The following is a 72,089-nucleotide window of genomic DNA, read 5'->3' as shown; positions in this document are numbered from 1 at the left end:
AGAGAAAATACACAGAGAAGGCAGAATAATCATGACTGCCTAGATAGTGTGAACAGGGGACATGACCTCTGAACTGATAACCTGTCCTTTCTTTAAAGAATCTCCCGTATAAAGTGCAAAGGCATTCTTCCTGTGAAGTGAAAGAAAACACTTTGTTCCATAATCAGCAAAAAATAACAAGGAATTCAACACTCAGCATGCAAAGGAGTTTGTACCAAAAATAAATGCTTTTGGGGAAATGTCCCACAGATAACTCCTAATTTTTTGTGTGTTTTGTTTTGAGTTGTTCTCACTCCCCACTGTCACTGTTCAGTTCTCTCCTGTTTACTTCCTGCCCAGGATCCTGTGATGCCGAGCTGGGTCTAACACTGTTGGCCAGACTCCTGAATTCTAGGAATGACACTGTAGACCCCTGTGACGATTTCTACAAATATGCCTGTGGCAGCTGGGAAGGTGAACACTCAAGCAGAACCACAGAAGAATCACTAAATGTATTTGATGTATTGTTGGAAGAAAACCAGTTGATCCTGAAAAGGCTTTTAGGTAGGGACAGATGATTGGTGTGGTATCTTTAGCATCTTCCTCAATCAGAGCTGAGAATACTAATAACTGAGAGCACAATCATTCCTAACAGAGACTGAATTCAGTCTCTTTGTTCTTCTGTCATTAAAGATACAGATTTATTCTTGAGCATGTCATATTGCAATATCTGCATTTTAAACATTTTAGTTCCCCTTGCCAAATGCAATAAGTAAAAGTCACACTTTACAATTATGATGGCAATCCAAACCATTTCCCTGTTGCCTTGCAAAAGTAGACCCTTTTTGCTGTGCTTGTCTGAATGTTCACTCTGGTCATGTGTCCTGACGCCATATGGGACTGAAGCCTAGATACGCACCACCTTCCTGTTATGCTCCTGTTTCCCTGCAAAGAAGCTCACATATTTGACCTCAAGAAGAGTCATGGCACTAGAATATCTCTTGCTTTGAGTGACTCTGGGAAGTGTGGCTGTATTTACTAGATTGTTCTGAATCAAAGTGCAGTGTAATGTTTTCTGACAACCTTTCTCTGCTCTAATACTGCCCCATTTTTATTTTTTTTTTAACCCTTTTTTCCCTCTATTTTTTTTTTTCCTCAGAGAGCCCACAGTTTGGAGTAAGAGGCTCAGCTACAGAAAAAGCAATCCAGTTCTATCGCTCCTGCATGGATACCCAACGGATAGAATCCCAAGGAACTCAACCATTGAAGGACCTCCTAAATCAGGTGAATGTTTGTGCTATCTCCTCTCCCTCCCGAAGATAATTCCTGCAGGCAAAAGGAAAATGTGAAGTTAGAGTCATATGGTTCTACATGATGGAATTTCGTTAGCATCTGGCCGTGAAATAAGATCATGGTTCACGGCACAACTTCTAGGTGACAAATCTTCTAGCTTTAAATGCTGTTTCAAGATTTGATTTTCTGGCATCAGGTACCTGACTCTTTCCTCATGACGTTACATATTACTTTAGGACTGTACAGCAACCAAGATTACAAAGAGGGATCACTTTTAATTTCAGAAGCTCAGTTCAATAGGATCCAACAGATCAGGGAACATCTCGCAAAATGCGTGAAATTCTTGTGTCTACGATAGGATGGCCATCCACTACTCAAGGCTTCAGGGGAGCCTGTTTAAAGAGGAAAATGCTTCTCTTTCCATTCTGGGAGTCTCTTCTCAGTGCCAGGGAGGGTTGTACATCTTCCTGCTGGCAAAGGGCTTTTATGCCCTGTCTCCAAGGAGGATGCAGCACCTTCCAGCAGAAGGAATAGTGACTGCAGGCCCACCTGTGAATCTGCTTGTCAGGAAGGTGGGATCTGTAATCCCTGATCCCCGGTTGTCTTTCCAGATGGCTCTAGAAAAATGAGACCTCTTTCCTCTCTCCTCTTCTCATGCCTTTTTCCTGTACACCTTGTTCTGTTGGTAATTATCATTCCTTTTCCCTATGTCATTTTGCGGTTCATTGCTTTCCTTAAGTGAAAGTGACAGGTCATTTTAAAGCCAACAGGGTATATAGAAATCTTTATGAGTTTCCCCTGTTGCTATTTGCTTTGTTGATTCTCAGTTGTCGTAATGGCTGAGCTCATAGGAGTGAAAAAAAGATTCTGTAAATATAGACCAAACAAGCGTTTTTCTCAGCTGCTGTCATGCTTTCTCTCTCCTTCTCTAGGTTGGTGGATGGAATATCACGGGTGTGGGGAAAGCAAAAGATTTTAATGAAACTCTTCAGACTCTCATGAGCAGATACAGCACCTTTCCCTTTTTCAGAGTGCATGTGGGACCTAGTCCGTTTGACCTCAAGGCCAATATTATTCAGGTGAGTGGACTAAAGAAAGAAAATATCAGCAAGCACCGCGAATACAGAGTCAGTTACACAGCCCATGAGACCCAGACTTGCTCAAGTTAAGCCTATGTTCTTGTCTGAAGAAAGTTTTCCTAAATTTCAGTAAACTACTTGATTTTATTACATAAAAAGCACTTATTTCTGGAAAATGAGCAGATGAGGAAGAATAAATTGCTTACTTTCTCTCATCTCTTCTGCCTGACAGTGCAGATTGTACTTTGTTGAGGAAGGTTCTGGTTCTTCTTACGTTCATGGGTATGACTAGTACAATCATTAAGTGCAAAGTGTCTAATACACATAGTGTACTATGAACTTTGCAGCCCACTGTTGTGGTTTAAACCTGGTAGGTAGATAGGCAACACACAGCTGCTCATTCACTCCTCCGCCCAATGGGATGGGGAAGAAAATCAGAAGGGTAAAAGTATAAAAACTCCTGAGTTGAGAAAAAGACAGTTTAATAATAAAATAAAAAAAAAGGAAAGAAAAAAAAGAAATGATGCAAAAAAACCCCAATTGCTCACCACCAACCGACAACTGCCCAGCTAGTTCCCAATCAATGGCAGACCTGGCCAGCCTCCTTCACCCCCACTTTTATTGTTGAGTATGGTGTCATATGGTATGGAATATCCCTTTAGTCAGTTGGGGTCAGATGTTCCAGCTGTGTCCCTTCCCAACTTCTTATGCACCCCCAAGCCTACTCACTTGCAGCACAGTGTGAGGAGCAGAAAAGGCCTTGATGCTGTGTAAGCACTGCTCAGCAATAACTAAAACATCCCTTTGTTATCAACACTTTTTTCATGACAAATGCAAAACATAGCCCCACACAAGCTACTATGACAAAACTTAACTCCAGCCCAGCCAAAACCAGTGCACTATGTAGAAATGCTTAAAAATGTGGTTGACATTTAAATATCAGTCACCACAGATTTGTAATCAGCTTGTAAATGAGATGCAGAATATGATAGATCCACAAAAAATACTTATCAAGCATTTTTGAAAAGTAAAGGCCATTTATTAACATTTCAAATTCTGTGACACGGAAATTAACAAAGCCAGTTGAGCATATCCTCACACTTTGAGTCTTTCTGGAAATACCGATATGTTTTTTCTTTACTCCTTTTTGCAGATTGACCATCCTGAGTTTGAGATGCCACTTGAGAGTAAATTCAAAGATAAAAATTATCTTGAGGTAACATATCAAAGGCTGAAGAAAGGTAAAATAGCTATTTGGTGTAGGGATCTCCTTGAATTGCCTCCTGGTTCAAAGTGGTCTTTTTCCGTGGGTTACGGTCAGTGATCTCTGAAAATGACTACAGAAGGAGCTCTTTACAAAAGTCTCTACATTTCCAAAAAGATAGGTTGTAAAATGTAACCCATTTTTAGATTCCAGGTTTAAAACTTCTAGTGTAGAAACAGAATGTTATAGTTTTAATATATATTTGCTAAGTAACATGAACCTGGGCTTCCTCCTAGGTTTCACCTTGAATGAATGTTTTAAAAAAATGTTCTTGTCCAGAGTAAGGCTTTATAACTTAAAATCTTTGTATTGGAGGAGGGGTAGCTAGCATTTTAAAAGTCATTTTAAAATGTTTTAACCTAGGCTGGGGAAACAAGCTTATTGACCTTGAGAGTTATTGCAACAAAGTTAATTTCATCACCGCTCTGTAATTTTTCTGAACTCATAAAAATTGAGTTGATTTCAGTTTCTCAGTCTGACTCTTTCAGAAGAGTTCTCAAAAAAATAAGCCTGTCTACCCATCACAAGCATTCCTTTGATACCTCATGAATATAGAAGCAAGAAGCTGGCTTTTTCTCTCCATCAAAAATACTGGCTCATTATATCATTACATGTCCCTCCTTTGACTCCAGAGGCAGGCCTACGTATCTAAAATAATTCTGGTATTTAATGTAATTGTAAGCTGGGACAAAAATAACCTTTTGGGAATTCAGTGTTCTTAATTGAGAGAGGAGCTGTTCTTGGCAACTGTATTCCACATGAAGAATTTTATCAGGATGTTGCAGTGAAGAAGACAGTTTTAGGGACAGGGCTGCAGTGGTTTTGAAAGATTGAAGCTTGTATAGTCAAGATGGATGGATGGATGGATGAATGGGGCAACTAATTTTCAGTCATGTTTCTCCGACTGGTCATATGCTCTGTATTGCAGGTTCTCCGTGTGTATCTCTCATATTTGAAGAAACTGGGGGACCTACTTGGAGGGCCACAAGATGGTTCCCTTGATTCCTTTTCTCTTACCTTGTCCTTCATCTCTAACCTCCAGCGAGTTGTCACCCCACTGCAAGAAAGACGGCAGAGGGGGATGCTGTTCTTTCGCACTACCATTAGGGAGCTACAGGTATCTATGCCTTAGAACTTGGGCAACACAATTACATGTGACATTCACATTGTGAAGATCCAGATCAAAAGAGATATCAGGCACGCTGTTTAGATGCCATTCCCTTGCAGCTTGCACTTGGAGCTTTAAACACCCTATTAACTTATGGTCTTTTATTGACAACAGTTGGATTTTTCAGGCCCACAACTTTCTCCCCTCCCCACTGCTAATTCAATAAAAAAATGTAAATTCTCCTTTTCTACAATAATCAATCCCCACATCAGTTTAAATTGTTGAAAGTATGTCTTAACAGCATTAGAGAGACTATCCCAGTTTCCCTATTATTTCTTGTCAGTCAATTTAGATTTATAGTTCAGCATGTAAAATTTGTTTTACTTCTAGGAAAAGGCACCTGCTATTGACTGGCTGTCATGTCTCCAAGCTGTCTTCCATCCTATGCCAATGAACCTCTCTCAGCCAATTGCAGTGCATGACATGGATTATTTAAGAGGCATGTCACAGCTCATCGAACAATGGCACAAGGAAAGGTAGGAGTCATTATCTATGGTTCTAGTTGTTCATGCCTCAAGAAATATTAACTTGAGATACCATAGATTAAAGAGGTCTGTGTCAGAGGCTGCTGAATCCAGTAGACTAATAACTGCAAGGCTGCTGCTGATCTATATACCCAGGTTTAGCCAGTACTAAGGCTTAGCATATATTCCCAAGAGGCTTGCACATGCATGCACCATATACAAACACACATATAAATATATATATATATGTGTCACACAGATCAACAGAGATGGAACACAGTGCCTTTACTGGCACCCACCCACCCATAGGACCTATACAAACATGAACAGCTCAGACAGTCTGATCCTATTCCTCCTCTCTAGTTGATTAGGTTTGGTCTATTCTAGTGAAACATATATATGTACACACACAATATGGATTACTCCAATAGCTGGTCTTAGATATTCAGTCTGTTCAGAAGCTGGCCCCAGATCCCCTGGTGTCCACAGCTGCTGGCAACCGGGTATATGGGTTGCTGAGTCTTGCAGCCCTACTTTGGTTGCTGGTACTCTGATCTGTTCCTGTTACAAACACACATAGACAAGCAGATCTCTCCAGTAGCTGGTCCAAACCACTAGTCTCTCCAATAGCCAACTCTCAGACCCCTGCTTACTGTCTCCAGCAGCTAGCCTGAACCAAAGTCTCTCCAGTAGTCAACTCTCAGACTCCTTATCTCTCCAATATCCCATCCCCATCCCCCACCTCCATCCCCCCATTCCCCCTGAGAGTAGAATGTTATTTAAGAGTAGCATTTAATAAGATAGGACAGATTCTGGTGACCATGTGCAGGGCTCAACTGCTCAGACAAACACCCTGGCAAGCCACAAGTTTATGCTTAACCATTCCCTCTTACCACCTTTCCTCTCCATTGTCCCACACGTGTTCCCTCCAATCCACCACGATCCTTCCCTTTCCCTGCCTTTGGTCCTTCCCATAAACATCCCATAATAAGTCTCACAGAATCCCACAGACCCCTCAAAATATTCTATAGTAAATTTCACCCAGTCCTAAAAATGCTCTTTCTTCCGCTTCCCATAAAGAATCCTGTGCCCCAGCAGGCACCCCTTGAGTCTTCACAGTGTTCTGGGGAGAGAGTTTCTTTGGTTCATTCATGTCAAATCATCCTCCTTTGATAGCCCCAGGTGTAGCCCATTCAGAGTACTTTGTTGTCTTTGTTCAGGCTGCAAATTATTCCTGTGACACTTGCTGTGCCTCTATGTTTATAGTGACCAGCCTTCAATCTTCAATCTTAAGTCTATTTAAATGTCATTTTCCTACAGGGTCCTTCATATTTATATGATTGTTTGTCTGGTTGGGAATCTCTCCCCAGCCCTTGACAGTCGATTCCAAGATGCACGCCTGGAGCTATCTAAGATTCTTTATGGAAAAAAGGGATCTAGAATGGTGAGTTAGCCTTTCACCATCTTCTTCAGGCTCCCCAGCAGCTGAACACCCTAGGACACACCTTCTGGGTGTTCTTTTGATGCCTTGTCTGGATGGAGTGTCTTAGATTTGAGGAGGAAAACTACTCTCACCAGGCCACTAAATACTTCCTTTTTTTCAAGTATTTCTACTCATGTGGGAGTAGACATGACACACAAAACTTTAGAGAGCTAAGTGCACTGCATCGTGGGGTAGGGAACAATATATAGATGGTCACCTTTCTTCTATGTATTTGTCTCAGCTAGCATATGAACCTTCGTATTGTGTGGAAGTGGAGTAAGTCGTAAGGAAATCAATGTTTTACCTGAATACATTTTTCTGAGGTAGCTTAAATAGAACTACATTACTTATTCACTGCTGTCATTTTTAGATAGCAGCTTATATACTACTGACTGAACGTTTACATATCTTTTTACTGTCTTCCTATCTCTTTGTCCTCACTCTCATATGTCTCTATTTCTTTCTCTGTTCTTACAGATCCCAGCTGAGCGCTGGAGGAAGTGCTTGACTGATACCAGCTCTTTCTTTGAACCAGTTCTAGGGCAGATGATTGTGCAAGAAATTTTCCCTCAGCAGACCAAGACACTTGTAGGTATTCATCCTCTTAACTCCCAAGTAAAGCTCAGCTTCATTTCTTTTTTTTTTTTTTTTGATATGCCAACTTAGGACCACATCAAGGCAGCAAAATCATGTGTAGGTTTTATACCTTTTTAGATATTCCTGTACTTACGCATTTCCCCTCCTTTTTTGGGGAATGAAAGATGTCAGAATATGACATTGCTGTCATTGCTAGAATAAACAGTGCTAAAATACCAGTTACTATCTTTATCTCAACTGTTAGCAAAGTCATGTGTGCAGCACCAATACCTATGACAGCCCTACCAATGCATGCGATTGCAGTGGGCTTCCTGGAATGACAGTCAGTCACCAGTCTGACATATTTAAATAAGATTTTTGATTGCAAAGCCATTAAGCCACCATATGACCAGTTGTACAGAAACAAATCAATGCCAAAAATATTCTGATTGGATCCATAGTAAAAGGAACACCTGCCTGCAGTGTGGAAAAGATTTCTCTTTTTTCCTTTGATGATCAGAGTTCCTTTTTCTTTTGAGGGAAGTTAGTGTAGGCACCAGGTTTTATAAAGAGTTTGCAGTGTATAAAGTGACAAGAGCAAATAACCCCAAGAAAAGTTAATGGGAAAACTAAGACTACATGTAGTGAAGCATAAAGCTGAATGAACAAAACACAGTTTTGTGAAGGAGAGACTCAGATTGCCATAACTTCAGAAAGGAAGACACCAGCATGAAATACTTGTGGATACTGTATTTTCATTTCACTCAAGAAGTGGGGCAATCATTTGGTCCATTCCTATTGCAAGAGGGATTGAATGAAAAAGAATTATGTTTCTCTCTTAGTTACCGTGAGAGGCAAGACAAAAAGGTGTGTGGGAGAGAATGGTGAGCATTGTGAGGAACCACTGGGTGCCAAATAACTTAAGCCTAAATCATTGTAGAGACTGAAATCTTCTCTTTCATCACAAGAAGAGGAATTTTCCCCCAATTATTCTGGGATTGAATTGCTGGAACATGGGAAGATGGTAGCTAAGCCTGAACAATGTTTTTCTGCAGTTCTGACCGTGCTTTCTTTTCTCCATGGCAGGCTGAGCAGATGTTCTCTGAGATCCAAGATGCCCTCTATGGCCAACTGGATCAGTTGGAGTGGATGGATGAACAGACTCGCCAAGAGGCTAAAGTCTTGGTGCGTACAGAAGGCAGAAGTTACTGAGGCCTTCCTTTCCCTGAAGCCTTTGGAGAAGGGATGGAAGGGGCCTGCACCTTCACATATTCCTGCCTGCTTCTACAGGCACACAATCTTAAATAGATGTCTTATACACATGGAAAATTGTAGGTGGTTTTATAAGTGCCATCACACACGTGTGATCATACATTGATGTGTAGGCATAGAGAGGTTCAGTGTTTATCCATGGATACTCTGAATTAATTGTATTGAGATACAATTCAGTTTTATACACATAGAGAGGTTAAAAACTATAAAGCCGAATGACAATAAACAATTCTATAAAGAAAAAGAAGAGTAGAACAACATTAGGCCTCAGGTAATTGAGTTAAGTAGTAAGTTCAGTAACAAAAGATGTATTGTTGAAACAGAGTAGCTGTCATTTTGAAGGGCTGATTCACAGATTGTGTTTTGGTAGTTTAGAAATAGAATTGAAAAAGGACTTCTAGAGTGTAAAGCCTCCTATTGGTCATGTTTCATTTTGTTTGTCTGTTTATTTATTATGATTTTAGGTTTCCAAACTACAAGTGGAGATTGGCTATCCAGCTCACATACTCCAGACTGCCAAAGTGAACCTGGAATACCAGAATGTGAGCTATATAATGTAAACATGCCTGCCTCATTATTGGCAGTTTACCTGTACCAACTGTTGTCTTGTCTGCTGCTTAAAGAGGCAATAACCTCTGGAGCAATGCAGATTTCCTACTGTCCATTTTCTGAGAACATATGTGCCCAGAGAACCTTTATCTATTGCTTCTATATTGTTGCCTATGCTGTCTCCTATTTAGAGTGGCTGGCCTGACAGAGGTTTGCTGTGACCTGCTTGTATGTTCTGTTTGGCTTGCAGATAACATTCCTGTCATATCTTAAATTGAAGGTCTTTAGAACTGGGAGAGGAAAAAACACAAGTATTCCATTGGCTTGTCTTTTGATGAACCCTTTTTTGACCCGTGGGACTTTTCTCTTTCTCATACTGTCCAATTCATTCCTCGCTCATGCCCTATGACAGTCGCATTACCTGTCTCTTCCCTCAGTTGGAGATAAATGAAGACACTTTTTTCCTCAATGTGGTGGCTTGCTTGAAAGTACTGAGGGAAAATTCCTACTTGAAACTCCTTCAGCATCACTCACAGGATAAGTAAGTGTCAGATACTGATCTGGAAAATATAACAGAATCACACACTTGTGGACTAACTGAGGTTGAAAGCGACCTGTGGAGAACACTTTGTCCAACCCTACTGCTCAAAGCAGGATCAGCTACAGCAGGTTGCTCAGGACCTGTCCAATTGTATGTCTATATCTCTCCTTTATTGGGGAAGGAAGGGGAGGACGGGTGGGGAGTGAGTGGGACAGAACTAGACACAGTACTTCCAGATGTGGTTTCACCAGTCCTGAACAGGGGGGCACAATCACCTCTCTTGACCTGCTGGCAACACTTATCCTAATGCAAGACAAGATGCTGTTGTCCTTTGCTGCAAGGCTGCATTGCTGCATCCTGCTTAAAAAAGCCTTGAATATGGTAGCCTGTCTTGTATTCAGCCTGAGCTTGTGCTACCAAAACCACCCCCCATTGTGGAGGGAGCCCCAGAACCCTGAAAAAAAGAATGTTTTTTTCCTCATGAACCCTTGAGTAACGGGATAGCAGATTCTCCTGGACTTAGCAGCAAAAAATCATCAAAGCACTGTGATGACATGAATGCTGGCAGGGTCACCTCGAAGGCAGGACATAGGTTGCTTCAGAAGGCAAGCATCATTGACAGGGATGCCCGGGACCTTACACTGCCTGGAGAGTATTCTGTGCAGGATTTCACAGGAGGTTACTAATCCCGACTTACTTGACGGGGAAGTTGTGAGGGCGAATCCCTCAATGTCTATGAAAGCTAAGCTACTAGCTCTGATCATCTGTAAACAAGCGAAGGTTTATTTCAAAGACCTTTAACTCTAGTCAATGTCAATTTCATCATTTGCTGCTGCTCTATGAACAGTTGTACTGAGCAGACCATTTTTGCAAGCCCAGTGGAGGAAAGGAGCAAGGTATGAGTAAGGAGTTAACGCATTCTCTCATTTCTCTTTTTCTGCTTCCAGCTGGCATGTATCCCCCTGGGCTGTGCATTCATACTACTCAATGAGGCACCACATGGTGGTCTTTCCTGCTGGAATGTTCCGCAGCCCTTTTTTCCACATGGAGTTTCCCAGGTATGGAGGGGCTGCAAAGGTAGAAACAGAATGTAGTCCCTTGGCTGCATCTTAATGGGTCTGTCTTTAACCTCTTTCTTACTGCATCCCAGAAAGAGAGTTAAAAGCGGGAAAAATAGCTTATTCTAAAGCCCGATGGATACTATCTTATGAGTTCTGAAAGAGGGTGGTCATTGACTCATCGGGAGCAAAATCAGAATCTAGGTGAAACTAAACTAAGTCAAATATACTACTCCAGAGCAAAGAGGCAGAAGTCTTATGTAGGTTAACTGCAAAGTAAAAGAGTGTGGTCATTGGCTCTTCTGGAGCAAAATCAGAATCTAGGTGAAACTAAACTAAGTCAAATATACTACTCCAGAGCAAAGAGGCAGAAGTCTTATGTAGGTTAACTGCAAAGTAGACTTTTTGCTTTTGCTTCTGATTTTCTAAATTTCAAGAATTTCTGAAATATAACCCATAGAAATGTAACCCAGAGGAAATAGGAGCTTCACAGAGCAATTTCTTGTCAGAAATCTTTTTCAAATGGATCAAACACAGTTGTTCTCTTCCTTTTTTTTACCAAAACTTTCTCTAATAAGCAAATATATTTTTAATTCTGAGTCTTCCCCTGCAACAACAACGATTCCGTAGACCATACTCTTATAGTTGGGTTCTTTCACATATGAAACAGAACTGTTAAGCAATATTTTTCTGATATTAAAAGCACTTAAAAAGTCAACCGTAAAAATATTATTTTATGTCCTTTTTTTGCATGATAATGGATAGATACTTCTCCTAATCCCATTGTACTGAAAAATAAACTCACACTGTGGCAAGAAGTTGAAGTTGGAAAGAAACATGTCTCAGTTAAAAGTAATTATTTTCTCCATGGTGATCCTCTACCACTAGTTGTATGACATCTAGTGTCTGAAGTATTTCATGAATTCAATGTAGTATGAAGAACAGGACACCTCAAAAAAATAATAGAATTTTATTTGTTTGTTCCAGTGATATGGGCTGTCACCATATACTTCTTCTCTGAAAAAGTGTCTAGAGCTTCATATTCCTTTTGTATTCAGTGTTGGTAAAATATAGTTTTTTCACTGTCATTCCAGTCGAGTAGACTGATAAGTCAAGCTTGATCAGCTTTTGGTGAGTTGGCACAATAGCATTTTCTCAGATGATGTTCCAAAGTTTAAAGTTTACTGACAAAAGCCAATTCAGATGACTGTGAGGATAATTTTTAAAATAAGAAGTCAGCAAAGCAGTACAATTGTTATAGAATTGTAGAATCATAGAATGGTTTGGGTTGGAAGACACTTTAAAGATATCTAGTTCAACTGCCCTGCTACGGGCAGGGACATCTCTCACTAGATCAGGTTGCTTAAAACCCTGTCCAACCCGACCTTGAACAATTCCAATGATGAGGCACCCACAACTTCTCTGAGCAACAATTGTGTTATCAGCTACAGAGCTGTTCTAAGAGAAAAAGATGAGGTCACTTCCTACTGAGTTCCCAATGATGTAATAATGATCTACTACAATCATTTCATGCTTCAGCAGCATTAATCAGTGCATGTAAAGAAAGCATGAGCCGATCATTTCATATTATGTAAATGCCTTTTGAGTGTACTCTTACTTGTGTGACTATTTGCAAATTCATTGCAAAGAATCATAGAAATCCTGTTGGAAAGAACTGCTGAAGGTCTCTAGTACAATCTCTTGCTTGTAGTGAGATCATCAATGCTAGACCAGAGTAATTGTAGTCAAACCTTCATGATTTTAATTTGCCTTGCCAGTTTTATGTATCATTTTTCACTGGACAACTGTTGCAAGATTGCTTCTCCAACCATCCTGCTTTTGTAGGATTACCATTGCAGTAACTGTTTGTGCAGCAGTTCAGCCAGTAATGGGTAAATAAGGACATATCTCAACAACAATACATGTTGATGAAGGCAGAATCTCATTCACAGACTCTTCATTATTATGATAGCTTATTAGCTACAAATACATTAATGAAGCCCATAGTACAATATTAAGCATCGATAGAGTAACTTACACTTGTATTTGCATTTTTACAGTTTACTACATCTGAGAGGCAATAAATAGAAAGTGCTTCTGTATGCTTTCAGTAAAATGCTCCTGTGCAGCCCACAGTTGTGCTCAGTGGCTGTAAAGAATGCTCACCTGCCCTCTTTTTCTTTTCAAAAGCACTTTTTTCATGTTTATTTTTCAGTGCTGTGAACTTTGGAGCCATTGGCGTCTTCATGGCACATGAACTTCTTCACACGTTCTATGGTTATGGTGGGTACTGGCCGTGGTGTCTCTCTTTACTCTTCTAGGTGCCCACTGGCACTTTCCCCCAGTGGATCTTAATTCCTGGTCCTTACATAAATGTTATTATTAAGGCAGATGAAGCTAAAGAAAACCCATTCCAGGCCACGCTGACTACTAAGAAGACTCAGTGATTAATGTGAGGAATACAGACACTTGCCAGAAATACCTTTACTTTCTAGGATATTTTGTTTCCCACAGTGCTGCCTGGGGGCTGTCCTTCATGCAACAGGAGTGCACTACAGAAATCTATAGACTGCTTGGTTGAACAGTATGAAAGCTATGACTTTAAGGTCAATGGTACTTTTACACTGTTGGAGAATACAGCTGACACTGGAGGCCTCGCCATTGCTTACCAGGTATTATAGTCTACTTCTCTAATCTCACAGTCTCACGACACAACTCAGCTGCTGTGTTGTTACAAGATTACTCTGCTACATTCCTCTCCTATGTGCTCCTCCGAGTCCAGATTTCTTGCATGCCTGTGACAGTGCAGCATTTGCCCTGTATGTCCTCTGCTATTCCAGACGTAGGTTCCTCACAAAGCTTTGCTCATAACCTCACTACTTCCATGTAAAAACACTTCTCACCAATTCTGGGGCGGGCCTTTCTTTACTTCCCCATTTATGTCGTGCATACAAAAGCATGTCATTATTTATATGTTTATGTTATACCTGAGGAACTAAGCTGAGACATGAACCAGAATTCTGTGTGGTGCTGAAATGACTCCACAATGATGTTTTCAGCAGTACCTTAGTCTAGAGAGAATGTTTTAGTTCCTCATGCAGTAGTTCAGCAGTTTAATTAATTACTGAGTGCAGCGTGATCTGAGATCTCTAGGTCTCAGATGGTACTTTTTACATTCTTGCACCAAGAATGGTGGGAGGTAGAAAGTATTTTATTTTATTTTTCAAATATTTATGACTTTTTTTGAAAGTAACTTTCATTATTTCATAGTTCAGTTACCACATCTTCTCTTAATGATGATATGTTTGTAGTAGAGTCTGAAATGGGAAGCAAAGGAGTTACGTTGTTATTCTCCCCTCTTAGAGTTATTAGGGGCATGGCCAGCATCAGGGAGCCTCAGAATGAGGAGAGAAAGTTTCAAACTTGTTAATTTATTAAATATATATTAGACTGATATATTTCATTGACAGAAGACATGGTTTTGGGACACTGTCTGAAGTGGGATTTATTATTATTAATTTTCTCTCTCCACAGGCCTATAAGAATTGGCTGAAAAAGCACAAAGAGAAGGATTTACCTAAGACTGGACTTTCACACGATCAGCTTTTCTACCTCAGTTTTGCTCATGTAATTAATTCTGGGCTAGTCATGTGTGTCTCACTCTCCATTGTCTTCCACATTAGTACAATTTGTCTCGGTCAATATTCAATCACTTTTCTCCCTCTTCACAGAACTAGGAATGACCAATGTTTCTGGGAGACTGAGAATCTTATTTAGAATGCTAAAATTCACATATAGGGCCCCTAACCTGTTATGGATCTCAAAGCAAACAAAAGGCCCGTCTGAAAATAAATCTTCTACAAAGCTCTGAAATCTATTAGAGTTAAGTTGTAGCAGAAAAGTTGTGTCAGGGAAGGCATGCTTCATTGCCAGCTTCCGAGTACGTTTTTGCTGTTGTGAGCAATCTACCACATGGAAAGTGGAATTCTACTGGAAAAGGCGTGTATTTTTCCATCCCTTCCTTCATCTGCCTCTCTGTCATGGTGAATAACTAGATGTCGTGATTCTGAGTGACTTACCGTGAAAAAAAGAGTTTAGAACATTATTTAGAGGTGAAGAACTAGAATTACATGCACACATATTTCAAGATTTCTGTGGGAACCTGGTTTAAGGATTTGTGCAAAGTTGTGCAGTTGTGCATAGTTCCTCATTCCTATGCTCAGAAAAATCACACCCTTATAAGTCACTGTGATTGTGCAAAGGGAAAAGTTTTGCGTGTGTATTGACATTAGGTCAGAGCACTGTGTAGAAAAGTAGTTTGGAAGCCACAGATTATTGGGTCTTGGCAACAAGGTTTGCATTTCAGAGACTATCTTGGAGCTACTGCATTATTTGTCAATGAATAAAGACCGAAATCGTAAGAGTGAAGACTTGGATCGCCAGTTTAACACCAGTAAAGTCACATAATCTTCCCTCCAGTCTCTTGAGTAGTAATGGGATGTTGTGCAAGTGCTCTCCTTTCTTGATGAGCACTTACTGGTTTTGCTTAAGAACCTGAATCTAGACACTAAGACTACATCTGTACCATTAATTTAGATGGAGTCCAAGGTTCCCTGAGCCTAGACTCCAAGGTGGTCTAAATTCCCTGTGTTCTGGACTACACAGTATAGAAAAAGAGCAGATGGCTTGTCAGATAGGGAAATTGGGGCAGAGAACTTTAGGGAAAGTGAAAACAGTCAGAAATCGTGGTGGTGAAGGGAAAGATCTGAACATTGTTGGCACTCATATAAGTGTGTTTCCTTGTTTACTCAGAAGCTTCAGTTACGTGTGCAGAGGCATAAGGATCTTGTTCAAACGAGGACTTTCAGCCAAACTGACTTTTCTATTTTGCTTTCAGGCAATGTGTGGACACCAGGATCCTGAGAAACTGCAGTCTTCCCTGAACACAGATCCGCACAGTCCCTTGCCACTTCGTGTCTCTGGGCCTGTCAGCAATAGCCAGGACTTTGCCAAGCACTTCCACTGTTCCAGTGGATCCCCAATGAACCCAGACAACAAGTGCCACATCTGGTAATCTGCATGGAAAAGGAGGAAGAGAGATATGACCCCAGGGAGAGGAAGGCCTGATCCATGAAAGTATGGCCATCTACTCAGGGCCCTCAGGGTGACATGGTGCTCTTATTCACTCCTCTTACCTTCCTTTTATTGTTATCGTTTCCTTGTTATCCTTTCCTCAGCAGCTGATGGTAGCAAAATTCTGAAACTGAGCTCATGAGGGAAGAGTGTCTCCTCCTACTGCTCTCAGCACTCTGTCCTGGATGTGATAACTGTGGAGTTTGGCAAGTCCCAAGGCAGCAAGATGACTAGCCACTCTCTGCTAGGCAACAATTTCTTAGGAGTTGTAAACAGGACTGTTACATTATTAGTCCCTTTGTTCAGTGCATTTCCCTGTCTACTTCAGCAGACTCACAGTCACATTGAATGGAGAGGGCAATGAGCTGGAGCTCTAAGACTTGTTCATGTAAGATTGGCTCTTAAGGAAATCCTATGGGTTACTATGCAAACCACACATGTAAGCTACCAGAGAGGAAAGAATCCTCTTCTCTTCTGACAATAAATGGAGATAGGTAGTAGGAAAGACTCAGTGGCTCCACCTTCTAGGCTGAAAGATAAGTCACTTAATAAGGAAGGTTACTGAAGACCTTCCCTATTTGTTTCATCAGCAAAACTCCTAACAGATGAAAGAGGAAAGAGGAAAGCATCCCCACTGGTGGGAGGGGGATTGGGAGTTGAGAACAGATTATCTTTCATCTTTCATTGTTTTCCAATGAGCTTCTCGTTTTTTGGTCTCTATTTAGGGTTGAGGATATGGTTGAGGGTGGAGTATGGGACAGTCACAAGTGTTTCTAGAAGTCTGAAGACTGAACAATTAGAATTCCAAGAACAACTCTGGATCCTGAATCTCGTTCTCTTATCCCTTCAAGTTCTCTCATCCCTACATTTGTAAATATTTACCATCCAAACAGAGGAGTAGAGCTGCTGTAGGCTTTTTTTTTTTTTTTCTACTTGAAATTGAATTTTAGGTATTAATTTATTTTAGAGGAAAAAGAGAATAAGAAGTAATATATTTTAAGATAGCAGGAAAAGTGCTTAAAGCACATTCCCAAAAGCAACCTAATAATTACATCAATTTCAGGTTCTGATAATTAGAAAATTTATACCAATATTCTGAAACTTACCAAAGTCCGTAAGTATGCAAAATACTCCTACCTTTTGCTTACTCTTCAAACTGTTCTCGATTATGGGAGCATTTTTTTCTTTCTTATTATATTGGCTGCCTGGGGATTGTTTGTGGATGGCAAGCAGAAACATTCCTTATCAATGTAAGCATTGTAAAAATTGTGAAAGTCCTAATAACTGTGTTAATCCTTTCCAAGTACTGACCAATGCAGAAAAATATTTTCCAAGAACAGACTGTTAAGATATTTTGTTTTCATTAATTAACTAAAATACTAATAAAGTGTTTGCTTCAGAGAAAGAAATTACTTTGTTTGCCAGCTCTTTATGACCAGGCCTGTTTCTTTGTTCTGTATTTGTACTGTTCCCAGCATGACCAGAGTTCTTAGCTGAACTTCACAAGTAATAAATAATAATACCTTGAAATAATTTGATTTATTTACCCATCATAAAAAATAACAAATCTGGGCTTGTGCTTATCTTTACCATTTAAACAGCGTATACTCTTCCTCCACTGTTTAATCAGTTTAACCAAATTTGTCCTCGCAGCATGTCCAGACTGTCTTTCTTTTAGATGCTAATAGCAATTAAGATTGTACCAGACCTTGTGTGTAATATAGAAGTTATTTCAGTGTACTGAGACTACTTGGCTTCTTTGTTTATAATGTGTAGAAAAAGCAAATCTATTGACAGTCTGCATTTTGAGGAATCAAGTTTTCTTGTATCTGTCTTGTTAAGTGTATGGGGGGGGGGGCACACACAGTTCCCTGGAATAGGCAATTTTTTCTTGTTCTTTCAATGTATGACGAATATATGAATATTCTGTTTAAAAGACAGGGTAACCCTTAAAGTCGGTGAGTTGAATCAATTCTTGTTTGTTACTAGCTATGATGATTTTACACAAAGAACATATGGGAAGTGCAAGAAGGGAGGTCTGGCTTAGAAAAAAATTGCATGAGTCTTGGACTGAGAATTTATTGTGTTTCTCAAGGAGAGAAAGAAAAATTTTCAATATGTGCACAAGGTCTTTGCCCTTGTCCTCAGTGTTGCAAGTTCCCTGGGATGTGGTTGGTGAAGAGAAGCCATACTGCCTAGTAGGCGGTCATGAAACACATGTAGATGTTCAAATTGTAATCATCTGTGACCGTACCAATTATTTCATGCTTTATATACACATAAAAAAAGAAACACAATGCTGCCAGTGTTCAGGGAAAGAGCCAGATCCGACAGCAGATCCTTCGCTGCTGAATTCCTCAGTCTCTGTGAATCCTCGTGCACCATGTTGATCAGCTCCATTCCTTCTCCCATTGATGAGGCCACAAATGTTTCCTCCATTTGGTCCCAACCTGTAACTGGGGGTGGGTGGGGACAACATAAGCTTTCTTCTTGTTCTCTTCTTTCATATTTGAAACCTTTTCACCTCTGCATCCCTCCCTCTTTTCTCTCCCTGCTTTCTAAACTTTCAACTCGATTTCACCCTTACTGTGTGTCCATTTTTGCCTTCATATTAAGCAGTTTTTCATTCATACCCCTTCCCACTCTCTGCTTCCCTTGTCCTTTTCTTGTTTCTATTCTTCATTATTCAGTATATATTTCTCTATGCTTGCCCTCCCCATAGCATCCTTGTCATTCCCAAGTGTGGTTTCTTGATGTGTATGGATATGAGTGTGCAAACCTGCCCTAAACTTTCCTCCCTTTGCTCTACTAAGTGCATGTAATTGGAGCAGGGTGCTAAGTGGTCATCCAGGAAAGGGAGAGCATCATTATTGGTATTTTACAAGGGGAGCTTGTAAAATTGGCATTGGAAGAAGCAGGGACTGGAATCTGGAGTCTTGTTACAAGTGTCTCTTCCACTGTTTTTCTCTTCCCTCATTTCTCACTCATGCATTTGACCAATTTCTTCACTTATTTCTCAACACACTTCCTCTGTGACTGTTGCCTATCTTGCTTTCTCTTTTCCCATGCTGGCTGTACTTCTCAGATTTGTTCTCCCTGAATTGCTGTACTGTGGTTTTCTTGGATATGCTGTGTGCTGTGACAATGTCTCATTTTTCTTCCTCAATTTCATTGTTGCATGACAGACAAGAGAAAAGTGTCCAGCAGACTAAAGAGACAGATGAAGGAAAGAGGAAAGAGACAGTCCCTGGGAAACAGTATTTGAATGGCAGGCATTTCAAAAGCTCTAATTTTTGTTTTTATTTTTAAAAGAGGGACCTATTGTCAGGTTGAGAGAAACTGATCACTTCAGAAAAGGTGCTAGATCTTAAAGTTAGCCACAGCTCCAAATATAGCAGATCAGGGTCAGGAGCTATTGGCTTTTCCAGTGCATAGCCAGTCAGTCTTTTTCAGAAATTAGGGGCAGTAATTACTGACTTGCCACAGGGCAATTTACGTTGTTTCAGATACCATACTCTCAAGCAGTAGTCTGATTTTTAGAGGGAGTTGTGTGTTAGGAACACTTGCTTCTTATTGCAAGTAGGATCTTCCAAGAATTTATCGTTTCCTTGGAAAGTTTTAACTCTTTCCTCTAAGATTCTCACAGGACTTCTGGCTTCTGAGTTCCCCCACACTCTGAGGTAGCGTGGCTTGGAACAAAGTGCCTGCTTCCTTATGGCTCTATTTTGAGAAATCACCAGTTTCTAGGCAAAGAACTTTACTATTAGACTGCATTCCATTGAATAATAGTAGGAGAGGTGGCACGAGAAAGACTACAACCACAGTGGCAAATGTAACTGTGTCCCAAAATGAATATCAGAACATTGTACAAGACAAGTACAGAGTGCAATGAAATATTCATATAAGTGCATTGCTTATATGAATAAGCCTGAAAAAGACCTTTTAAAATCTTTTATTTCAGAAATCACTTTCTCCTCACCTTTCTTTGCATCTTCTTCCTTTTCTCCTTTCCTGAACTTTTCTATTGTGAGTCATCCCAGACTCATTCTTTTATCTTTTCAGGGCCATGACTGCAGTCATAGGCCTTAATGGCCTTTACCAGCCTCAACTGGAGCCTTCACCCTCATCCTCTGCCCTCTGAGCTTCATTTAAGTTCATGCTTGGGTCTCCAGTCTCTATTTGTGGTCTGTTGCAAGTATACATATCTCCAGCTCCAGCTCCATCACAGCTGTGTCTGGCCATGGACCCTATTATTCTAGATCTTGACCTAGAAATTTACTTTCTGGTTTGACCTTGGATATGGCTTATCACTGTGGACTTGTCTGGCAGTGATAGGACTGTGTGTGACCCTGGTTTCTTTCACTGGAATTGATTCTGACCCTGCCTTGAGCCTGCCTCATGATTATGCCTGATGATCTGTATTCTTGACAGAATAACTACCTATCCCTATCTATAACTACCTAAGTACCATCCCCCTGCCTGCCTTACTTGCCTTGCTCAGGGGCTGTAGGGACTGGGCCCTTGGCTGGTGAGGCCCCTGCCCTACCAGTCTTGCTGAGCAGACACTTGTCTGCTAGCTCCCTGTCCCTTAAAAAACAACTGGAACTCGCTGCTTCCTGAGAGTTAACTGGGGCTTTCTTCAGCACTGAGGTGAACACCATGGAGCTGGGCACACCACTAAGCAGGGCCTATGATCCCTTCTGAGGGACCAGCCTGGCCCTGGGTGCTGCCCCCAGGATTCTGAATGAAGGCCCTTGCCCTCCCGGCTGCTGAGCCTCTGGTGCTCCGCAGGGCCTATCTCTTCGAACCCACTGAGCCTCCAAAGCTCCTCATGGGCAGCCTGATCCACACCCTGTCCCCCTTTCCCAGGCTTTAAAGCCCCTGTATGCCATGCCCATTGCCCAGTTTCTCATCCCTTTCCTGGCTCTTTACCCTTGGAAATTGACCTGTGTGGTCCCACAGCAATTGAATCACTCTACAGCATGTCCATTATGAACACAGACCTCTGTAGGGAGGGGAGGCTGCAGTCAAGGTCATGAGTGAACTAAGAGGCCTTAAGAGCCCTGACCAGCTTGAACTTGTGCCTCCTCCCACATACTCTGTCCTGTTTAAGTGTAGGGCTGGGCAGTCACTGCACTGTGTCTGACCCTGGTTACCACCACTGTGTCTGATCCTGACATTGACTGGCATTCCTCCTTGAAATTGGACCTGTTTCATCATCATGGACTTCCCTGGTGATCTCTTGTCTGACCCTGACTACCATCCCCAGTCCTGTCCTGCTTGTCCTGCTCAGGGCTGTGGGGATTAAGCCCTAGCAGATGGGGCCCCTACCCTGCTGGCCTTGTTGTCACACTCAATTGCTGGCTCCCTATTTCTTAGGGACCATCTGACCCCCACTACCTTTGACAGACATCTTTTAATTCCTCTTCTGCTTTTGCCTTTGCAATACCAAGCTTCTGTGTCCATACCCCATCTCATTTTCTGCCTTTATTTGCTCAACAAGCCTCCTCTTTCTCATCCTCTCACTTCAATCCATCCTCTCACCTGCTGATGGACTGTTTTCCTCTTGCTGTCCATTCTTGGATGTGTGAATCATGGTCTGGCTTTTCAGTGGTATGAAGGCATTAGAGAACACTGGGCAGTAAGTGGTCAGGAACATAGCCACCAGACAGATGTTAAATCCCAAGGAAACCATCAGGGTTGGATTACCCCCCATCAAATTTGCCTGTTCAGCACAAGACACTTTAGATCCTCACCCCTTTTCAGTTAATGGAGTCAGGATTTCCCTAGCACCACATTCTTACTCAGGCCACATTGTGACATCACCGGGCTCATCTGACATATGCTGTTAGGCAGAAACACTGTGGACTTTGCGTCATGGGTAGCTAACAACACCCTAAAGCGTGAAAAGAGTGTAAAAGCTTTTGGGAATCAATAAGAGTATGTCTCTGCTCAAAGCTAAAAATAAATAGAATGAAAGGGATAGTATCATAACAATAGGACACCACCTGATGGGAAAATTCACACAATCTTGAACATTTCTGTAGCTCTCCCTTACAAGTAGTGCTCGCAAGTAACTGACTGAAACTGGACAAATAATGTTTTATACTATTAAAGCAAGTGGAGGGGAAAGGAAAATGTAATGACTTTCCCTCTTCACTGCTTAACCTGTATTAGTATTTTGTGCTGTTTGGCTCACACAGCCCCAGTGAACAGACATAAATTTAAAAATCCCAACAGTAGAATGACAAGCGTGTGTTTTTAAATGTCCTCTAGATGGTGATCTAACAACATTAATGCAGAAACAGCTCATCTTACAAAGCACCTATTCTACAGGGGGAAAAATAAATTTAGTCCTACTAATTCTTGCCATTCACTTTGCCAAAACAAATTGCCCACTCTAATTGAGTCCCTGTCCAGACTACATTTTAGGACTCTGATGATGACTTTCCACCATCTAGCCTGGGAGGCAATTTTCTAATTATTTTCAAACTCACATTTAACACCAACTATTATTTGCTGTACCAAATATCTTCCCCACTTCTTGTATTTGCATAGTTTTATGTTACCATTGGCTTTCTCTTTTCCTTCGATTTTTTTTCCTTTTCTACTATTAATAATGGTCTTTTTATTCAAGATGTTCACATTTTTTCTGAGATGCCCCAAAACCTGTCTGTAGTTTAGGTAGGTCAGGAATTCAGCTTGTCAAGTCAAGATGATAATTATCCCAGGCCTATGAAAGTCACTACAGAAGTAAGCTTATGTAAGTATATTTACACCCTGATTTATAGACACTGAGATATCTACACCACGTGGTAGTCTTTGGTCACCTTCAGCTTGCTGTTCAAAACATTAAAGGATTTTTCTCCAGCTAGCCTTCAAAAGATTTTACACTCAGCCCAGAAAGTGCTTATTAGAACCAAACTTCAGGAACTTAGAAGATCAATTTTTCAGTAATATTCATTAAGTTGAATGATTGAATATTACATGGCTGCATAAATTTCTTACATACTGTATCCTAGTGAATGGTGTGTAATAAGAAGTGAGACCAATATACCAGTAGCTATATACTCTTATACAGGAGAAGCACAAAAGCTTCAACAGATCTGAAGACAGAGGGCATTGGACAGAGTAAAAGGGAGCGGGACTGGAACATGGGATTTTCAGTCCTGCAGTGCGACTAGTAAACCAACTTCAAGGGGCAAGTTCCCTACAGAGATATCTGGATCTGTACCCAATTCCGTGTTAAGATTGTATATCAATGTTGTTCTGCATTCCTCACAGGGACTGTGGAATACTTTCAAGTCCTCACCTGCACTTCTGAAATTCTTTATTTAATCAAAGTAGGTAAGTAAATAGAGGCCAGATGTGGAAAGTCATACTACTGCTGAGGTCATGATGACATATTCATTCTGGCATAAGTCCAGGCTCCTGCCTCAGCAAGGGATCCTGCCACGGGACGCTTGCTCCTACATCTTTTCCTGTGCTGACACTACTGTTGGTGTGGTTCAGTTTATGAGCCATATTAGGTGACAAAACCATTTTAAATACAGGTTTTATTAGGTCACTTTTGTAACGAGTGAGTTTTGGATCCAGTTAACTGTGCAGTCACACAAATGCTAGCCTGTGGCTAGGCAGTGGGAACAAATAATTGGGGGGGGGGGGGGGGGGAGACAGAGGAAGGCTAGTCTGCCCTTTACTGAGTGCCAGACACTACGAATTCAATAGAAACCGTGGCCTTAAAAAGAGACAAAGTAACGACACAATCCTTGTTTGAGTTCAGAGAGTTCTGACTCTTCTTTTCCTTTATTTGTGGTTATATATGTTCACCAGTAAAGAATATGTGTAATGAAAATAAGAAAGGGATGTACTAAGATGAAATGTGAAATGGGAAAGATTTAAGCTAATAGCAGTGCTCCTTAAACACAGCCCCATGACTGAAAAATTCATAAAATCAAAATGCAGAATTCCTTGTTAAAAAAGGAAAAAAGATGGAGAGCAGAACCCGACTGTCTAGCAAATGGGTTTTTACTCAGTGTGGCTAACAGTAGGAGGATATTCAGTTGTCCATCTCAGACTTTGTATGCATATTTCTCTGGATGTTCCCTGTTACTGTTTTACATGTGCAGGTGCAAGTATGTGTGAAAATTTCAATGTGTATGCATTTAGCACAAGAAAGGGCAAAAAAGGTTGAAAGAGTTAAAGTAATATTGACTTTTTTCCCCCACTTCATCTCTTTTCCCAGAATTAAATGACACTTTGTCAGCACTGCCACTCCATGTGGAGGCAAAGATTGCTCTATATTATACAAATCTATCTGTGATAGAATAATTAAACTTATTTGTTTAAAAAGTTGTTGGCTATAGTGCCTAAGTTGGACATATTTTGAACTGAGTCTTTTGTGCTTGGGCTCCCCTGGCCTGCACACTAGTAGCGTAACATCACTTCCTGCTTCTGAAGAGGACTGACTCCATTCAAAAATCTTACTCCACATGGCCTTGTCCTTTTCTGCTTATTGTCACACTGACTGCACTAGCCAACAGATTCCTGCCTAAGGCTGCTCTTTTCTAGCCAGACCAAGAGATACAGGTGTATTTCTGTAGCCAATGGAGTGAATTTTTAGTGCAGTCTAAAGGACTGCCCTTGGACTCCTCTGAAGTAGAGGCTCCAAGGGAGAAAATAACAGTGGATGTGGATTTCTCTGTCCATAGACTGCACCCAGAGTGGTAGGGAACAAGCAGCTTATGAAAGAGATGCATACATTAAAGCAATTGGATAAAGAGAGTCATAGAATCATAGAATCATAGAATACCAGGTTGGAAGGGACCTCAAGGATCATCTGGTCCAACCTTTCTTGGCAAAAGCATGGTCTAGACAGGATGGTACAGCACCCTATCCAGCTGAATCTTAAAAGTGTCATAGCAATAATTTCTTTTTCTAGGGATTTTGACTCAGTATTTCATGTTTTGTTCTCTTAGCTAGTTCTGCAGCACTACCCAGTGTGAGGTGCAAAGACAATCAAAATATCCAGCCAGGACAACACATTGGCCACTGCTCTCAGATTGTGCTGGGGGAGGGCTATAAGACAAACTAGTTAATATATGCTTTCTGCCCCATCAGGTTGAAAGAGCTGGTGCATGAAATCCAGTAAAGCAGCTCTCCGGTCCAGTGAAGCACAGGACAATTGGCAGCACCAGGAAGGTTATCACTGTCTGCATCAGATGACTCTCCTATGTGAGGTCAAAACCCCACTGGATTTGTAATGAGAAGGTGGAGGAGGCTGTAAAGTCATTCCCAAGATGGAGCAGTAAGGACCTTGAGGCAAAAAGGAGCCAATGGAGGGAGGAAAGGAAATGGACCGAAAGATCATAATCAGTGAATTTCTGCATCCTACCCCAAGGCTGTATTCCTCAGAGAACAGGATAGTGCCAGGCAACTGAAGGCTTACCCCACCCACTGGCTGATTTTGATGCCATGATGAGAAAAATGATAGAGATGGAGAACTTGGGGATACTCCAGTCTGTACTGGGGGACTCCAGAACACGACTGAGAGCAGATCCCCTTGGGAGTGCCCAGAACTACAAAAGCCAGGCAATAGGGTAGGGGGTAATGGCACAAGCAGAACTGTGTGAAGATGCCAGAACAAAAATAAGTTACAAGATGCAGGATGGGACAGAGGGAATTGACAGAGGTTTTTTGGGACCATAGGGTGGGAATGACTGGGCAGCTGCAAGACAGGAATGATGGATGTTGTTCTGGTGTTGAGATGAATGAACTGCTGCAGCTCAGGCCACAGATAGTTGTGAGTGGAGGTGTGGGGTGAAGTGACTGCAGACAGATCTGTATTATGATCTGGTGTTGCAGGAGACAAAAGTGCACTGCAAAATCTGAGAAACTAGTTCCCCTTTGGCAGACAGTTCTGTTAATTTTCTATCATGCTTATTATCAGAATGGTAACTAGTCTGCTGGAATCTGTTTTTCATGACTGTCACATGCATTACGCAGGAAGGCATGCACTCTCTTTGCCTTCTTATGCAGAATTCACAGCTTCTAAAGTCATCAGTACACAGAAAACTTAGAAAACGGGGTGACAAAGAGCAGAAACCTGTCTGGGGTTTCAACGTGTGGCCATTTTTCACCAGTAATATTGGATCCTGAAAATGAAAATGTCTTGCTTCTTCTAACAGCAGGTACCAGCAGTCAGGTTGTATTATCCCATGCAAGAGATGAAGATAATGTCCTTACCCCAGAGGTTTCATCTATCTCACCATGACACAGTAACATGAAATGAAAAGGTCCTGAGCTGGGAGTGACGGTGACAATGGCTGATGATTATTTAAAAAAACAGTGCAAATTTGATTTCCACTGAAGCATGGGCTGTATTGCCACTTTCTCTTCTCATTCTCTCCTTGTGCCATTTCTGTTTTCATCTACTCTGGTCTTGATTGATACTAATTATTTAAAAAAATAACAGTGGAAGCATATGCAGGATACATAAAGTGAATCAAACTTGTATTTAAACCTAATCTTCTTTAACAGCAAGAAAAAGAGTCACCTCCAGGAGGCAATCCTTCCCAATCAGCTCAAATAGCTGTACTAGGACAGGTTAAATTATTTTTTACACTAACTCAGACTTAACTAATTTTGAAATATCTATATTTAACTGAGATAAGCCCCCTTGCTTGTAATTTTGAAGAAAGTGAGTTCAGATAAAAGAGGAAGTTCACAGTTGGGAGCTTCCAAATTGAAGTACTCCACTGCCTGCCAGGGCATGAAGAACCTGATGTCTTCAGCAGCAGCAGAGGAGTCAACCTAGCCTAGGGAGAAGCAGCTTTCACTGTTGAAGCACCTTTCTGTCTGGCCTGTCGAGCCTCACATCATTTATCCAAATATCTTTATGGCAATCACCAACCACCTCCTTAAGCATTCAATAAATGTTGAAATCTCTTTTACAATAGTCTTATTATGTTTGTTTTAAAGCATTCTTATGTTCTTTCTCTAATTTACTTCAGGCTACCCTGGCCAAATTCAGACATAAGATAAAACCTAAATGACTTCAAAAGAGTTTCAGCTTCTTATACTTATTGTTTCATAAAGTCATAGTCGGTAAGCAAGTTCTTAAGAAAATTAATGAACTATCTGTAAGATTATAAGAAACACAGTATGAGAGATTTTGTTTTCCTTCTGCTCTCTGAAAAAGCTTGCTTATTATTTTCAGGGTTCTTTTTTTAGTAATGAAATCTAGGAAGTAACTTTTTAAAAAGATGGCAAAATTCAGAGACTCAGTCCAATATGCACTGTAGGCTTTGAAGGTCTTTCTGCAGAAGGCATTGGAGTGCTTGTACAATGCAAGTTATGTTCATTTCCCATGGAATCTGCATATATCCATCCCTCTGTTTTTTATGATGTAGATATTAATGGCTTTTTTCATTTGTGATCTAAGGCCTATGTGGAAAAATATACAATTTCATGATCATTTAATTAAAATAATAAATATAATTAGTCATTATTGTTTAATAGATGAATATACATCATTATGGCAATAGAATGAGGCCTCCAAATGGGTGGAAGCTACATATACCTAGGGTTCTTGCAAATGAGGATGTGAGGCAACTCTCCATGCGCCTATCGAAAGTAGAGAGAAGAGGAATGGTAAAGTTACCATGGGAATGCAAAAGTCATTAGGTGCACTGTCAGGGCCTTGAATTCCTTTCTCCCCAGGCAAAACGACAGTGACATTGTTCTGACATGTTTTCTTTATGAATGGGCAATTATACAAGGTTCTGTCTTAATTTCTCTTGAACCTGTTCCAGAAGTGACCACATGATGTAACTATTCATTAGATAAGGTACACAAATCACTGCTGCCGTCTCCTTCTAGGCTGTAATTTGGTTTGGGGTAAACGAGGGCAGTACAATGATAAGATGGAGATCCAAGATAATTTGGTAGTTTGTAAGAAAGACTGTGATAGTTCACTGCTGTCAGAGGTGTTACTACAAACTGCCCCTGAGCTGCATAATCTGTGTCATGCAATATATTTCAGTCACTCTTACTAGCAAGGAAGAATATCTAGTAAAAGAACTAAATAAATAATTATGTGTTTAAACAATTAAATATGATTATTAAGAAAATGAGTCTTATTTCATTTTTATTATTCGTATCATGTTTTCTAAATAGCCATGGAATGCTTCTGAATTTCCTATGGGATAGATATCATTCCAGTCTCTCTTTGTTCAGTGAAGATTTTACTCTTCCAGCCTCACTGTTTCTTCCTTCTGTATTTATAAGCCTGGGTTTGCAATACTGACTTGCTGTAATGGAATAGGCAGATGTATGAGATTGCACTGCCCCTTTAAATATAACTGTATTCTGATTTTGAAAAGAAGTCGGTTGCAAAATAGCAATGGTTTCATTTGGAGCCAAGATTTTGCTTAAGTAGTATCTGCATGTGTACTAGCTGAGTGGGAATATCTCAAATAGTCTTCAAGGTGTCTGACGCAGGTAGTTACACAATACTGTGCTCTGGAAGTTTTGGAGTTGGTTTGTGGTGGGTTTTTTTGCTTACAGTTTGCTGAAACAAAACCAGTTAACCCAAGATTGAATGTTTTGATGGTATTTCTTGGGAAATTATTTGAATTGTGTAAACAGAGTTGTCTGGAGAGGGAGAAAGAAGTATTTACCATGATGCATTTAGACTGAGAGGGCTGTGTTGCAGGACAGACTGGACAAGTAATGGCTGCAGCTTCAAAGATATGATCTTAGATGCTTTGTATTATCTACATCTTCTGTAATGTGCTTGACCTTCTCTTTATCTATTGGATAAAGCTCTTTTAAAGCTGGGCTCTCTCTTTTACTGATATTCCTTCCAAAATGGGAGTACATTGAGACTGCCAACAAATGACATCTCCTGTTTATAAGGCAAGTGAACATGTTCTGAAAGGGTAGTCGTGGCAGAAGTACTTCCTAATACCATAATACTGTCATGCTTTCTTAGAATTGCAACAGAGGGCAGAAGTTGCCAGAATGTACATTCTTCCAATAATAGTCTTGATAATGTGATGCCCAACCTGTAATCTGATCTGTATGTTTTGCAATGTGAACCATGCCCACCACTGCAGCACCTGAGCTCAGCTATATATTGAGTTTCTTTGTGTGTCTTGTAGTCTAGCCCTGGGAAACAAATAGCAGAAGTTGTTTTGAAGATTTTTTTGTTCTTGTTCCTCCTTCTTTCCAAAGATAGCAGATTCACAAATGTTTTTGTGAAGGTGAACCCCAAAGGTTGGGAAGTTCAAATGCCTTATGTTTAGTAACTTACATGACTGCCTTCTGATCTTCTTTTGATGGGAGATGACATAGTTAAAAGGTATATACTTAGGGTTTTCTTCTCATGACTTCGCAGTCATGGCTTGAAATGTTTGCTATTTCTGTATAATATCATCAACATGCTTTTAATATAAAAACTATTTTATATAGTTTCATAGGCAATATTAAAGATCTGACACAAAAGATAATAAAATGGTAGAAATTGTATTTACTTCCTGGTAGTGAGAAGTATTCTTAAAATTGTAAAGTGATCTTTTATTAGTCCTACAGTAAGTTACTCCTGTTTCTTCAAGTCATTTGTTCATTTGGGTAAGGTTTCAATGTATGTCACTCCACTAGGGTAGATAGCTGTAGAAGAACTCTGACCATTTAAATTATTCGGTGTTAAGTTATTCTATTAATTTATTTTCAGATTATCATTTCTCTATTTATTATTAAAAAATATAAATCCCACAGATAATGCAACAAAAAGCAAGAGTAGCTGAATGACTGCTCTAATTTATAGAGTCATCACCAGATATCTTTATGAAATACTCACTGTATGGCAGCACGTGAACTAAAAATGCAGCTGAGTTTATGTTCGTGATACCATGACAAAGAAATCAGTGGAGGTAGTTTCAGACATAGCTGCAGTAGTTGAAGGAACTACCAGTTCAGATAAGAAGTTTAGTAGTTTATATTGTCAGTATTGTTGTTTCCATTTTCTTTTTAAATAATCAGTAACAATCAGTCCTCAACTTCTCCTTGATAATAATGTACCCTTTTCAAACACACTTTTAACCAAAAACGTTATGGACCTAAAAGTGTCCATGAAACAGATGCAGAGCTGCAGAGTGCTCATGGGCCTGCAAGTCAGTAGTGTTTTGTGAACTGGGGAAATGAGCTGGCAAAATAATTCCTACAGGTTTTATAAGCATTAGCATATTGATTATATGTACAAGCTTCCTATACTCCAAGTTATAATTACACTTTTTCTGAGAAAGAACAGGTGTCAGAGCTTTGTTACTGGATGGTGGAAATGAAAATGCCTCACACTGTCGGGAAAAGGAAATTTCCAAATTAGGAAAGATTAAAAACACTACACAGCCTTAATAAGAAAAGAGCAAGAGGTGACATTATACTTTTTAAAGACTGGATGATGATGATGATCTGGTCTGTGATAGAAACAGTTTTCCAATAAAGTTTGTATATGGCATCTTGTGAGAAAAGATTGAGAGATTTATAGCTGACATCAGAAGGAACTTAAGAGGCTGGGAAGGCTTTAATACATAACAATTTTCCTTGGCAATCCTACATACAGGAGGAGCCAAATGGAGTAAGTGTATTCGGTTAGCATTTCTTTTTCAATAAACTTGGTGACTCCAAAGGGCAAATTATGGAAAAATGCCGTGGGTGCACAGGGGATGTTCAGGTGGAAAAATACTTTGTGGTCTTTTCCCCAGGGTTTGGATGAAGGTCACCCAGATACAGTGTTCTTACAGCAGTTCTAGAGACATGACCTCTGATCTTACAGGCTTGAAAAAAGAAGATGGGCCCTAATGCTGGTTACTGTGCTGTATTAATGGGAAATCATCTACTTAAGAGCTTCAGCTGATCTGATTTAGTGTTTCAGATGTCCCACTCTAAGTGGGAGGTTATGCTGGATATCTCAAGAGGTATCTTCCCAAAAAATGTGATGCTACCATTTTATTTTTGTGGAGAACAATGGCCTTGAACTTCCAGCAACTTGACTATGAAATCACAAGGAGCAGATGAGAACTTGCTTCTTCCTAACTATAAATGCAAAGATCATACATGTTTCAAGGGATGCCAGATTAAGAAGCAGAATGGTTCATAGAGCGCTCTTGTGTGCAGAGAAAGCTAAAAGGTTCTTTGTTGAAGCAGGTTTACCCTGCCATCTGTAGTGGTGAGATACCCGAGCTACTTTTAAATTACCTAGCTTGGTTGGTGGCAGCAGTATCAACTTACACTGAACTGAGCTGCTGTGGGTGCTTGGTGGCAGATTCTCATGCAAAATCCTTTAGCTAATACACAGAGACACCAGGGTGACTACAATGTGGTTGTACCTTGGTCTGTATATATGTTCCAAATAAGTCAAAGTTTTTGAACTCCATGAGCTTCCTGTTGGCCCGTTACTTAATTTTATCGAGTAGTCTGTGAGTAGCACCCCTGCACTCCAGCATAGATACCTCTCTCCACACTTTGGGGTCATCTGCAAACTTATTGAAGGTGCTCTTTGTACTTTGAATGTGTTTGTGATATCATTAATAATGTGAACGAACTTTAATTAATCCAGTAGAGGGCAGTCAGTCTCTGCTAATTATCACACCGGGCACAGAGGAATGTCAAAGCATACATACCACCTCTACCCCAGCTCTGGTTGTGTTTCATAGGTAAGTAGGTTAAAAACTAGGACACCCACTATCAACACCGTTGGGAATAACTAAAATAAAATACGTATTTTAGTTTGTTATTCAGTTGTTGGGCATTACATTGTGGCTTGAGCTTGTGTTTAGTGATAGTGGATGTACAGTGACCACACCTCCATATTGGGGCATATGGACTGAATCAGGGAGAAGTGAGATTACTACTGAGTCATCTCCTAATGCCATTTTATGATATCAAATTTGTGGTGCTTTGTTAAGTTGTGATTTTTGTGTCACGTTATGTATACTCTCTTCAGCAGCAGGAGTGATATTTTTGTTGCTCACTCAAGGAAAAAGTGTCATTTTGCATCATCTAAGCAACAAAAGAAAGCAATCCTTGGTTGAGATGTAGTTTGAGGAAAATTTAAACGTATTTAATTGTTTGGTCTATGGCCACTGACAGTAAGAGACTTCGGGGAGGCGATAAATGATCCTCTGCCTGGAAAATGTCATGAATCATACTTGCAAAGGGAAAGGTAACTTTTTATTTCAAGTTTGGTCCTCACAAACCCTTAGAAAGATAGAATACTTACTCTAATAGTTCGTTTTCCGAATGTCTGTCCTATTCAGAGTTATGTAAGTCAATGGAACTTCTTTCCCCTTAAGAACCTAGTTAGTAGTCCCTCCTATATTTCATAGGCCTCAGGAGCCTTCATAATAGAAAAATGCAACTGTTCCTGGGGAAAAAAAAAAAAAAAAAAAGGCCCAGAAACAACAGGTTCATCACTCTGGCTCAGCCCAGGTAGTGCCTGGAGTATGTACAACTGCCTGAAGACCTGGCTTCTCAGAATAACTTTTGTTCTGTACTCAGTTTTTAATCAGTGTAAGTTTGTTTTAGGGAACAGCTTTCCGGTATATTCAACATTCTCGGGGGAGGAAAGAGGAATTTTGATCATTCATCATGTTCTTAATTATGTGGTTGTAGCGACAAACCTATTTCTTCTATGGAGTAAAACTTCTCTCAACTTCATGGCAGGGATGGAGGCAACAAATCACCAATGCAAATATAGCTCTTGTAGCTCTTCGGGTGTCATGGTATATCAGGTTCAAAATTCATTAGCTGATGAAGTCTAATTGGATAACATGAATGTGAAGAAAACCTCAACGTATTACAAAAAGTGCAAAAAAATGATAATGAAATGAAACTCTGATCCAGTGCAGTGTTACTCAGAATTCTTCACAAAAAAAAAAAAAAAAAGAATTCTGCATTATTAAATAGGGTGAAAACAACAGAATCTGAGGAAAATCAAAAATCCAAACAACAAAAATATCTCAACAACCAACTTTTCCAGCAGAAATAAAGGGGAAAATAACTAATGGCTAATTAGTAACTAAATTTAAAAATAAATTATTTTTGTTTCAGTAGTTACTTTAATAAATGCATTAAATAGAAAACAGCCAGTTCCATTTTACAGGAGATTTGTCATTTTCTTTCTCAGGGCTGTTAAAACTTCATTTGAAGTTTAGTTCACTGCCTTCTACCTGAATCAGTTCCACTTTGCATACAGCACTCTTCATTTTCTACCATAAAATTTTCCATGAGGTGTATAACAATCCTTTTCCCCGAAGCTCAGGACAATGAGTGCTACAGCCTTTGAGTATCTTTCTTAACTATTGTGATACCATAGCTCCACAGAAAGAACAGGATTACTCACACAGTAACACAGTAACCTGAACCTTCCCTAGGTTAGCTAACGAAAGATGATTAACAGTGAAATGCTTCCTCTGTCTATGGGCAAGTCCTTTGATGAATATCCTTCTTCAGGATAACCTGCTTGAGAAGAACATTTCTATCTTATCTGGTCTTTTTCAGAGGGGACCTTTTTAAACTCTATCTGCATAGGATCGAGCCCTGATATACTTACCTAATGAAAGGGTTCCCAATAGTTAATGCAAGAAACCACTGGCTCCTTTGTCACTTCTCTACCTGGAAAATTCTATAAGCAGCTCCACCGTAAGTGGACTCCACCATTTTTCAGTGATAATTTCTTTTATGTTGTTGAAAGCAACAAGTTCATGTAAGCAGATATTTGTTTCTACTTTAATACTACTTTTAGGAACAGCAGCTTGACAAAGTTAATTTTGCAGAACAACCAGTCAGATCTGGCCTTTTCCCATGATCTCTTGCTACTGCCAAAACTTCCAGAACAGTTCAAGACTTCACTAGGACAATCTTCGATACTGCAATTTGAAGAATAGTAAGTACAGAGGCATTTATAAAACCTCTTAAATTGTGAGGGAAATATTAGAAAGCAGCAAGGGCTGGCTGCACCTGAAGGGTTAGGAAGCTGAGCATGACTTTGTACCAGACAGTACAGGCGCCTCATCAGCCAGATTACGGCCCCACACTACTTTGGCAAGGTGAGTAGGCAGACCTGGAGATGATAGCCAGGTTCCAGCAAGAGCCTAGATTGTCAGGCAATTTTGTGGTGATGAGGCAGGCTTCAGATCAAGCTAAGAAGATAATCCATTGGTCAGAACGATGTCCAGTGATGGTAACCAAGGTCCACTTATCTCTAGGTAGCTCCATGTTGACAAGGCGAGTTTGAAGTCAAGCTAGAAGTCAGTCAGCAGGTCAAGGTCCAGATCATTGGAGCCCATGGCCAAACACAAGCATAGCTGTAGCTGAGCTAAAAATTTATGCTTCTACAAAATAGCTAAAGCAGGAACTGAAGGCCCAAGACACATTGTAAATGGAGCTCCTATGCTCATGGGCAGGGCGTACAGGTATATGTGTTTGTTTGTGAAGGCTTTGGGTTACACTGGCCAGGGTCATCCAAGCCCATGCGTGCACTCAGGAACCTTACAACAGTGTCCTGTCCCAGCAACAGGTGTCCTCACACCTTACAGGGATCCGGGGTCAGAAAGGACTGTTTGTAGAGTGGTGTAATTATTGTGGGGTTTCATAGGACTATTTCAGGGGTCACAGAGCCAAGGACAGGGTACTGAGAGAGACAGAAGGCATGGGAGACTTGGGACTGGGTAGTGGAGCTCAGGCTGCCTATGAAGTCCCTAAAGGCTGGGTGGGCTCGAGAGGCAAGGAGGGATGAGGGGGGCAGAAATTCACTCTATCCCTGACAAGCTTTGGAAGCAGGGGGAAGGGTCCAAACTATCCCTAGGAAACCTGGGAGGCTGGACAGGATTTGAGGTGATGAGTGTGTGGGTAGAGACCCCAGGTGAGGCTGGTCAGGGCCGTTAAAGCCTTTTAGTACACTCATGGAGCTGACCAAGGTGGGAGAGGGCAATAAAAAGAAGTAAAATATTTTGACTCTGTTCTGGGATCTTACAGGTGTCTGTAGCATGCCCTGTCGTCTGTGATGTATAATTGAATGGCTCTGCCAAGCCATCAGCAAACAGTGTTCTTAAAGACAAACATTTAAGAGGGTCCAGATTTCCCATGTTAGCCAGGACAAAAGCTAAACCCTTGTCATCAGCAGTTACCTTCAAAATTCTCCCTCTTCCACCAAAACATATATTCAGGAGCTTCCTGATGATGCTTTGGACAACAGCATAACTCAGAGCTGTGTGTTCCAAGTACTAAGTGTTGTCACCTGTTGTCACACAAATAAAATAGTCACAATCCAAGTTTGATTTCCTGTCTGCTGTCCTGACACAATTGCACTATTACTACAGGTTGAGGCTGAAAATACTCAAAGTCAAACCAAGATGGATTCATTTTTCAGAGGTTTCTGAGACTCTTTAAAGCCTGATGCTAGCTATGAAATTGGGAGTCAGTGTACTCACACCCAGTCTTAATTCAACACTATAAGGCACAAACAACAAGCAGCTGTCACACTAACTTCTTCCTTTTTCCAAGCTGTAGAAATGTTGTTAGCCACAGATTTGGGGGTTAACATTCCCATGGATGCATCCCAGTTATATACTTTCACCTTTTTGTGTATCTTTTGGAGCAAGGAGATCTTCTACTAAAAATGTAGGGTCTACCAATTCAAGGACTCACACCCAGTACTTTACAATTACTGACTTAGGTATTTTTATGGCACTCCTGACCATGCCGTAGAACAAATTAGTTAGGTGCTTTTTTTTACTAATGCTATCTCCTACTGTGTTCCCAGCTGCTTTAGAGATTCCTAGTAACATCCTTAGGCTATCTTAATATCCCAGACCTTTGAGGAAATACAAATGAGAAGGTTCTCATGGCTTGATTTCAATATCTTATAGCTTCAAATACTATTGTCACTATTTTTATGTTAGTCTACAGTCCAGATGAGTTTCCAAGCCCTTTTCCACTTTTTCTACATTATCTATTTTTATGTTAGAATTCACTACCAGTTCCCTATGTGCAGGACTAGAATATGCTTCACATTCACTCATTCCATCTTTTCCAAAGGAATGTACTTCTGCTTTTATTAAATACATGAGTCCCTGAGTCACTATCCCTTGACAGGAGGCTGGGGGATTGGTCTCTAACCTAAACCAATGGTAAGCTCCCTAACTCATCAATAGAAAGCTTTCTGACTTAATCTAATAGCTCAAATCACAACAGTAGGAAAACATCCAGGACACTTATCTGGGCTTCCCCAGCGAGGTATAATCCTACTGACCCACTCATTCAAGGTTACTTACGAGTTAGGAAGTTTCTTGGTGATTCTTTTTCACTAAGAGCTCTCCTTTAATTTGCCAGTATAACTGCACTCATCAGAGGTCTTCAGTTCTTGCTATTGTCTCTTTTGGCTTTTCCCGGAAATGCGACAAAGTCTGCTGCAAATGTTGGTGGGGTCAGTTTTATGAAGTCTAGTGATTTTTGTGCTGCTGCACCAGGATTTTCTCTAACAGCCAATAGAAATATTGCTGATCCCTCATCCAGGAATGCATCTTTCAAAGGACTTTGTGCATCTGCTGCCGTTCTCCACTACAAGTAGCTGACCTTGCTTCTGCTATTCCAAGTCAAGAAGTGGACACCAACTCTACTTTAAGTTTCTTCTTAACCAGGCTTACTCCACACACATGTTAGTCTACAGTCCAGATGCGTTTCCAAGCCCTTTTCCACTTTTTCTACATTATCTATTTTTCTGTTAGAACTCACTACCAGTTCCCTATGTGCAACAACAAACACATGCTATTAATTAAGATAATTCAGCACAATATTTTATTGAAAACAAGCTTGCCTTCAGCCTTTTGGACTCCTTCAGGCCAGGAGACGGATTCACAGAATTACACATCAGGATTAGTTGCGTAATATATAGTAGATCCTTAAAGGACGCCTATGCCCTGATATAGTTTATAATGCATTTTTAAGTTACTTCTCTTTCTGAGTTATCTGTGATTTACCGGTGGTTACATAATTCCTGTTTACACAGTAGATGATATCTTATGAAGATAAGAGTTTTCAAGACTGGTGGAGATAACTCTACTTGTGCACTTCTTCTGGAATATCTAGTTATTTTCCTCTGTTACTTAGTTTTGTTTTTTGATATATATCACCACTCAGTTGTGTGATAGGAAACTGTACATAATAATGTGTATTTGCATACGATCATTCACAACTTTGTTTTCCTATGCTACACAAGGAAGATACTATAACTTGAATGACTGGAAATACTACAGTCCAACAAGATTCCCTAACATATCTGTGATACATCAAGCAGTTGTTGGCTAGTCATTATTACAACCTCCTCAAATGGAAGATTATCCATTATACACCTGGAGAAACTATATCACTGCTTACTGCTGACCTGGCGAGTTCTTGACTTTCTGTTCTGTGTTCCCTCTGTACTCAGAAAATGTTATTTTTCATTGCTTTTTCCTGTACTTCTGTTTCTCTCATTCTTTTCTCTCACAACTTACATCTTTAGAGCTTTTATTACATGCTGCAATTTCAGACAAAGAATTGCAGTACAACCAGAAATGTACAGTGTTGATGTTGAAAGGCTGAAGTCTGGTTGTAGGTTGCACTTCCACTCTTGCTCTTAAGATGGTAGCCTGAACTTGGGTGTGGAATCTGTGCATTTTGTTTTTGCCGTTGTTTAACTGACAGAATTTGTCTTGTGATTACTGAAGTGTGATTTTTTTAAGAGCAAATTCTTACAGAGGTAAGGTGAAAGATTTTTGTGAATTGGAGCAAAAAATGAAAAACGTTTTATTTTTAAGGTTTGAGCATGTGATTCAGACAGAATATATGGAACAAGACAGGGAGAAATATGCAGTGGAAGAAGAAGAGCTTCTGAACTGGACTGATTCTGATGCTGTCCCTAAGACAGCAGAACAGGCAAATCTTTGTGCTGAAATTTGTCCAAGCAGGAGTGTTGGACAATACTCATCACTGACATAGACTATTGGGTTGGCTATAGGCTAGCCAAGACAACCTGGCTACTCAATGGCTGTACAATGCGCTGAAGATGTGTTAAGCATCTAGTTATGCTACTTTATTTGTCTAACAGGTGCTTAACATGGATTTGGGCGCCAAAATTTGGAAGGCAAATGTAGAAGAGAATTTAAATTCATCATAATAAATAAGTTGATTTCCATTTCTTTCCTTTATCCTTAAAAGCCACCTGATACCATTTATTACATACTTTTCTGTGCTTAACAGAAACCTTTAGAATCTTTTCAGAAGATAAAAATGGGTGACTTCTACCCTGTGCAGCTAATATGGTTTCTCCTTTAGGTTCAACAGGCTTCCTTACTTTTACAATGTCTTTTATCTTCTCCGCTAGCTGCTAATCACACTTCATATTCTCCTGGAACTTGTGAAAGACTAGGATTACACTTGTACCTTTGTAGTAACTTTAAAATATCACCCAGCTCTTGCAATTTTCTCCGCTATAAAGACACTGTAAGAGAAAAACAGAGAAAGAGAAAAAAGAACATGCGCTCCCATCCTGATTTGTCACCAGGTAAGCATATTGGATTCAATCCTACATACCTTAAGCACTCAAAATTTCCAGGAAGGTTGTAAGAGATGACTTGTAAATTCCTTGAAACAAATGGTGAGAGGCGAAAGGGAGGAGGACGCCCTCCACGACTCATTGAGGAATGTCTCAAACACTCACAAGTACATTGAAATGTAGCTATAGCCACGGGGTATATATATGCACGCAGGCCTTATGCTCAAAACACCGATAAGGCTGACACCTGCTTACTCAGGCGGGAAAGACACTTGCCTGGGTCTGGATGAGGGAAACAGGACAGCGCTGCTTTTTGTCACCAAGGACAAGATAACAAGAGTCTGTGTAGTCCTTCGTTTCTTTGGAAGGCTGCTATGCCCGATGAAGACCTTTGCCTCATTATCTGCAAAATGCATAATAAAGTTGACACCCCTGCTACGGAAGATTATGGAGATCATGCTAAACATATATGACTATAAGCAGTCGTCTCTCCACCCAAATCGTGCTACATGTCATCTGTGGGGGGAAGAAACCTGAGCATCATAACAGTGGGGCGGGTTGTACTGATACCATGAACATAAGAGGAGAAAACAAGTGCCCCTAGGCAGACTTTTTTTCCTGGGGAGATTTTACATATACAACGAACCAGAGACCCCCGCTGGCTGGACCAACGCTGGAACCAGGACATGTGATCTCTTTATCTCTCTCTCTCTCTCTCTGTCTTTCCCTCTGTTTCTTTTTCTTTTCTTTTTTTTTCTTTTAAAATTAAGTAAGTAATGCAAGGCATACCTTACCACTTGCCATAATTCATTGTATATCTGTTGTCTAAGTACCGCTTGCCAGAATTTGTTGTATATCTGTTGCTATGTAATGCAAGGCACACTTCACTGCTTGCCATACTTTGTTTTACTGTTTTCCATAATTTGTTAGATATCTAACCAATTATTGTGGACCTAGTTAAGATGTATATTAATCACTGTGGGGAATCTAATAAATGTTTTTGTATGGACCTTGAGAGTTGTCTCACCTTAGTCCACGCCGCTGGCTATTTGCAAATCTGCGTCACTTCGCCCTCTCTCCCCTGAGTGGGGTTTGACAAAGGTTAACAGGAGCAAAACTCTCACAAATGAGAACATGGAATGTAAGGGTCAGGGCCATTCAGAAGGAAAGGAATCCATGCCATGTACTGTGCAAATTATGTCTGTCTCTACATTAGCACTGAAATTACTTCTATAATAGGCCAGGTAATAGTAATTTTGATTTATGTTTGAAAGAAAGAAGGAACTGAAAAGGTGGCTGGGATGAAGAGAAAACTAGAGACTATGTAGAAAATTTTCCTGTAGTCTTTTTCTGTAATTTTTCTGTAATAATTTTTCTTTTTCGGGCATGTTGCTGGAAAAGGCAAACTTAAGTTTCAGGGTCACCAAAAGTCAGTTCATTCATACTCAGCTATTCAGCTTTATGCTGGGTTTTTTATTTGATTTGTTTGTTTGTTTTGGGGGTTTTTTGTTGGTTTTTTTGTTTGTTTTTTAATCTAAGCTGACCTAAAAGAAATGCAATGCACTATAAAAAAGTGTAATGTCTCTGGCAAGAGCACAATCCCAAGTGGCAAAAGTGGCTTTCTTGTTCCCTTGTATTTGTAGTGGGTATGTGAAAATAGGAATTCCTTGGTTGTTGCTGAAGTGTTTCCACATATTGGCTTACTTACACAGTTTCTATAGCTCTACAAAGGGCAGCACATCCTAACTGTACCATATGCAATATTGATAGATCCCCTAGAACCATGAGGTGACTGAACTGCACGGAACCAACATTGTCCTATCATTGCTAGTCTGCTCCTAATTTTGTGTTGTTAAACACTGTGGTGGGAGGAACACATTTGGCCAGGTTGTACTTTTTATTTCTTCATGCTTACTTTGCTCCTCATGGCCTATGGACATAGGAGGGAAATTGTGTGTACGGAGATTTTGACATCAACTGTCATATTTGTTAGGTAGGGCCAGGCTAGAATCAAGAGATTCCAGGAACCATGTCAGTCAGAATCAGCCCAAGTCAGAAACAAGAGAAGTCAAGACACACACCAGGAAAGGGCATCACTAGCAGCCAGGATAAAGACCCTATTTGCAATAGGAGCCTGGAAAAAGGAACAGGTAGAGCTGGAATAATGTCAGGAGCTAAAGGTAGGCCTTGAGAATGAGGGCTAGGAGCCACAGTTACTGGATGACTAGGGAGCCATGGAAAGGGATACCAAGAGCTAAAAGTAGATATCAGGTATGTGGGCAACCACATACACCAAAACTGTACAGACTTACAATCCATCCCTTAACTACTAGGCCGGATTGGGTCCTTAGTTTTTGAAAAATTGTCTACAGCCTCCTGCTAGACTGAATGTCCAACAGTGCTTAAGAGTTATGGCCATGATCTGCTAAAGAGACTTTGGTCCACGCAATATTCTTACATATTTCATCCATCTTTCATCTCTGTATTCTACTACCTTTGAAAATGACTACCGTGAATTACCAGAAAACACCCTTCTGCAGTATTAAACTTTATATCCATACAAGTGGGTAAAGGAAAACTGTTGAGTCAGATTTACTGCAATCTGAAACTATAATGACAACTGTAATGAGCCCCCCATGACGGTGTGGGTAGTGACCTAAGATACTGGTTTGCAGTTGTTTGAACTGCCCTGGCTGCTGCAGCTCTTGCCTTCATGTACCTTAGAGCTGCCAGGAGGCAGTAGCACTGCTGCCCAGAAGAGGGGAGAGTATGTCGCTGCTTGCTTGTCCTGATGATACCAGTCTTCTAGGGCTTTTACTCCTTGGACAGACAGCAGAAAGTATTCTCTGCTTGGGAGAACAGCCCAGGAAAATAGAGATTGTGTTTGTCTATCAGTCATAGGGACTTATCACTTCAGTGTCTAAATACCTTTCTCAACTTTAAGGGGAGTTGCTTCCTCCCCTCAAGAATGTTAGGAGGGACACATTATTGATATTTTTAAACCCCCCTCACATTTTGCTGGTAACATCTGGCTGACATTACACTCTAACCTCTCAATGTAGCAAGTAATAAATTTTTCCCATTATAACAGTTTAACTTGACACTTCCTCCTAGAACTGGACAATTCAGTGAATCTTACATTTTAGGACACAATTCCTCAGATTTGCCTTAGAGCATTGTTTCTTCTGTGTGGTATCTTACGTTTTTGTAGGATAGGATATACAATGAGTTTACAGAAGTTTGGATGTGAGTCTTGGTTTGGTAGGTCTAAGTAACCTCTAAATAAATTATAAGTTTCAAAGAGATGACTCAGACCTATTGCTTTACACGCTTCTCCCTTACCTACTGATTCTGCCTAGGTCCAGGCAGCCTGAACAGAATCCTTTTCCACTACAGCAGAAGTAAGAATGAAGGGACATTTCTGTTGATTTGAGATGCAAGAATATCAGGACAAGCCTTTAGGGTAAGAAGATTAGAAACTGGGAGCTTTTTTTTTTTCTCCTTTGTTTCTCCCATGTAGCTTCCAGATTCTTCGATTCTTCACAAGAAGGATGTCTTCTCTCTTCATTTTGATATTTCGTCTACTGCTTTGCAGATATCCCCCCATGACCTTGATGATGTTTTTCTGTACTAAAAACTATGTTTTTTTAAAATAGAAATTTTCATCGCTTTCCTAAATACGCTTTTCTGGAAGAAATGTGAGGAAGCAACAAGACACTGCAGAACATAAAAGGAAAATGAAATATGTAAAGTTTACACATTAATCTACATAAACTCTTCTTTCAACTTGTGAAGTGATTGTTTTTGACGCAGAGAAGGTGGAGTCTGTAATGATAATTTCTTTAATGGGATTTGCAGACAGTCGGAGTGGGAGGTGTGTCCTCCTTTATACCACCTTCGCAGAGCACAGTGTCTTTTAGGGCACGTTCCCACACGTTCACTCACCTAAAAGGTGTTTTGCCTGACTTGTTCAGTTGTCTGTTTCAAAATTGCTTAGATGTTGCTTTCCAGAGGCATTCAGAGATATATAAGGAGGAGAATTACTTCTAAATTCTAAACTTCATAAACTAAATACGAGACGCCTAGGATATTGATGCTGTATGAATTCTTCAGTGCTGTATAGGGTCTTTGTGAGGGGTAAGGCTGCTGGTGAGCTGCTTCTAAATCAGACACACCTTTGGGTTGGGCTATTTTGGAAACTTAGTACTTGATGAGGCTCAAGGTATCGTCTGCTAGGGACAAGTGATTTTATTTTGTGTTTTTACATGTACTTGGATCAGCTGATGCAGGTGACAGACAGTCTCCTCTGTAAGTAACAGACTGGGGGTGGAGGAGCGGTGACCTGTAGTGAGCCTTCCCTGACTTTTATCAAAGTGAGGATTGCTGGCTTTCAAGCAGCTAGGCAAGAGAGAAAAAAGGACGTGCTATGGGGGTACCTTTACTTGGGGATAGCAAACCCTTCTATTTCCGGATTTGGAACGGACTAAGTCAGAAGTTGCAAGGCAAAAAATCCTGGGATAAACATCTGGATGAAATCTACTTACTCCAGCAGAAAAGGTACAGTGCATTTCAGCCTTCCCTTTCTCCTGTTGCTCTCTTCCTGTAGCTGATTCTCACTCTTTTCCCTGAGGCTTTTCTGCCAGTAGATAAACTTTAAACAACCCTGGAGCACTTTTCTCTATCAGATTTCTTCTTTCAACGTGGAATGCTTCTGGAGTTCCAATCTTATCTGCTTTCACAGTTGGGTTTACTAGGTCGCAATTGAATTACCCTAAGTGCAGGACTTCAGTCACAAATTAATAACGTATACTCTTGTCTTTCCTGCTTCATTGGTAAATCTCACAAGAAAATGCATGATGGTTGGTTTGTCTGGTTTGTTGGTTTTTTTTTAATTATTATTAACAGTGTGTGTGACATATATGCTGCAGTCAGCTGAAATGATGGCTTTTTTTGCAAGGAATCTGCTTTCTGTCTCTCTGAAGGTTGCCCTTACTAGTGGACTTAATGTTGTTCCACATTCTGGTGGGCAGTCACTTCCTGGGTCAGACTGCTGTTTCTCACCCCCATGGCCCGGGTGTCAACATGTACAGTGACTCCTCTTAGATTTTACATTATCAAGAAGATTGCCTCTGTCTTCACATGTAAATATTGAATCAAGGCTCTTTGTTATTGCTGTGCAGGGTGGCTCTCTCCACACAGAGGAATGCAGGAGTATTCATGGAAATTCAGCTGAATCTGTTTTTCATTGTTCCGTGTCATTTCTGCATGCACTAACTCTGTAGTACTCAAATAAGAAATTGCCTCCAGTCCCTTGTAAAATTTTTTTTGTCTTTTTTCTTTCCTCACAAAACTGTGAACCTCTCTGGGGACAAAAAGGTGGCTGTGTGGGCCAAAATCTATCTGTACATATGCGTGTATATATACACATATAAGTGGGATAGTACCTTAAGAGTACATATCTGTCTTAAACGTTTATCATCATTTAACTTCTGACCAAATACCAAAAGCCTGTTCTATTTTACTTCAGAGCAGTGGGAACTTAAATGCACTTAAAATGGGAGGGACAGTGGGAACAATAGTGTCTCTGTAGAATGCTGAAGTGGTTACATTTTGGTATGTTAATGAAACACAACACAGGTAACTGAAAAATAAGTTCTCAGCAGATTCTGTAATATCCAAATGAATGTGTGCAAAAGAAACATCTAAATATATTATTATTTTTATAATTATAACATTATCTGCACATTTTTAAGTCACAGAGATGTGGAAGGGATCTCTGGAGGTCTCTGTCTAACCTCCTGCTTGAAGCTGGACTATTGCCAGCAATAGATCACATTGCTTTGGCTTTGTCTAGCTCAGTGTTGAAAGCCTCCCAGAACAGAGATTCCACCATATCTTTAGGTACAAGTTACAGTGTTGTAACCTCCTAGTGAAAAAAGTTTTTTTCCTAATGTTCAACATGAATCTCCCTCCAAAATCATCATTTGATGCTGCAGTCCCTTGGTTTACCATCTGCTGTTACCAAGGAGGGTTTGACCCCTTCCTTTTTGTTGCTCCCTTTCACATAGGCTGCTATTAGATTGCCTTTCAACCTTCTCTTTGCTTGACAATCCTCAACAGTCATGTGCTGCAGGCCCATGAACATCTTGTGTGTTGCTATTGATAGAGGAAAACAGAAAAACTGTTACGCATATAAACCCTTCTTCATCAGCTTCTCTTAGATCACTATAGTGCAACCCCAGTGGTCCCCAAAACTAACATTTCTGTGTTTCTTTATAAAACTCCGTGTAAAAATACACATAGTGCATATGAGATTATTGTCTGTGAAATCAGAGTTGCATGGGGACACAATTGTTCCCTTCTGTTTTAGGTCTATACGTTTCTCACAGCTTTCAACTAACATAAATTAGCCTTCTGATATTTGGCCAGAAATTCCATGGCTCCAGTATGTGGATACTATTTTCCTAAAGGCGGACAGGACCATTTCTCCCTCTTATTATCCGTCTTTTTCCTTTCCTTTCTTGTCCCCAGAGATACTTTGAGGAGCAAGAAAATGAACATTTTGCAGAAGACTGTATTCAGTTTTATTGCTTTCATATTTTTAATTATCTATAGACAGAAAAATACAACAGGAAAACCTTCTGCAGTGACTTGTGTATGGTAGCTACCTTTGCTTTTGTGGAAAAACTGTTGTAAGCCATGAAAGCTTTTACTTCATCCTGTCATTTTGTTGTGTGGAATTGCAGTGTTGTGGCTTCAGCTTAGCTCTTCTTAGTGTTAAAGGTGCTGAAAAGCATACAGCAATAATCAGCAATTATATTCTACTATTATATTATTGAAAGCCAGTGGTAAATATGTTACTATTTAACTACTATGCTCTGACTGCACAGAGAAAGTCTGTAAGAGAAAAACAATGCATTTTCCTGTCCTACAACTGGTGATGATAATACCTGAAAGCTAACTGGTTTTGGTAGTTCTCACTGGAATTGCTGTTTATTCTCTTTCTTCATGTGTAGTAGTTCTTTGAATCATATTGGCAGTGATCTCAGCATTATCCACAGTGAGGGATTTATTTGGCTTAATCCTGCACTGTATAAAAATTCCCAAAGGTGCATCCAAGTTCAGAAAGTATGGTACAATCTTCTAATATTAAAGAGGAATTTGAATTTATTTTGCCTAACTCTGATGGTCTCTTTCTGTTCAAAACTATTTTTTAAACAGCCTGTAGCTCAGTGTGGAGTCCCGGGACAGTGGTCACATCTCATATATGCTTTCTAGAATTATCTTTGGAAGTAAACTCTGAAATCTACATAGCCTGGAGCATACGAACATAAAAACCCAACATAGTTCATAATCATAGGGAACAAAGAGATAAATGCTTAAGAAGATTCAGGCCTGATAGATGTGAAGAGGAATCACATGCTTGTCACAATATAATAGATCTTCCAGAATTTATGAAAGCCATTGCTTGATTTTTTTTTTTTTTTTGGTCTGGCTTTCAGTGTAAGAAGTTCTAAGGAAACGTGAACAGAATCTCCCTAGCGTGTAATTTTAGAAATTCCACCATATGACAATTGCATTGTACATAAAAAACCCCTAATAAATAAATTAGAACAAGTGAGTACATGGATCCAGGACAGTTATTTTACATTTGTCTTTCTGGAAGTCTATGTTACATTTGTCTTTCTATTGCCAGCCTCTAAGTTTGATTGATAAATAATCTATCATCTTCTCTGTGTCTCTTCTCTCTCACAGCTGCTGTTTAGGGATTAATGGTACCACCTGGCATTCATGAGATGCTCTGAGGTTAATTTTTTTTAATGGCAATGAAATATTTAATTTGTGTGGTAATTTTTTTTTAAAAAAAACATAAACCAAAGTATTTTTACACATTAATTTACTATAGAAATCTGTGCTATGAGAAATAATGCATTAGAGATGCTTGGGACAAATTACATAACTTGCAGAGAACTATAGTCATTCCAAACATGTCACAATGAAAAACTTTACATCCTTTTTAATTTCCAAATTTTTTTGTGGCTCTTCAGTCTCACAGACATATTAGCGAAGTGCTTTTCTCACCCTGAAAGCAGACATGGCACAAATAAAAAGTAGCTCAGCCTAATGCTATTAAACTGAGTTGCTTAAGAGTTGTACAGGGCCACAGAGAGCCTTCAGCTTCTATAAAAATCTTTCTCAAGCTGGTAGTGAATGAGAGATGTCACCATAGTTTTGCTGTTCATTTGTGTAAACCACACTGCTGAGTTTTCAGGGCACAAGCTAACGTAGGACTGTCCTGTCTTAAAATCCACAATGCCTGTCAATATTGTTTCCTTTCCTTCCAAAGGTGAGAGTGAAATAAAGATGCCAGGTCCCAGTTCCACCACTTAATGTGTAACATGTTTCAATAACAGCGCTTCTGAGTAATCAAGGTGCAAAGAATAGTCTGTTGGAAACTCTGCTGCTGCACGTCAGATAGAGTCAAAGGCATCACTGGTAGCATTTCTAGTCTTTCCTTGTGCTGTTACACCTTCATCCTAATCGCAGTTTTGAGTCTAATTGTGGAAAACAATCCTTCTTAAATTCACAAGTGTGAAGGTCATCCAGAACTCGCTTTTCCCCAATAATACACAGACATAGACACATCTGACCTCAGTACCTAAAATGTGGTTTAGACTTATAGATGTAGGAAGCTATTTGCCATCTTAAACTTGGCTATATGTGTCCTTGTGAAGCAGTAAAGATGAAATTTGTGCTCTGAAGAAAACCCAAACAAACATGCCAAATAAAAAAGTTGTTAGAGAAAACTAATTAGACACAGAGTGAGGAACACAATCTAGAATAAAACTGCAAGAAGATCCTTAGTGAAGAGAGTCAGAAGTTTTGATGCAGCATGAGGTTATGCTTCAGAGAACAAAATTGTTTTATGAATAACTCAGTGATAATAAATAATAACTAACATCTGCTGAACTGTTAATCCAGTTCTACCATGAAATTATTCTTAGGATAGTCTTAGATACAGAATTAAAAAAAGGACATTCAAGCAAGGAGATTGTCCTGCTGGAAGTGACTGAGCAAGATTTCTATTGCTTAGTGTGGTAGATAGCTAAATATCTGAAGGGATAAGACTTCCCTATCAGTTTCTTGTCTAGTAGCATTGTCAATTAGTAACCTGTTTGTTTTATTTCCAGAGAAGCTCTGTTTACTATCAGCTGAAGGGGCTTCGACATGCATGCACAAGAGGTGCCAGTTAATTTGCTGAGTCTTGCTGTTGGAGCTGAAGAAATTTGCTGACCCTGACCCTGTGTTGATTGTCCAAGCCCCTGTTATCTGTCTCCTTTTCACTTTGTGCTATTAATTCCTAACTCATTACTTAGCATCTTGTTAGATGATTGCATTGTTCCTCTTTCTGGCTGTTTAGCATCCTCTGAGCACTCCTCTGCTCTCCTGAAGTCTTGCACACATTTACATAAACATACTAGCAGAAGGAAGGGAGAAGAAAAGGAGAATACGAATCTCCTTCTGCAATTTCATGATGGAGCGTTGAGCATGGATATACTGAGCAGCACAACCAGGAAAGAAAAGAAAGCTGAAATAATATCCTGCTGATGAATTTATAGCTCAGAAAAAACTGCTTTAGACCCTCAGTAACTGACATAGCTAGGGATAAAGCATGATGCTAGAAGATGCCAAACTTAAACTAGAGCAAACAACAGGAAAATTCCGTACAGGGAATGATTCAAGTAGTAGAATCTGAGAAGGGCAGGAAAGAGGAGAAAGATGTTCCGTTGCACCTCTGCTGAGCACGGGCTTGAAAAAGAAGCTTCAGATTGGTTGTTGTCCAGACAGTTCACATATTTAACTTATTTCTTTGTTTTAAAAGAAAAACCCTATAAATCCAAATTTTTCTTTTTAAAACAGAATTAAGACTTACGGACTTGTCCTTGCATTCTTTATCTCTTTATAATTGTAATGGGTGGTACGCACTCCAAAAGAAGTGCTTAAGAAGCCGTAAATCTGAAACGTTACGTATTACTAGCAGAAAGTGCTTGTGAAATCCTTAACCTTGTTTAAAACTATTTTACATGACTCCCTTAGTCAGAATCTGACCTACATTCTGTCTTCTCTTTGTTTCACAATGGATTTTCGGGTGTTCCTGATATTGTCCTCACCTATATTGAAAAATAAATCACAGCTTGCTGAGCATATCATTGAATCATCTGTTAAGAAAACTGACTGATAATAATGCATGATCAAGGCTTACTAAATGCCTCAACAAACCTACATTCCTTAGCTCAGTAAGAAGAACCCAGGAGCACTTTCAGATGGATACTTGTTGTGGTTTTTCATTGCCCATCAGAACTACTGGTTAGCTAAGTAGCTGTGCTCATCCTAGACTGATCCTATAAGGAAACACCAGTACTGCCTAGTATTACCAACCCAACTTAGCTGACTAAATTAGAAGCTTAGTGTCTGTTGACTCCATAGCTGATGAAGAGAATGTTTTAGAACAGGAGCTTAACTTAGATGTGCTGAATTATCTTCTCAGGGTGTCTACATAGGTCTCTGCTGAGTCATTCTCAGAAAGCCACCCTCTTCATCCAGGGACATAATGGTACTTTATGAAAACTAAGCATCTACTGTAGGCAGCTCTGTTAAGAGACTAAGTTAGAGAATTTACCTGCTGCTGCTTTCACACACAGAACTAGAGTTGTAAAATGTAAAATTCATGCTGTGTTTGGTGGGTCAGGAAGAAAATTGGTTAAATATGCAGAACTTAAAGAAATTGAAATGTTTTGAAGGTTCTAGATTCAAGTGACTTGATTTTATTTTTTATATTAGCAAATTTGGTTCACCTGACATTTGTATGGTCACCACATCGCTCTAATGTATTGAAAATGAGTTGATAATTATAATGGTATGTTTTAAATGAGAGTAAAATGTTTCCCCAATTATGGGACAGAAAATTAAGTAAGAATAAAAGCATACGGTATAAAGATGTCATGGACACTTAAGGCTTCAGAAGGACTGTACCATGACATTTACCAACACTGCTGGGTTCTTCACCAGGCTTCTGTTTGGCCTGGGATCTCTGGTTTATTAAGCCCAGTTGGAGGTTCCTACAATAAGTAGAAAGGTTTGACAATTTTGGCCTAAATTTCTGAAAGCTGAGTGTATTAGTTAATAGGTGTCTCCCTCTTAGTAGGCTTGTAATTTAATTGGTTGTTTACAAGGGCTTTGGAGAATTTTGTGAGAAAGGTATTGTGTTTGTGTCCTCCCACATTGTCTCTTGCCCAATCCTTCATCCTCTCTGAGGTCATTTGAGGGATAAAGGCCTACCTGGTAAAGCATCAACATATTAATTGTAGCATTGTTTATACTATTGAAACCCCACCTCCTTCCCACTTCCTGCCTCTGAAACTTACATTCTCCAGGAACACAGAGTCTTTCTCAGCCAAAATAATGGCAGAGGTGGCAAGCTTGCTTCACTGATATTGAATCTTACAACTCTTGCTGAGAGTGTCTCTTTATTTTGTTCCTATTTGTCCGAACCTAGGTGATATGCTCACCTTAACTCATCTTGTAATTAGCAACTAACGCAATTGACGCCTGAGTAAGCTAAAGAAGGAAGACTTCTCAAAGCAGAGAGGCTGAGAGTTTGAAGGACACATTAAAAAAAGCTCAGAATGGCTCCCTGGTTTGTTCAGGGTGGTTCTTTATATTCTGAATGTTTTTATTTCTCCTCTGCAGTGCTTTTCTAGTCTAGTTTCTAGTGACTTAGATAATGGGGTGCTGTTGGTGACAGGAAATGCTCCTTTTATGGAAAGTTAAATATGATGTTTGGTTATGCTTTTATTACTTCTAGCCCATGCCTATTAATTTACTTACTCAAATGATTCCTATTTATCTGTGTAATTTTGATACTTCTCTTTGTTTTGCTTTATCCCCCAAGTTCTCTCAAGTGTGTCAGCATCTTTCTGCTGTATAGGTGTGCAGAACTTGCACATTGCAGGTGGATTAAATCCAGAGATAACAGCATATCAAACAATTTTTTTTTTCTTGAAGACTCTATTGTTCGTAAGAGAATAATTTAAAGCAAGAAATATATATTTCTGTAAGCTGCAGAATTTATGCTGCCTGTTTTCCTATGGTTTGATTGTTAAATTACCCTATACCTAATAAGCACAAGTTCTGAGAAAACATTTTGTGCAATGGGCTATTTATATTCTCTTTCTCTCTTTCTCTGATGTGGATTTTCTTGTGGCTTAAAATAGAGTTATATTCATTGATAATGTATTCTAACATCCGTGTTATTACTTAATGCAAAACACCTATTGCTTTTTATAGTGTTTGCCCTATAAACTGTATCCCCAAAGTCTTGTTACTAAATAATAGCAGAATGTAACGAAGAAATCTGGGACATAGGAGAAAGCATTGAATATATCTCCAGGCATATGGTTTGACTAATGTATTTTTCCCACATGCTTTTTTCTTTGAGTGTGTCTGGGTGGGTGTGAGACTAATATCCAGTCTATTGGTGGTTGTTAGATTGTAGTAAAAGAACAGACTGGGGTGAGAAAACGAGGCCTGAGCTTCTCCTTGCTCATATCAGCTTGAATTTGTCGTTGTTCTACTGTGCTCCTTAGACTTATTCCACATCACACATTACAGCTTGACCTGAGCCATGCTAGATAATTAAGAACAAATTAAACATCTGTACTACAAGAAAGCAGAGGTGAGATAAAAGCACAAAATTTGCACCTGAACAGAGATCTAAAACTGAACTTATTCTATTTGGGGAGAGGAATCTCTTTCTATTTCATACTGAAAATTCATGAAATGCAGGCTGTTTCTTTGGGTTTTAGGGTTTTCTTCCCCTTAAATCTTTAGCTCCTGAACTTGGGCTACGTAGAATTCTTTATCTGTACAAAACCAAAAATTGAAAAAACCCCACCCTAAAACATTTTTTATGAATTAAAAGATAAATCTGAAAATATTCAAGGATAACAGAAATATTTACCCCAAAATAGTAGATTTTGTTCTATGTTTTGTGACTTTTGGGTGGGCAACTCATTATTTTGAACATCGACAAAGCATATGTGGATGCTGAGCAAGTGGGCATTGCAGGTAACTCTTTGCACCCTCCCTTCAGGTACTTACACACGTTGATAACAACCCTGCCTGAGTCTTCTATTCTCCAGGCTATACAGTTACCATTCTCTCAGCCTTTCCTCATATGAGAGATGCTCCAGTCCATAATCATCTTTGTGTCCCTTCACGGAACTCTCTCCAGAGCTCCATATGTCTTTTGTACTGAGGATCTTTTGTACTGAGAACTGGACACAGGACTGTAGATATGGCCTTGCTAGAGCTGAGTAGAGGTGGAAGATCACCTCCCTTAGCTGGTTGTTTGCATCAAAGGACCTTGCTGTGGTGAAGTTTGGTGACTATACTTGTAAATTCTTCATAAGCTCCAAAAGATCTACTGAAATAACCCAGAACCTCATGGAAGACCCAAGGGTTTTCTTCAGTTATAAGTGAACAATTTCCAGTCTGGAACTTGTTTGATGGCATGGTCTTTCCCAGGACAGGCATACATTTCAGTTCTCCACAATTTCCCCAATTTTCTCAGCATCAGAGAACAAAATGGTATAGCTAAGCTTCCAAATTTTTCCTCATAACTTTGTATGATGAGGAACTACATTTCAGAGCTCATTCTTTTAATTATACTGTAGGAAGCGTTGCTATGACACAGGGGGAATTCTTGTTTGGACTTCTTCTTTTCCATCCATTCAGATGCTGAACTTCTTTTGATTTCTTGTGCTGTGTAAAAATAATACTAGCTTTTTCTGGCTCCTGAGATAACCAGTCTACTGTCAGGAGGGATATCAAATGACCTATCGTTTGCTATCTTCTGTGCCTCAAAATGTGGGCTATATAAACCAGAAACATTTTGGTTATTCATTTCTCCTTTCTTTCCCTCTGCTGCCACCATATGGTTAAGCGTCAGTAAGTCTGGAGAGGATGAACTACTTGGGTTAAAGCACTGCATTTCTATACTTTTCCTGTTTTTTTTTTTTTTTTTTTTTTTTTTGCATCCATCTCTCTCTGGAGAGAGGCACCGTGTGTTTGACTGTGTCTCTTATCAGCCACTTTTTTTTTACTACAGAATATGGGAATCCCCACTCCTCCAGGCTGCCAAAGAGAACAACCTCCCAGCCATTCGGAAACTTCTCACCGATGGAACATGTGATATCTATCAGAGAGGTAACTTGCTTATTTCTTACAAATGGCCTTATATGGAAGACAACAGCCTGCTACAACGAGTAGAGTAGTATGTTTGTTAGTTTGCTAAAACATTTGCATCAGCAGACTCAAACTACTTAAATGTATGTCGGCAGCTTTGCGACAAAGTGAGTTTTCTAACTTGGAGACCTCACCAAACCCTAAAGGAATGGTGAAGATCAGAGGTTTACAGCTTGAACAGGTCTTTTTCTAGAGGGACTGAGGGAGATGATTTACTGTGGAAGGTGGTCAGTGGAAGGGCTGTGTGCTCATTCACTTCGGGCCTATATCTGCTGTTACTTACAAACACCTGCTCAGCTTTCAGATTTTGATGGGGTGAAGGACAGAGACTGTGCAGTTATGTGGCTGTTACCATGTCATATGATGAAGCAGGACCTAGCAGCACTCAAGGGAGGACCTTGCACTCCCATATTCTCCACCCCAATAAATCCATTTCTGCATTTGGCCCAGATAGTTGAATGTCTAGATGACTCACATGCTTCTCCTACTGTTTTTAGGTGCAGTGGGGGAGACCGCCCTTCATGTAGCTGCCTTGTATGATAATGTGGAGGCTGCAGTGATTCTGATGGAAGCAGCTCCCGAGCTTGTCAATGAGAGGATGACATCAGAGCTCTATGAGGGTAACATCTTAGGGAATAAGGATGGGCAGGATTTTCTGCAGGGGGAGGGAGGAAGTACTACCTGTACATTTAGGAAAGTGACTGATACTGTTCCTGGTTCAGTATATTGCTAAACTGTTACACAGCAAAACCAACATACAAATAGCTCCTGACCATTTGTGGAAGGTGTCATTATATTAAACTCAAGTATATACATGTGCAAACATGCAAATGTGTAATTGACAAACCCTTAACCACAGGTGGGCCTGTTGGCTATAGGGAGATTGCAAAGATATGTACAGTTTGCTTTCTGCCACAGTCATGTGTAACAAGGGGGACATCTACCACCCTGTCTCCTCTGAAAGAAGAAAAAATGGTTCTTTGGTTGAAAAAGAATAGGGATTGAAAGCAAATGTGGCCACTGCTTTTGAGTCTAGACTCTGGGCCAGGTTTTTAAAGAATGGTTCTCATTGACTACACAGAAGTGCCAGACAGAGTCCTGAAACCACTAAAATAATAATGATAGGGTTTTAAAAATTCTAATACGTAGTTTGATGGATTAGGAGTCCTCTTTGGGAGCTTTGTCTTGACCTGGCCTTCATGTCCCATGAAGGAAAGCATGGTCTTTTCTGAGAGACCCGAGCTTTCAGTGTGCCTCCTGGAAAAGTGTGGCATGTCTTGTTTCTCCCAGAAAAAAATCTAGAAATTGTATCCTGTTGGCTTTTTTGGCAGGTTGTAAAGTAAGTTTTCATAAATTCATAAAAGGTTTAAATAGAATGGGACCTCTGGAAAATCTGTAGCCCACCCTTCTGCACACAACAGGGAAAACTTCAAAGCTAAATCATATAGCCACTATGGATGCAGTTCCAAAAAACTTAGATTTATCATGAGTGAAATGTGAACTGCAGGCTATTGATCAACCTGAAGCTCCTTTCTTGGGAGGCAAAGTTTTATTTCTGTGTCTTACAGGGCAGACAGCTCTCCACATTGCAGCAGTGAACCAGAACATCACTTTGGTGAAGGCTTTACTCAAGACTGGGGCCAATGCCTGCACAGCACAGGCCACTGGGCACTTCTTCAGGCGCAGCTCCCAGAATCTTCTCTATTTCGGTACAGCCTTATCTCTCCCCCTTGCTGTTATTGGGGGGGAACCAGCAGAGTGATGAGGGAATATAAGGGAGGCTTGCTTTAGTGCCCATCTAAACTGGATACAGAGGCTCCTGTCTCCAAGTCTCACCAGTCACTCCCCTTTTAGCAAACAGTAAGACTCCATCTGAGTATGTAAATACTACATAAATATAAATATATAAATCATACACATTTTATATATTTGCACATATACAAAAAATATATGTTGCCTAACGATTATAATTTAATTTCTTCCTAGCAGCATATACTGCAACTTACTTGTCAACCTTCCTATGAAGATAGTCTGAAAAGAATACTTATTCCTTTTAGTGTTGTGTGGGGAAAGTTTTCTTTTGCTTTCTGAGTAGGATGAGGAATGGGGCAGGAAATTTGCAGGTTACCTGAAGTAACTCTTCCTCTCATAATCTCTGGCTTGGATAGCATTGATAGACTTCCCTCAGCATGCTTCAACCTCTCCTGCCTCCTGTGGTTTTAATGTTGTTTCTCCCCATTCCCTTCTTTGCAGGAGAGCATGTTTTATCATTTGCTGCCTGTGTGGGAAACGAGGAAATTGTACAGTTGCTTATTGAAAATGGAGCAGACATTAGAGCTCAAGATTACCTGGGTATGTGCTGTGGGGCCTGGTAAATTGCATACAGTGGATCTGGACACTTTAAATTAGACTCTGTCATCTGTGCATGCATGTATTTTTCTCTCATTACAAACAGCTGTGGGATGAGGGATGTGCCACTGTTATTGGCAGCAGTCAGTTGCCAGTCTTTGCACAGGGCTGGGCTATTCCCTATACTTTATCTGCTCTGCTTCCTTCATAGGTAACACTGTTCTTCACATCCTGGTTCTCCAACCTAATAAGACATTTGCCTGCCACATGTACAGCCTGATACTTTCCTATGACAGGAACAAAGAGGGACCAGGATCACTTGAATTGATTCCTAACAATGAGGGGCTTACTCCATTCAAACTGGCTGGAGTTGAGGGCAACACTGTGGTGAGTTTAAGTGACACAGTTGCCTCCTTACAGAAGAGGTTATTCAGAAATATTTGAAAGAACTTGAAATAATATCATCCAGACCAAGCAAGTTTGTGCATGTTCTTAGTGAGTGGAAGATACTTTACAAGTCTTTTTTTTTTTTTTTTTTTTTTCCCCCAGAAGTCTCATGTAGGACCAGAAATTTCTTTATCCTAATGAAAGAAACAAATGCTTAAAGAAGCAATCCTTTGACCCAAATTTGGAAGCATTTTTGTTAAACAGATATTAACAGAGAGAGACACTCCAAGCAATTTTTTAAAAGTCTGACTGAAATTATTTTCTTTGTGGTCTAGATTTCATTACCCTAAACGTGACACATAGAAAACTTCTCCAGGTATCCACAGACATTTATTCATAGTCAAGAACCTAATATTTAATGTAAACTCTCATCCTTCCTCTTAATGAAAAGACAAAGATGGTTAGTCTTTCTTCTGTAGATCCGAAAAGGACACGATCATTTCCCTTGCCGCACATCTTTCTTAATAACTTGTAGAAGAGTATAATAGAATTTTTTTTTTTTTCTAATCAACATAAAATTCCATATGAAGTCTATTGTCAACATGTACAAATGTGTCAAATAACTTCAGCAGTTTGATCAGAATTTAGAAGAAAAATCACTCGTCCTTTACGTCAAGCATGACCTAATAATCAATTGGGAGTCAGAAAATGTTCTTCCACTTCTTAACCTGCTATAATTGTTCCTGAGACATATAAGAAGCACAACAACTACCAAATTCAAGGAAAATACATTGTAATAAAGAGGTTTTAACAACTTTTTTTTTTTTTTTTCATTTGAAATACACTGTATACTGGAATGCTTCTGATATCTTCCATCGCCTTCTTTTCTCCTCAGATGTTTCAATACCTTATGCAGAAGCGGAAACACAATCTCTGGTCCTTTGGCCCCTTGACCACTGTGCTCTATGATCTCACAGAGATTGACTCCTGGGCTGAAGATCAGTCCTTCCTTGAGCTCATTGTCTCAACCAAGAAGAGAGAGGTATTGTGGGCACTACATGCTTTCTATGTGCAGACAACGGTGATTATAAAAGGAGAAGAATGATGGGTTTGAAGTTTCAAGCTCTTTTATATTATCCATAGAGCAAGGACTCTGCAGGGAATATATGAAATGTAGCAGTTTCTTAATGATCTGGCTACATCTGGTGCTTTGCACGCGGTTTCTGCTGAGGTGTTAAAGAACTTAGTATGTGCAAGCTACAAGAAATGACATTGTGTGATTCAGTGAAGGGTTCTCTCTCTTTCACCAGGCTCAAAGATATCAGTAACTAGTAGCCCTACAGTAGCTCTAGCAAATAGCTTTCCACAACTGTGATACTGATTAACTCTCACAATGTCCCTGTGAGTCCCATGACTATGTTCAGAAATCCTAAACTGGCATGCATTTTAAAACCGCTCATTATTGTTCTTCCCTTCACTTAATGACATTGCTCATCCAGGTTATGACTCAAAACAAAGCAGGTGAATTATCTCTGCTGTAGGTGCAAAAACTTGTAGAGGGATCACTAAGAAAAAATAGTGGAGTGTCATGGCAAGCTTAGACAGATTTGCTTGAGATTTTCAAGGTACACTACCCCATCAGTTGTAATCACCTTAAATAATCCTAATAGGACAGGAAATTAATCAGAAGACACTTTAATTGGCACAATTCTGCTCATTCTGTATTATTTCAATCTTTAAAAAATTTAGTCAAACTTCTCTAACAAAAGTTTCAGCTACTAGAGAGCTTTGCACAATGTGGAGGAAGTCTATGAATCTCTCATTTGCTTTTATTTAAAATCTTCTGAATTTCTATGTGTAGTGATTCATACAGAAATTCAGGGGAAAGAAGTCTATGTCAAAAAAATAGAACAACCTTAGAAGTGGTCCAGAAGACTAAACCATAATCCTAAAAGAAAAATGAATATTGCCCCTCTGTCTTCTCCCAAAACATAGTGCATGCAGATCCAAGATTCCTAATTTCAGAGGGTAAAATGTCCCCAAATACCATGACATATTATGGTTTCTTTATTTTCCAGAATGCTCTTAAATATGAGTAATTGCAATTTTTGCATGCATAAATAGTAATTCTTTTTTTTGTATTTGATATATGTTTGGTCCAAAATGTTTGCTGTCTCCTCTAGAAGAATACAACGTGTCACCCCATCCTATCATACCCTCCCAGACCAGTATTGGACTAGAGTAGCATCTTTAGGCCCCAATCAGAACCAGGTTCTTCTTGTATTAAGGAGGATGCATACACAAATAGGTACTAAGATGTATTTTCTGACCCTTAAGTGGATGAAAAGTGGCAAAAATAGAAGGGAACTAAGCTACGGGAAGATTACAGTAAGCTTCTAAAATTACATCATCCTTTTGAAAATGAAATTTACTCTCCTATGCAAAGGATTCTGGGATACTGACTTCTACACAAAACAGAGCACCTAAGGCTATCTAGCTAGGTTCATTATGTCTCACTTCCTTTTGATCCTTTAGTGTATCTCTTAGGCCGTTCAAGAGTCATGTCCATTTACTGAAACATACGTATTCCTTGCATTTTGCTCAATCTGTCTTTGGGTGACTTAGAGGAAACGGGGCAATGTAGGAAAAGAAGGAAAACATCTAGAGTACAATAAGAAGTTTTCCTTTAAAACAACCTACTTAAGCTGCTTTGACTTATGGCTGCTTCTTGCTTATTACTGTGGTCCCCTAAACATTACAGTAGGATGTGGGTCTAGAAGCATTTAATAAAATATGTGGGCCAAATTCATAAGCAAGGTGTAAAGTACACCCTGTTTGTCTTACCTATGCTCTAAGCATCATTCTTCTAGCAGAAGTTGAAGACTTGATATAGATGATTCAATTAAGTATCACCTAGAAAATAATGCAGAAACTTAAAATGTAATATTTTCACATAAATAGCTTTAAACAAGTACTAATCTAATTTGGAAAAATGTTCCAATTTTAGAATCATAGAATCATTTAGGTTGGAAAAGACCTTTAAGATCATCAGTTCCAACCATTAACCTAACACTACCAAGTCCACCACTAAAACATGTCCCTAAGCATCACATCTACACATCTTTTAAATACCTCCAGGGATGGTGACTCAATCACTTCCCTGGGCAGCCTGTTCCAATGCTTGACAACCCTTTCAGTGAAGAAATTTTTCCTAATATCCAATCTAAACCACCCCTGGTGCAATTTAAGGCTGTTTCCTCTTGTCATATCGCTTGTCACTTGGGACCGATCCTCACCTTGCTACAACCTCTTTTCAGGTAGTTGTAGAGAGCAATAAGGTCTCCTCTCAGCCTCCTTTTCTCTAGGCTAAACAACGCCAGTTCCCTCAGCTGCTCCTCATAAGACTTTTTCTCTAGACCCTTTACCAGCTTTGTTCCCCTTCTTTGGACACACTTCAGCACCTCAATGTCTGTCTTGTAGTGAGGGGCTCAAAATTGAACAAAGTATTTGAGGTGTGGCCTCACCAGAGCCAAGTACTCAGGGTTGATCACTTCCATAGTCCTGCTGGCCACTCTATGCCTGATACAAACCAGGATGCCATTGGCCTTCTTGGCCACATGGGCACACTGCTGGCTCTTATCCAGCCAGATGTTGACCAACACCTCTAGGTCCTTCTACACCAGGGAGCTTTCCAGCCCCTCTTCCCCAAGCCTGTAGCACTGCATGGGGTTGTTGTGAGCCAAGTGCAAGACCTGGCACTTGGCCTTGTTGAACCTCATACCATTGGCCTCTGTCCATTGATTCAGCCTGTCCAGATCCCTCTATAGAGCCATCCTACCCTCAAGCAGATCAACACTCCCATCCAACTTGGTGTTGTCTGCAAACTTACGGAGGGTGCACTCAATCCCTTCGTCCAGATCATTGATAAAAATATTAAACAGAACTGGCCACAGTACTGAGTCCTGGGGAACACCACTTGTGACCAACCGCCAACTGGATTTAACTCCATTCACCACAACTCTTTGGACCCCACCATCTAGATGTTTTTTTACCCGGCGAAGATTATGCCTGTCTAAGCCATGAGCAGCCAATTTCTCCAGGATATTTTCTTAGCCTAAATCATCCGATACGAAAGACGTGTATTGCTGTACTAACATCATTCTGTCATCCTCAGTTCTATGTTCCCACATGCAACAAAAACATTTCAAAAGTTTATCAGATAAATTTTAGTTATTATTCTTTTCTTTTACCCTCAGTATGCCATAAGAACTGAGGGTAATTTCCAACCAATTATATACATGCTTTTGTTTCCCTTTTACAGAAAAGGCCTTGTTGATATTTTGGCACTCGTTTGGCAACCCCAAAAAGGATTCTTGGAAAAATAGCTTATTGCTCATGTGAAACCTGCATACGTTCTGTGAGAATGACCAAATATTTTTTTCCCTTTTTTATAGGTAGAGAAACCGCAAATTAAATAACACTGTGTTAAAATAGTTGAATCCAACTGCTTTTCGACTATCTCTGGAGTAGACCAAGCCCCTTGACCTACAAAGTAAACTTTGATCCTTCATAATCATACCAGCTATAGTCCTATTTCTAGACTTTGAGTATTTATGTATTCTACTTACATCAATAGAAATTACACTTCCACTCAGGGAAGACAGATGAAGGGCTACAGGCTCATTCTTCAAGTATAGGAAGTCACTACAATTATGGCTTCCGTTCAGCTCTACTGATTTCTTCCAGATTGGGAATGGACCCTAGGCAGTTACAATGAACTGACAGAAAAACACAAAAAGAGTCCACGCTGATTTTCTGGGCATGCAGGCACTAGTAAACAAAATGTATTTGTTTTACTTTTGCTTTAACAGAATATGGCTTTTAACTGAATGAAAAAGAAAATTTTGTAGTGAAAATATATCAAGGTGATCCATTTGATTCCAAAGTAGAGATCTAGCTCTTCAGCTACTGCAGATCTTGGAGGCCATGATAACCTGTGTCATTACCATCCATCTACTTTAGAAATAGCATTTGTCACTTCTGTGGAATACACTTCCTTACAGTGGGACTCCATGTAATTTATGACCACTAGGGAATCATGGGCCAAATTTTTCAAAAGAGCTTTTCAGTATGAAAAGACCCTTATTTTATTCATATCAGCATAGGGCTCTTGTCACTACAGTGTTGAATACATGCCAATAGTGTGTTACATACTAAAATTAGCATCTTTCCCACGTGGTTCATTCTTTCTTCACAGATTAGTTTACTAAGCAGGCTATCTAGTTTTGGGTAGGCTTGACAGTGATTACATTTTGCACACAATATTGTGTGTTCGTATTGGACAAATTAAGCTAAAAAAGTGCACTTGGCCTAGATTCATCCCATCTAATTTTTGTCACCGAGGTGTTTAATTAAGTAAGACAGATTCCTTAAGTTTTACATGTGGTTGATAGAGAAATGCAAGTAAATAAGAATCTCCAGAGAGCAATTTAGATCTTAGGTAAGCTGAATGGCAGTCTATAGGACCCTATTGCCTACAAGGAGAGAAATCTTAGGGTAACCATATCACTAATGAAGATACCTCCTTTACGTATCTAAAGTTATGTGATGGTGTTACTTGTAGTAGTGATACTCTAAGAACATAGATGAGGCAAAGTTTGTAGGAAGAAGTAATGACATTTATTAGACAGTTCACGTAGCCACAGTTTCATCTTGTCCTAGGGGAACAGTTGAAAAGAGTGGAGTGACATTGATCTTTCCAAGTCTTACAGTTGTCATCCCAGCAACAGATCAATAGATTCATGCAGGTGCACAGATTAGCAATGTTCAATGGAGGAAAAGATGTTGAATTTTTTTTCCGTATTTTCTCACTGTATTTTCTGTCCTTTATATGCATGTGTGCAAATCAACCAGATCAACATAAGGGCACTGAAGAAAATTTCTGGATTCTTCGTGTTAGTTTTTGAAATGGAGTTGTATGATAAGAGAAGATTCTTCCCTCCAGTGCTCATAACTCCAATGCTCTTTTTATAGACCCTCTTTGTCACTTCTAAAACTATGGTCTCAACTTTTTTTGATGAAGGTTTCTTTTTGTATAGAATTCCTCAGCCACACAGTATGTATGGATATATGCAGATCTTTGACAGAAACACAACCCCAACTTATGCGTCAGCACTATTTTTCATATCATGCAAGATGCTCACTGAAGAATGTTTATTTCTGGAAATGTATGTGGTCTTCTAGAGATATTTGAGCTACACCAGGGTGCTTCTAAAAAGAAGGACCCAAACTGAGTATAATATAAATAATGTAAAGGAAGTAAGTTGAAAGAGCCTGGGATTTTTTTTTTTTTTTTTACTGTATATCTCACTGCAGGTATACTGCAGCTTTTATCATCACAGATGGATGGTGAAAACTGTCAAAAATCCAGTCCATAAACAGGCTACATTTAGGCAAAAATAAAGGAACTTTGGAAATCTTTCCAAAGTCCTGTTACTGCCTGCTAAATCAAAGTGATACCACTGTCAGTTTTTCCAAGAGACCTCATAATCTGAAGGACCTTATCATACATTTCCTAGAGATGAGGATTTTCCACAAAGACTACTAAAGTTGATAGGAATAGCTTTTGATACCAATGTTAACTTACATGTATAAATGCAGAACTCCAATTTGGAGAAAAAAACCTAAGTGAATTTCACAAGGTTGCACAGAAACTTTTTTCTGTAGCTGAAAATAGAATTCAAATTATCTTATTTTCAATTCTGTGTTCTAATAACAATGTATATTTCTCACAGAGGATAGTATCTGTCTGCTGTAAAGGGCACTGTGCTGTCTTGCTTAACATAAAATATTATTCAAAATTGATTCCAGTTCCAGTAAAAGAAAATTCATGAATTTAAGTAGTTTTTTATGCATTTGAATCCCTGAAGTTCACAGGATTTATAAAATCTCTGTGACTGTAAAGTTAGCACACCCCTAATAAGTATATATCATAATACTAAGTATTACTTATTAATAATACTTTTTATTTTCTGTAACATCACCATATATTTGCATTTATGGGAGTAGATCATAGGTCTGCCTCAAGTGTTTATATGCATGCAGGCCTACACAGACGACAAACTTATTCCAGTATCTAACATACTTTCTTGCACTTCCCACTGGTACTCAAAAGCTGTTCTCTGCAGGATATATTTTTTACCTTTTTTCAAAGCTCTTTACTGGAAAATTGAGCAAATCCAAACCCTCTTGAGCATTCCGTTTTTTGCAAAATAAATTCAGCTTCCTAATGCTGAATAGAGTAGGTGAGAACAGTTTGTTAACATTCTCCCAGGAAACAGTGTGAATGATGCTTAGAAACAAATGTCCTCATGGAAATTAATTCCTTCTTTCTGTCTTTCTCAGGCACGCCAGATCTTGGACCTAACGCCTGTGAAGGAGCTGGTGAGCCTGAAGTGGAATATGTACGGTCGTCCCTATTTCTGTTTCCTGGCTTTATTCTATATACTCTACATGGTCTGCTTCACTATGTGCTGCGTCTACCGACCACTGAAACCCCGAACAGGCAACAAAACAAGCAGCAGAGACAATACAATCTATGTCCAGAAAATGCTGCAGGTACTGTGTCTATAGGAGTCACGGCCCCATAGGCAGCATTGGGCAATTCTAATCTACCCTACTTAACTGGAAGTACAAGTCTTTCCCAGTTACCACCTATTGCAGCTGTCCTCCTTCTCTCTTTCTGCCAGCTGGTCTTTGTCAGTGAGGAACATTGGATATCCTCTGTTCTCCATTGCTGGGACTGGGCAGGTTCCTGTGGCCTTGTCAGGCCTAGTCATGTTTATTACACTAACAGGGGACCTTCATTTCCCCCATCTTCTTTTTAATTTCCTTTCACTCTCTTTAAAATTTAATTTTAATTTCCTTTCACTCTGGGTTTGTTTTGTTTTTGTTTTTGTTTTTTTCAGGAATCATATATGACATACGAGGATGAGCTGAGGCTGGTGGGGGAGCTGATCACTGTCATTGGAGCTGTAGTAATTTTGATCCTTGAGGTAAGAGCGAGCTATATAGTCTCAAGTTTAATCAAGACAGATTTTACTTACTAGACAAACATGAGTTTGTGCTCACAACTTGGTAGGGTTTATTTGCTTAGTCTAAGTGCTTTGATATACACCTATGACAATAGACTCTGTCCACAGTATCTATTGGATGAAACAGGGACTGTGACAACGTACTAGTAAGACTCCAGGTGTGAAAGAAGCAATTAGAAGAACTGGCCACTCTATCAAGTACTGTCTGCAGGGTAATGCCACAGTTCCCGTTAGCACCATCTCAGCTGTTGCATGAGATTCTTAGAGATTCTTCACCCAGCATCCCTAAATACTGATGTGTTTAGGGATGCTGGCTGAAGTGATTTCTGTGCGTACACAGAAAAGTTTATATTTAATTGGAGATGAGTGACTGTGTGGGCCTATAATATGAGCCTCACTCAACCAGAGTTCTGAGATGGACACGTTTAGGCGTTCGCCTTACCATGAACTCTCTCTCAAAAAAAAAAGCAAAAATTCTTTAAATTACAACAAATACATCCCCCACTCGTTTTTATTATAATATGAAATAGAAGACTGAAACTTTCATATGAGAAAACTCAAATGACGATGCCAGGGTGAATCAAAGTGAAATGGGGCTTGTAAACAGCTTTCTCTCTGCCCATATAAGTTCCAGAAGGACAAGTCCTTCTTCCTGTGTTTGGTCAGGAGTCTGGGGCTACACTACAACTAACACAGTGAGTCTGAGTTACAACAAACTCCTTTGATTCCCCAAGAAGGTCTTCACTTCTGAGGTTCAGCTGTTTGTCTGGTCTCTTCTCAGTAATCTATATCAACTTCAGGCTCACAGCTCGATGCTGCAACATCTCTCTGCCACATACCAAAGTCTCTCAATCCGCCCCAGCATTCTTAGCTTTTCCAGCAATCTCTGTCACATCCTGAGAGGGGCTCACCTGACTCAGTCATTCAGTTTTTAAACTAATACAGAAATCAAGCGATGAACCAGCAAACAGAGCAGATGCAGCTGGCCCCAAGATCCTGTGAATATTGGAGGTTACCATGGCATTTGATAGTATAATGGAATCCGTCTAAGTCCTAAAGTCAATAGGATGTCTCTCTTAGATCCCAGATATCCTTAGAGTTGGAGCAGCAAAATACTTTGGACAAACCATCCTGGGAGGGCCTTTTCACATAATTGTGTAAGTACATCACTTTTTAAATGTCATAAATATATTGTATCTCATTTTCCCCATTGCTGTCTTTTTCCAGATGAATCAGCTTCTCCATTCTTTTAGAGTATTTTTTCTCTTTATTTACTTTTCTTACTGGCTCAACTGGTGTGTAGGTAGCCAGGTGAGTGGACATGTAGAGTTAATAGTGCTGCGAGGTCTCTGCCTATGGGTCTGGTGTCTCTATGTGCCTGTCTTGGAATTTTTGAAAAGAAAAGAAAAAAGAGGCAAGATTCCTTTACTGAAGTTTTTTCACTGTCTCTTCTTCCTTTGCAGCATCACATACGCTTGCATGATTCTAGTGACCATGGTGATGCGTCTCACAAGCACAACTGGTGAGGTGGTGCCCATGTCCTTTGCCCTGGTGCTAGGATGGTGCAATGTCATGTACTTCGCAAGAGGCTTCCAGATGCTCGGACCCTTTACCATCATGATCCAGAAGGTAAAAGACACAAACAAATATGGGCTTGTTACATGCATCCTGACACCTCTTTGAAGACAGGGAGAACTGAAAGAATACTTTTTCTTCCTCAGGACTAGCATTAATGTCAAATGGACAAGTTCTTGTCTACACAGAAGTTTTGGGACTTTCATATTCTCTCTTCAGTGCAGAAGTTTCCTTTAGTCTTAGACTCTGGAAAATGGTTTACATAGGGTTGTATTGTGGCTTGGTGGGACAGCTGGGCCTTATGGTGGCTCTGTCTTTGCTCTACAGATGATATTTGGAGATCTTATGCGCTTTTGCTGGCTCATGGCTGTGGTGATACTAGGCTTTGCATCAGGTGAGTCTACAAAAGCAAAACAGCATTATGTTACCCCAGCCAATTTCTTTAGTATGAATTAAGTCCGTGGATTTTTGCTTTATTCTCAGGTTGCCCTTTGAGTTAGCTGGCAAAGGTGGTGATGATGTATAACTTCTGTTTCTTTGAGCACGGTCACTTTCCCAGTATTGACTTCTGTTCTCATGAGTTTGGTTTTCAATTTAATAATTTAATCCAAGTTAATAGAAATTAGGACAATCCACATAATTCTACATATAAGTAAATCAAGGTTTAAAAACATACTGTATTTATGGTATTTGTCTTTGGAAAATGAGATTAACACACATAGCTTCATTATATCCTTGAAGAAGAAAAGGTCACTATTTTGAGAACAAATAAATAATCAAAGTAATTCTGAGTCATATTCTGAGTCAGTGACTCTAATCAGGGGTTTGTCCTTGTTATCCTGAGTACTGCACTAGCATAGAAACACATACAGCTCCTTCCCAGACCATTTTGTGTTGACAGCATCTCTTATAGGACCCTGTTGTTGCTCTTGGAATGTGATTCCCATTGTTAAACTCTGTCTCTCTCTTTTTTCCCTATTGCTTTCCTCTAGCTTTTTACATCATCTTCCAGACAGAGAATCCTGAAAACCTTGGGCAGTTCTACAACTATCCCATGTCCTTGTTCACCACCTTTGAGCTGTTCCTCACTATCATTGATGGCCCTGCAAACTATGATGTGGACCTGCCTTTTATGTACAGCGTGGTATACTTTGCCTTCGCCATCATTGCCACCCTCCTTATGCTCAACTTGTTAATTGCCATGATGGGTGACACTCACTGGAGAGTGGCCCATGAACGGGATGAGCTCTGGAGAGCCCAGGTAATCTAACTTAGATGGTAGAGGGTTTGCTTTGAATAAAGAAGGGGAAAACTGTCCAGGAAAACTGTGCTAGACAGTGCAATTACGTACTCTGCCATCTGTGCTCTAAAGGATGTTCTTTAAAACCTTTCCCTGGCTTTCACTTTTCTCAGGCGCTAGTACAATAAGCCATATCCTTTTGATTCTGTTTTATGGCTTCTGTACATCAGCCACCAAATTTCTTTCATCTTTTCTATGTGTGAAGTGTCTAAGTGCAAGACTACTCTTCTGCACATCTTCCCATGTGAAACTGTCTTCCAGAATTTCTTTGCTATGTGGGTATTCCTACCTTATTTCAGTTAGCAGCTAGAAGCCCATCCAGACTTTCTGGTCCGTCCTGTGTCTTCTTAGCTGTTTGCTCCTTACACATGGAATCTCTTGTTAAATAGAATTAAAGTTGCATCTTTTTTTTACAAATCACATTTCTGTGTAACCGAGAGTTAAATTATAACTGTAGGGATTGACTGAGGGGAGATAGAATGCAAGGTGATGACTACATGTAAGTCAGTAACATCTTTAGATCCATTAAGTGAAGTTGGCCTGACTCTTGCTTGAAAGGCAAAAAAATTCAGCCAGATCAGTTATATAGTTGCTTAACAGGAAATCCATTTCCTAGTATTTTTCTGTGAGAAAGCAATAAGTCAAGTGGTTAAATGTAGTTGTGTGCCCACATTGATAAGTTCTGATGATAGTTAATGCAGATATAAATACCGTCCTCTTCTCTTGCTTGCAAATTAATTACCCTACTGCTTGCTATCAGGTATAAAAGAAAAGAAATTTAACAGTGTTTTAAAAGCACCATTGCTTCCTCAAAAAATGGCACAGTTAGGACCAAAATATTGAATCACCCTATAGTAAATGGAGTATCTACTCTATGATTTTTCTTCATTACATATGGAGCTGTAATGAAGTATGGTAATGAGTCAGTACTCATGAAACTGATAATTTTGAAAGAGAGTCTGATTTTTTTCTAATTCATCTGAGTTCTCTGTTTGTGTTTGGCTTTGTTTTCTTTTTTTTGTTTGTTTGTGGGTTTTTTTGTTGTTTTTTGTTTTTATTCTAAAGGTTGTTGCTACTACTGTCATGCTGGAGCGAAAACTGCCACGGTGTCTCTGGCCTCGCTCTGGAATCTGTGGGCGGGAGTATGGACTAGGGGACCGATGGTATCTCAGGTGAGTTCTCTTCTAGTGCATGCATGTAGGATCCCAGAAGAAGAATCCAATGTATAGATGATAACGAAGGGCCTTTCCAGTGGCCTGGGGAGGAGTGTTTAGAGTCTCTCCCTTCCAGAATACAGACTCCAGTTTGTTTTCTGTCTGTTATTGATAGACAAGCATTGTTCCCTTCAGAAAGCTCTGCTGTGTAATTCCTTGTGAAATCAGCTGGTGTTTTCTTATCCACAGGAGACAGACACCAGAAATTACATGGGTTATAAGACCTGAATTTTTCTTTCAAACTTCTTATAATGAGTATCAGAAAGCTTCACTGCTGTGCTCGGTTGGCTGTCCCCATCTATTAGATGCATGAAATGGCAGAGGCAGAATCAATTAGGCATTCAGCAGCAATGAACTGCACTACAGATGATTCAAAACCAGAACAGGAATAACTAAAGGCAAGATTTCTTTCCGGTGACAACCTAGTAACAATATTATACTTTGCAAAGACTGCATCAGGTGGCAAATCGTAGGTCCAAGATTTCAGTTTAGGCACTGAAATAATAAGCAATCTATCTGTAGTCTAGATAACACTAGATTCCTCATTATTTCTGATTTTAATAAATATTTATACCAGGGTGAGAAAAGATTAAACTTTGTTTGGGCATGCATCATCTTTTGATGATAAAACCAGAAGGGGGAGTGGTGGCTGTATGAAACAAGACTTTCTACAGGTTTTAGCAGAGTAATGAACCTTGTGGATTTACAGGTTTGCTGGGCACAACAAGCAGACCTAAAGTGGTACCAATACGCAACACCTTCAGTCCAAGGTGCAGAATATAACTTTGCAGGAGCAATATCCCAGCAACAATTCTTCATTGGATGCTATAAGAAGAGGCTGTTGGTGTGATCTAGTTCTGTCAAATTACATGTGTGTTCACTGAATACAGTGTGGGATAGCATTACAGAAGACAAGTTGTAAGTAATGTAGAGAAGGGCTGGTGGAAGTGGAGCAGTTAAATAAAAGTTCTGCAAAAGATAAGTGACATCCTGAGGCTAGCAACCATGGAGTATCAGAGGAGAAAAGACAAGAACAAAGGAAATGGATTAATATACCTGTATATACAAAGGATCTGGAGCTAGAGTCAGGTGGGGTAGGTCTGCCAATAGCTTAGGGCTGGCAAAACAGAAAGGGTAAGTCATGACCGGGAAATGGGTTAAAGGACAGGAAACCACGGACAGACAAGCGTACTGAAGTCAATGATGGGGATGAATGTCTAGGAGATAATTGTGTGCTAGCAGCTGCTAGCATCATGCCTATAATCAGTTTCTTATTTCTGTCTAGATTTTCAGGAATGTCTGTGTCAGTAGGCATATTTTGGGGAGGGGCTTGCTTCTTGTGGCTGCTTGGTTTTGTTGATAAACTGGCACTTTCCTACTTCATTCAGTTTATGTTTTTTAATACTCTTGCAGAGTTCAAGACAGGGTTGATCCCAACAAACACAAGATGATGCGGTTCACAGAAGCATTTAAGGCTCAGGATAGGGATAACTATGACAAAGGTTTGGAAAAGCTGGAAATCAATGGGAACATCCTGTACAAGAAGGAACTGTCTTCTCTGTCATTGTCACGGAGTACATCCAGGACTAGTTCTCACCGTGGCTGGGAGATCCTGAGGCGCAACACCTTCCAGCAACTTCGTGGAGAGGTCGGTCATGCCATGGAAGAGGAGGTCTATGATGTCTAAGAAGCCTTCTTTTTTAGTCCACAACACGGATCAACTTCTGCCACAACAGTTGTCTTCTCCAACTGTTCATACACACTCCAGCATGATACACACATTCGTCAGCCTTGAAGAACTCTGCTGGTGAACAGTTCATGGCATCTATGCTATGGTATATGAATGCAGTCTTTCCTCTCCTACTTTTAAGTGTCCGAGCTGTTGCATTGGTACTTGCATCAAACTGGTGGGCTTGCTGAACTAAGTTCTGTGGTAGTTTGTTATGCTTTGTAATGCCCTACAGACATGAGCAAAAGAAGCCAGCAATGGATTTCATCCATTTACAGAGAAGTGACCAGTAAGACCTCTCCCAGACTGTTACATACAGTATAATCCCTCCCTTCAGTTTCACAAAATCCCAATGCTCTCATAGCAAAGAGCAGACTGAAGTTCTGTTTTATGATTTGGTACAGAACTGAAAAAAAACCCCTATAACTAAGCTCAGGAATGACGGTAGTTGCTGACACTGTGATGATTAAAAGGACTGTAACTACTCAGCTCGCATTCAGGGCCTGACAGATTTCGCCCTCCGAAGAAAGGCAGTTTCTTTTAGCTGCATTTTCAATATTGCTATCTTAGCAGGACTGTTTTAGTTTTGGTTTTGTTTGCTTGTTTGGGGTTTATTTTTGGTGGTGGTTTTCTTTGTTTGTTTGTTTTATTTTGTTGTCACATGAATGCACTTTAAGCTTTTGAAAAGAAGTGATTGCTATTGCTGGGAGGATTGTGAAGGATCTGAAGTGGGAACTTCTTTTCCTAATGAGAGCATGTATGACCTAGTTAGGTGACTTTCAGCAGTGTGAATTTCAGCAGAGCTATTAATCTTCCAAGTGAGTTGAAGCTGGTATTTTTTTTTCTGTGGAAGAGTTGGATTCTGAACCATAGTTCTCTGAATAATTGAGCCATCAAAGTTAGGTAGTGAGCTACAATATACCACTGAAAGAAACGGAGAGGAAATGTTGGATAGATGAATAAGACCTATTGCAGAGGCAGTTCAGAAACTGTTGTTCTCTCTTTCTGTCTCTCTGAAAGTCTAAAACTATCCAATGAACAACTGAGTCATCCACAAAGTTCCCTTCCAGGCATGATGCTGTGCCAGTCTGCCGATTTGTCATCTGTCTAGGGCCACTTTAAGAAAAATGGAGAAATGTTCGGAGAAATATTCAGAGAAATGGACTGTCATTTCAAAGTTTTTTTGTATTCTCAGGAGCGTGGAAAGCAATCCATGGTCTAAACATTTCCTTCCAACAGGACTGGTAACAAAAACTTTGTTTTTTAAGAAACCAAGGATTGTTATCTAGCACTAGACTTTGAGCCAAATCACCCTGTGAGAATTAAAGCAGATAATGAAAAAGCTGAATCCAGTGGATTTCTGATTGTATTGAAATATCACAGCAAACATCTCCTACATCTCCTCTCTTGCAGGTGCTGTAATGAGTGTCATGATCTTTGCAATTATGTGTGTTTATTTAAATGTCCACTTTCTCTTACTTGAATGTGTATTTATGCTCCAATGGAAGACTGACAGAAGACTGCCTCTCTGGAATTCAACTGCATACTTTTGAGTTGACTCATTTTGTTGAGTTGAAAGTCTTGCCTGATCTTGCTCACTTAAATATTGTCAGTCCTTCCCAAAACCTTTGGGGTTTGTACTGGTGGTCTATGGAGATGGGAACAAAGTGGCACGTTAACCAGAACTGCGGATTGCTGTTGTAATTGTAGATGAATTTTCTTTCATAGCGGATAGGAAATAGCAGGAAGTGGAGAATTGTTGGCTTCCCCCTCCTCCCCCTGGCCCCAAGTATAGTAGTCTTTTCACTAGTTTGAAAACCTGCAGAAATACAATGAAGATGGAGCTGCATATAGCCATTTCTTCTACAAAAGGACTCCTTTTTGTGACATAATAATAATAAAACAAATTAATTTTTAACAAGCTAGTTTGAAGTATAAGCTGTGTAAGCCCTGGTTCTGATTCTGTGTTCTGCTTCATTGCTATAAACCATAATGAGAGTTTTGATCTTGAAACTCAAAACAACATATTGACATTGCAGGAGGCAGAACAGAACTCAGTTAACAGTGCTAGGCCTTTATAGATTTCTGTATCTGCTCTCCATAAAAAGAAAAGAAAAAATCCAGGAGCAGATATTTTTAAGGAAGTGCCTTCTCTTGTAAAATTACATTCTGTTAGCTTTCAAATTGTTGCACAGAACTCATGTACAGAACAGCATCAGAATTGTGTGATTTATTTCCTGTTGTTGGAGTTGCCTAATTTAAATAAGCTAGAGAATCATACAATGTTTTGGGTTGGACGGGACCTTTGAAGGTCATCTAGTCCACCTGCCCTGCAATGAGCCAGGACATCTTCAACCAGATCAGGTTGCTCAGAGCCCCGTCCAACCTGACGTTGATTGTTGCCAAGGATGCGGCATCTACCATCTCTCTGGGCAGCCTGTTCCAGTGTTTCACCTCTCTCACTGTGAAAAATGTTTTCCTGATTGCTATTGGAATTTGGCTTCCAGTTTTCTGGGGTGACTTGCATATTTTTAATCCTGGAAAAAGACCTTATACAAAAGGGAGCAGAATATCTTACCAATAGTCAGTGATTCCCCACTCAACTTTGCATAATCTTTTTGTTGATGATGAGTGGTGCTGGCCATTTTTAGCATAATTTATTTGATCAGGAGGATAAAC

General features: G+C 39.8%; 2 protein-coding genes across 2 annotated transcripts in view; both read left to right on the top strand.

Annotated features, from left to right (window-relative positions):
* The window catches only part of KEL (Kell blood group, metallo-endopeptidase), a 21,520-nt gene extending 5,720 nt beyond the window's left edge, over window positions 1–15,800 (top strand). The window contains exons 3-18 of the mRNA XM_009892268.1: window positions 340–543; window positions 1,139–1,263; window positions 2,205–2,351; window positions 3,505–3,567; window positions 4,544–4,732; window positions 5,114–5,259; window positions 6,568–6,691; window positions 7,208–7,318; window positions 8,393–8,491; window positions 9,043–9,120; window positions 9,565–9,668; window positions 10,616–10,726; window positions 12,942–13,009; window positions 13,241–13,398; window positions 14,261–14,353; window positions 15,624–15,800. Of these exons, the coding sequence (XP_009890570.1) occupies window positions 340–543; window positions 1,139–1,263; window positions 2,205–2,351; window positions 3,505–3,567; window positions 4,544–4,732; window positions 5,114–5,259; window positions 6,568–6,691; window positions 7,208–7,318; window positions 8,393–8,491; window positions 9,043–9,120; window positions 9,565–9,668; window positions 10,616–10,726; window positions 12,942–13,009; window positions 13,241–13,398; window positions 14,261–14,353; window positions 15,624–15,800 (1,997 nt within the window). The remainder of the gene's footprint in view (window positions 1–339; window positions 544–1,138; window positions 1,264–2,204; window positions 2,352–3,504; window positions 3,568–4,543; window positions 4,733–5,113; window positions 5,260–6,567; window positions 6,692–7,207; window positions 7,319–8,392; window positions 8,492–9,042; window positions 9,121–9,564; window positions 9,669–10,615; window positions 10,727–12,941; window positions 13,010–13,240; window positions 13,399–14,260; window positions 14,354–15,623) is intronic.
* A 27,082-nt stretch (window positions 15,801–42,882) lies between these two features.
* LOC104292828 (transient receptor potential cation channel subfamily V member 6-like) lies at window positions 42,883–69,368 on the top strand. Its single transcript, XM_009892256.1, has 15 exons — window positions 42,883–43,013; window positions 52,627–52,724; window positions 53,261–53,383; window positions 54,332–54,472; window positions 55,017–55,115; window positions 55,324–55,499; window positions 56,395–56,541; window positions 62,904–63,116; window positions 63,467–63,553; window positions 64,673–64,749; window positions 65,056–65,221; window positions 65,495–65,561; window positions 66,160–66,428; window positions 67,533–67,639; window positions 69,095–69,368. Exons 1-15 carry the CDS (start codon window positions 42,883–42,885, stop codon window positions 69,366–69,368), a joined length of 2,175 nt encoding a protein of 724 aa, XP_009890558.1.
* The last annotated feature ends 2,721 nt before the right edge of the window (window positions 69,369–72,089 follow it).

This window comes from Charadrius vociferus, unplaced genomic scaffold (genome assembly GCF_000708025.1).
Source record: "Charadrius vociferus isolate BGI_N301 unplaced genomic scaffold, ASM70802v2 scaffold301, whole genome shotgun sequence".
In the NCBI taxonomy this organism is placed as follows: Eukaryota; Metazoa; Chordata; class Aves; order Charadriiformes; family Charadriidae; genus Charadrius; species Charadrius vociferus.
This window is presented reverse-complemented; position numbering and strand designations above follow the sequence as displayed.

Coding starts and splice junctions, on each gene's coding strand:
- LOC104292828 (XM_009892256.1), top strand. CDS start 42,883: ATGGGGGTACCTTTACTTGGGGATAGCAAACCCTTCTATTTCCGGATT. Junction 43,014..52,626: donor TACTTACTCCAGCAGAAAAG/GTACAGTGCATT, acceptor TTTTTACTACAG/AATATGGGAATCCCCACTCC. Junction 52,725..53,260: donor ATGTGATATCTATCAGAGAG/GTAACTTGCTTA, acceptor TACTGTTTTTAG/GTGCAGTGGGGGAGACCGCC.